The sequence below is a fragment of the Tympanuchus pallidicinctus genome, unplaced genomic scaffold (genome assembly GCF_026119805.1).
Source record: "Tympanuchus pallidicinctus isolate F22 unplaced genomic scaffold, pur_lepc_1.0 scaffold46, whole genome shotgun sequence".
NCBI lineage: Eukaryota > Metazoa > Chordata > Aves > Galliformes > Phasianidae > Tympanuchus > Tympanuchus pallidicinctus.
In genome coordinates, this window is record NW_026294765.1 from 1,335,005 (window position 1) to 1,395,399 (window position 60,395).

The 60,395-nt window shown below is 56.5% G+C and overlaps 6 protein-coding genes and 1 long non-coding RNA gene across 13 annotated transcripts; 2 read left to right on the forward strand and 5 right to left on the reverse strand.

The window, feature by feature from the left end:
* Positions 1-9,819: 9,819 nt before the first annotated feature.
* ANKRD24 (ankyrin repeat domain 24) lies at positions 9,820-16,092 on the reverse strand. Of its 3 annotated transcripts, none has more exons than XM_052702754.1 (19): positions 15,936-16,092; positions 14,789-14,919; positions 14,602-14,690; positions 14,374-14,438; positions 14,069-14,126; positions 13,923-13,993; positions 13,580-13,686; positions 13,312-13,499; positions 13,162-13,190; positions 12,930-13,022; positions 12,731-12,835; positions 12,468-12,509; positions 12,272-12,370; positions 12,119-12,191; positions 11,879-12,000; positions 10,660-11,805; positions 10,410-10,547; positions 10,274-10,339; positions 9,820-10,138 (listed from the first exon to the last, which is right to left on the reverse strand). In XM_052702754.1, exons 1-19 carry the CDS (start codon positions 16,002-16,004, stop codon positions 10,061-10,063), a joined length of 2,769 nt encoding a protein of 922 aa, XP_052558714.1. In that variant the 5' UTR covers positions 16,005-16,092; the 3' UTR covers positions 9,820-10,060. The 3 variants fall into 3 exon arrangements, with proteins under 3 accessions (XP_052558714.1, XP_052558713.1, XP_052558712.1); XM_052702753.1 differs by having other exon boundaries at positions 12,468-12,512; XM_052702752.1 differs by having other exon boundaries at positions 9,820-10,547; positions 12,468-12,512.
* A 2,061-nt stretch (positions 16,093-18,153) lies between these two features.
* On the forward strand, positions 18,154-24,453 carry SIRT6 (sirtuin 6). The gene is made up of 8 exons (XM_052702813.1): positions 18,154-18,305; positions 19,010-19,137; positions 19,481-19,663; positions 21,206-21,265; positions 21,815-21,910; positions 22,750-22,830; positions 23,173-23,296; positions 23,994-24,453. The coding sequence occupies exons 1-8, from the start codon at positions 18,240-18,242 to the stop codon at positions 24,327-24,329; spliced, it is 1,074 nt and encodes a 357-aa protein (XP_052558773.1). The 5' UTR covers positions 18,154-18,239; the 3' UTR covers positions 24,330-24,453.
* Positions 24,454-24,856: 403 nt separating this feature from the next.
* Positions 24,857-29,297, reverse strand: CREB3L3 (cAMP responsive element binding protein 3 like 3). Of its 3 annotated transcripts, none has more exons than XM_052702790.1 (10): positions 29,070-29,297; positions 27,863-27,990; positions 27,501-27,777; positions 27,156-27,271; positions 26,664-26,792; positions 26,465-26,571; positions 26,304-26,372; positions 26,105-26,189; positions 25,669-25,765; positions 24,857-25,588 (listed from the first exon to the last, which is right to left on the reverse strand). In XM_052702790.1, exons 1-10 carry the CDS (start codon positions 29,212-29,214, stop codon positions 25,242-25,244), a joined length of 1,500 nt encoding a protein of 499 aa, XP_052558750.1. In that variant the 5' UTR covers positions 29,215-29,297; the 3' UTR covers positions 24,857-25,241. The 3 variants fall into 3 exon arrangements, with proteins under 3 accessions (XP_052558750.1, XP_052558751.1, XP_052558749.1); XM_052702791.1 differs by having other exon boundaries at positions 24,859-25,588; positions 26,664-26,795; positions 27,501-27,759; positions 29,070-29,293; XM_052702789.1 differs by having other exon boundaries at positions 24,859-25,588; positions 26,664-26,795; positions 29,070-29,293.
* Positions 29,298-30,234: 937 nt separating this feature from the next.
* On the forward strand, positions 30,235-40,248 carry MAP2K2 (mitogen-activated protein kinase kinase 2). Its single transcript, XM_052702808.1, has 11 exons — positions 30,235-30,377; positions 31,204-31,414; positions 32,743-32,889; positions 33,554-33,631; positions 34,088-34,139; positions 34,235-34,359; positions 35,677-35,890; positions 36,687-36,751; positions 36,980-37,041; positions 37,637-37,682; positions 38,575-40,248. Exons 1-11 carry the CDS (start codon positions 30,286-30,288, stop codon positions 38,683-38,685), a joined length of 1,203 nt encoding a protein of 400 aa, XP_052558768.1. The 5' UTR covers positions 30,235-30,285; the 3' UTR covers positions 38,686-40,248.
* On the reverse strand, positions 35,410-41,530 carry LOC128090463 (uncharacterized). The gene is made up of 2 exons (XR_008210949.1): positions 41,393-41,530; positions 35,410-37,562 (listed from the first exon to the last, which is right to left on the reverse strand). It is a non-coding gene; the product is annotated as an uncharacterized LOC128090463 (long non-coding RNA).
* Positions 41,531-46,695: 5,165 nt separating this feature from the next.
* Positions 46,696-50,095, reverse strand: C2CD4C (C2 calcium dependent domain containing 4C). Its single transcript, XM_052702810.1, has one exon. It carries the CDS (start codon positions 49,585-49,587, stop codon positions 48,346-48,348), a length of 1,242 nt encoding a protein of 413 aa, XP_052558770.1. The 5' UTR covers positions 49,588-50,095; the 3' UTR covers positions 46,696-48,345.
* A 3,622-nt stretch (positions 50,096-53,717) lies between these two features.
* On the reverse strand, positions 53,718-58,672 carry SHC2 (SHC adaptor protein 2). Of its 3 annotated transcripts, XM_052702689.1 has the most exons (13): positions 58,054-58,669; positions 57,409-57,479; positions 57,051-57,111; positions 56,757-56,876; positions 56,603-56,656; positions 56,345-56,396; positions 56,062-56,188; positions 55,787-55,952; positions 55,638-55,704; positions 55,374-55,526; positions 54,977-55,278; positions 54,764-54,901; positions 53,718-53,991 (listed from the first exon to the last, which is right to left on the reverse strand). In XM_052702689.1, exons 1-12 carry the CDS (start codon positions 58,609-58,611, stop codon positions 54,773-54,775), a joined length of 1,860 nt encoding a protein of 619 aa, XP_052558649.1. In that variant the 5' UTR covers positions 58,612-58,669; the 3' UTR covers positions 53,718-53,991; positions 54,764-54,772. The 3 variants fall into 3 exon arrangements, with proteins under 3 accessions (XP_052558649.1, XP_052558648.1, XP_052558650.1); XM_052702688.1 differs by having other exon boundaries at positions 53,718-54,901; XM_052702690.1 differs by lacking the exons at positions 53,718-53,991; positions 54,764-54,901 and having other exon boundaries at positions 55,153-55,278; positions 55,369-55,526; positions 58,054-58,672.
* Positions 58,673-60,395: the final 1,723 nt, after the last annotated feature.

Consider the following 60,395-nt stretch of genomic DNA (forward strand, 5'->3'; position numbering starts at 1 on the left):
GGAGATGATGGTGGTAGCTATGAGCTTTGCTTTGGACGCTTGAGCTCCTTTGGGATACAGCAGCCCTGCACCTCCCGTTTTACCATCTCCATAGGTGAGGTAGGGTAAAAAGGGACCAAAAAGGGAGGAAAAAAAAAATGAATGCACAGCAAAGGGAAGCTGCCTGCCTGCAGTCCCTTGCTGGAGGATGCTGCACCAGCTCCCGCCTCCCCACGAGGAGCGGGAGACGGAGAGGAGCGCAGGGAACTGGTGTGCAGAAGATCAAGAGGAAAATGATCAAAGGAGGCATGTGGGTGAGCGCTGGCAACCCCGTCACCCTGGAGACGGGAAGCAAATATTTGGGCTAATGGTGCTCTCGGTGAGCAGGGCCGGGCAGTTCCCATTGTCAGTGACAATAGAGATGGGCAGCCGGCCCGCTGCTCAGCTCTGCGTGTGGCTTCGTTAGGCTCTGCAGCACGGGGCTACCTGGAGTGTCAATTAAGGGCAGTGGGCATCAGCCAGAGCCGGCAAGGGAAGAATGCTGGGGGCTGGGGGGAGAGCAATGGGGCCGTGGGGCTGGGCAGTCCTGGGGGAGCATCCTGCAATGGCACGGGGCTGGGATGCCAGCACAAAGCCGTCGCCTCCCCCAGGATGAGGATGCTTACAGACACACCTGATATCCAGCAATTAAAAGAGGGGAAAAGGCCCTTAATGAGCAGGCAAAGGATCTTTCGGTCACGCCAGGTGCAGAGCAATCCTTGTCCTGTCCCCAAGGGTGGGACCCTCTGCCCCAGTGCTGTACCCGGTGTTTCATCTGCCTGCCCATTCCGGCAGCATGGCATAAATTGGAGTGACACGGAGGAAAATCAATCTGAATGAATGAGGTCACCTGCCTTATGAATAATGCATCCGACACGTGTGTTAATACGCATCGCCCCGGTGTGCTGGAGATGGAGAGGCCGAGGGGGAGGCAAGGTGAGGGAGCAGCACAGCTCAGCTGGATGCTGGGGCTGAACTGGTGGCCCACGATAGGTGCTGGTTCTGAGCTGAGAGCACTACAGTGCTTGTTGGGGACAATTAGAGGCAGTGACACCCACCCAGGTCGGCCCCGTGCCCAGATGCACCCTCCCCCCTCATGGCCTGTCCCCACTTGCTGTCGGCACGTGGCCCAGCACCGGGTGCTGCGTCCAAGGCAGTTGTGTGGCACGGGGACGTGGCAGGTGATGGAAATGGAGGAAAGAAGGGCAGCACAGCCTAAAGATTACCACAGGAAGAAAGCACGGCACTGTTGGGGCAGCAAATGTTTTAATTCCCCTCGCAGCTGCCCACAGCCCGGCTGCTGGGGACGAGGAGCAGCAATGCCACGGTGCATTGGGGTCAGCAACGAGCAGAGTCACGCTACAGCTCAGCCACGGTCCGGTTCTCCCCATTCTCCCTCCTTTGCATGTTATTAAGTTGTTTGGTGCTAAAGGAAAGCAAGCGAGGGAGCCGGGCAGCACCTCAATGTTGCAAAAGAACATCTTGAAGCCATTCTGCCATCTGTTGTGCTTTCAGCGCAATTAAGCAGGCAGCAGCCATGCGAGACAGCAGGGAGCACCCGCCTGTGTGCAATCCTCCCTGCAGGGCTGGAAACCTCCCTGGCACGGTGGCCGGGGCACGGCTGGCTGCAGCAGGGTGTGAGATGTGGGCATTGCTGATCGTTATCAGTTGCCAGCTCTTCCCCCAGCCCTGTGAGCAGCATGCTGGCAGCCAGGGAGCGACGCAGATGCCCGGGATGCGATTGCTTGGCATGTGAAGCAGCAGCAGCACCAGCCCTCCCTCCCTCCCCCCGCTCCCCCACCGTTGGCTGCCTGCAGGGAAAGCAACGCTGTGCTGCTCACCCAGCCGTGTGCCACTCGGCCCCCCGCAGCCCCGTGCATCAGAGGGGTCAGAGCATGAGATGTCCAACGCCTTTTAGCCAAGGGAGTTTCATTATGGGGAGCAGTGAGGAGGGAGGCTCCTATAAAGCTGCCAAGGATGAGGCTCAGAGCTTCCCCAGTCCTATTGGGAATGGAGCTGGGACGTGCCCCTCTCGCATCCCGCATGGGAGGGCAGAAGCTCCTGAGTTCCATTGAGGAGCTGAGTGCTGAGCACACCTCACCCTGCACCCAGTGTCTTCATCCCATAGAAAGGCTGGGTTAGAAGGAATCCCAAAGCCCCTCCCAGCTCGGATGCCTCCCAGCATCTTGAGCTGCCCAAGAACCATCTGTGACATCGGGCATCACCAGGGATGGGGCTCCCACACAGCCCTCAGTGAAGAATTTCCTCCTCACATCCGACCTCCATCAATCACCCCTTCCTTTGTCCTATTATTACCATCAGTCCTGGGGCACCGGCACCCCTGGTGCTGCTGTTTCCACCAACACCCCCAATACAGCACAGCCTCCAGAGAAGCACCCGCTGCCAGCACGGGGCTGTCAGCACTTCCCTTTGTTGCTGCTGTTGTTAACTTTAACGGTAACATGGGTTTATCCCCTTGATCTTGACGGGAAATAGGAAGGCGAGGGAAGCATCTCCAGGGAACCAACGCTGCATGCGCTGAGCTTTAATTAGGGATGTGAGATTTCCTCCGACAGACACGATGTTAAGCGAGCCTTAACAATGATGAGGACCAACACTGCTCCCAAACACAGCATCAAATGGGAACGGAGGAGGTGCTCCCCAACCCCATCCTCACCAACCCAGTTTGGCACAGAGGCAGAGCCACCGTGGGGGGGACCCAGAGGGGCTGGGGACAGCGGGGACGCGGCCGTGCCCATGGCACTGTCACCAAGGGCGGCACAGGGGAGAGATGCAGAGCACGGAGGAGCTGCACCGTGCAGGAGGGCGCGTGGTGGCTTCAGAAAACATTACAGCTGATTAAATCTGCAATTACGGATCTCGCTGCCGCCGCGCTCTCCTGTCAGCCTTGGCCTCAGCTGCTGACATCGCCGCGATAACAGCCGCGATTAGCATAAAATCCCGGCTCCGAGCCCGGCCAAGGATGGGGAGGATTAAGCAGCCGGCTTCTTCTGCTAATTAATAATCCACTTGATTAAGAATTGTCAGTCAATATGTCACCAGCACAAGGACGGGACCTGTGTCCACGAGTTGGTGGCGCTGCGCTGTGCCAACGTGAGGCTGCCATCTTCTTCCCCCTCCTCCTCCTCCTCCTCTTCTTCCCCCTCCCCAGCCAGACACCCCTGTGCCATCCCAGCCCTGCACCCCACACCCCCCCTTCCTACCCTTTCCCTTTTGTCACACGTTGCATAGGGGTATCCCAGCACCCTGTGCCCTGCAGCACCATCACCCGAAAGGCGAGATGCCGTAAGAAGGGCTCCCCCCACCTGATGACATCATTTGTCACATTGGCTGATGATGACATCACACACTGCACCCACAGACACAGTCGTCACCACTTCAACCCACCCCAGCGCAGCCCCCAGGCTGCCCAGAGCCCCCCTGCAATGCACAATCAAGGCATGAATGATGCTGAAGGTTGGGGTGCAGCAGCACATCCCCAAAACGTGAGGCTGTTCCTCAGCACATGGCGTCATCCAGGCTCAGGACAGAGCTCTGTGCCCCATCCTTCCACTCCAAGCCCCCCTTGGTTGCTGCCACTGCTGTGTGGCACCATGGGGAACCACAGGGTGGGCACCCCTAGAAGCAGCTTTGCAGCAGATGAAAGCAGGGTACAACGTGAGCATCTCCCCCCCTCCCCACCACGGGAATACAGAGCAATTAGCTAATTGCAGCAGGAGATCAGGGTGGGCACATGCTCCATCCTCGGTGTGCAGCCGAGCAACGCTTTGTGTTTAACCCACATTCCCTTTTGTCCCATCCAGAGCCTGCGCCCAGGGCACTGCACTCAGCACGTGCTGAGCTCTCAGCCTCAAATTAAACAGCCTCTCACCACGCTAACGAGCCCAGGTAAATGGGTCACGCTCACTGCACAGAAGCAGTGCTGTGCCACAGGCACTGGGCAGTTCCCATTTCTCCTGGGCATCCCATGGGTGATGGGTGATGGGTGATGGGTGATGGATTCAGCCTCCAGCACTCGGATTTTTGGAGGCCATGCAGGAGATGCTCCCAGCGTGGGTCCTTCATGCCCCTCTGAGCCCAGGATGGAGGATGGGATCCGTGCAACCTCTCTGGGTCTCTCCCACCTGAAGCCACCCAGGAGGACAGCACGTGCCTCTGGAGGAACAGCACTTCCTAATGGCAGCTTCTCCGGAGCGTTAATTATCTAATGATTCAGAGCTGCTGTACTGTGAACAAACAAACAAAGGCAGAAGGCACCCGCTCCAGCTGCGGCACAGGGACAGATGTGCAGCAAGGGGGAGAGCCAGGCTGGGTGATGAGGGACAGCACTGCATGGAGATGCAGCCCTGGGGACCTGCAGAGCCCCTCTGCTTTGGGGCACAGCTGTAAAGGGGTTCCCCAGCACTAAGACCATCGGGGATTGCCCCATAGAATGTCCCCATGCTGACAAGGTGGTGATGTTGGGGTGCAGCTCATACAGCCTGAGTGTCACCCCTAGGGACGCCCATCAGCTCAGCACCTTTCATGCCTTGCTGGCTTTCATTTGCCACCCCAAATATGCTCCCAGCTCCACTGGGTGAACATCACACACATCCCAGCATCACGTCTCTGGCTCAGTGGGTTTGGGGTGCCCCACTCCTTACCCCAACCCCAGAGGGCTGCACCTCCCCCTGTGATGCACAGCTCCATCCCCACAGATGCAACTGCTGCTCTTTGCACGTGGGGAGAGGGGAATTGCTGTGATTTTGGATGGGGTGTTTGTGCAGCCTGGGGACTGGCATTCTGGCAGCTCCCAGGGCACAGCAACACAGCAATTATCAGTCCCAGGTGTTAACGACAAAGCTTCCCACTGCTGCTTCCAATTAGCAGCTCCTGGGGACTGCATGCTGCCATTCCATCACCTCGCTGGGTGTCCTGGGGGGGTGGAGGGAGAGGGTCAGCAGGTGACAGCAGTGGGGCACCTGGGGCTGGTTGAGTGCTGCATTGCACCCGAGGGGAGCTTCTGGTTGCTCAGGGCCAGGTTTGCCTCCTCCCCATCAGCATTTGCTGCTTTGCTTCCATCCCCAGAGGGCTTTAATAACACAGATAAGATCTACAGTCTTTCATTAGGGTTTGCACTGCAGTGCCCTGTAACAGAGCACGCAACGCTGGCAGGGATCGAAGAGCACTCAAGCAAACCAGAGCCTCCAGCACGTCTCCATCCTGCAGGAGCAGGGCACCAAAACATCCACACCTCAGGGTCCAGTGGGATTTCCATTGGGGTCCCCCCAGTTTCTCTCCCCACATCACCCCAGCTGTCTCCCAGTTGGGTTGCAGTCCCTCTGCAGCAGAATCAGCACACAGTGAGCTCGAGCTCAGGCTGCTGGTTGCTCCCCTCCAGATCTTTGGTCCACATACAAATGTGAATTTCTCTGCCTCGTTCCAACCAGGGAAAGTTGCTCCTCCTGGCATGGAGGGGGGGGGGGATGGCAGTGCAAGAAGGGACCATTGTGACCGAGCGCAGCTGCGTGGAGGGGATTGGATGAGGAATGCCAAACGTTGGCTGCTGGGATGAGGCTGCAGTGAGCCAGCAGCCCTGACGGCGTTCCAAACCCAGCACGTGGATGGTGACAATCGGGGCTTTATGGGGGAGAGAGGCGGTTTGTGGCTCGGGCAGGAGGAGGTGAGCGCTCACAGGTGAAAGGTGAGGGGTTGGAAATCCACGTGGGGCTCACAGGATGCTCCTAAACATCACAACAACACAGGGACCTGTTGGGGAGGAGGAAAGGCAGAGCCGGGCAGCCTGCTTGGTCCTGATGCTGTTGCTTCTCTCGTTTAATTGTTGTGCATTTAACGCAGCGCCAGCTTTCGTCCCCTGCTGGTTGGCAATGGCTGCACGGCTCCATAGAGCTGCTTGGGGGGCAGGGGAAGGCAATGGGCAGCCAAAGTGGGATAACCCTCATGCAGTCCCCGTGTCAAACCTCATCTCTAACCACAATCCTCAAACCCCATCTCCCACCAGGTTCTGCTATGGGGCTCCCGAACCCCAAACATCCACCCCAGAATACTGAACAAACCCACAGGAGACAAATCCTTGAGCCCATCCCAGAAGCAGCACACGTCTCAGGTTAGTACAGATCTCTTTAGGGTCGTTAGGCAAATGATCAGAGTTATTTTTGGGGGTTGGGGTCCCATTGGGGTTGGGGTCAGGGTTATTAGGATGAGGTTTGGGGTCAGGGTTCTTAGGATGAGGTTTGGGGTCAGGGTTGGGGTCAGGGTTCTTAGGGTGAGGTTTGGGGTCAGGGTTCTTAGGATGAGGTTTGGGGTCAGGGTTGGGGTCAGGGTTATTAGGATGAGGTTTGGGGTCAGGGTTCTTAGGATGAGGTTTGGGGTCAGGGTTGGGGTCAGGGTTCTTAGGATGAGGTTTGGGGTCAGGGTTTGTGGTCTGACCCCACTATTCAGACCCCACCAAGGGAATCACCTCCCCCATAATCAGACCCCACAAACGATCTGCTTCGAGGCTCTGGTGCCCCACAGAGAGATCCAAGGCATAAAGTGATGCAATACAACCCAACTGGATAAGTCTGTTGTAGAATGATGGCACTCATCATAAGCACTGAACCCTAAAATGCAACACAGGGAAGACAAGGGGAAAGATATGGAGAAAGCAAGGAAAACACCCAGGGAAAGCAAGAGAAAACCAACACAAAGCCAACAGGACGCCATAAAACACAGCAACGAGCTCTGGGCAAAAACAGAGCATGCCACGCTGTGTAATGAGATTACATCTGAGTGTTATATTGCCCTTATCTACTCGAGCAATTAGCAGTCAGTCAACAAAGCTGATGCCAGAGCATCCCAGGAAATGCAGCTTTCTGTTCCTTGCTGCTTTCAGGAGGAGCCACAAAAGTGCCCTTGCAGGTCGTGCATTGATTACAGTGGCAGCGTGGTCAGGATTATGAGAGGTTTGGGCTATTATGAGGGTTAATACAGTCATTTGTAGAGCATTGGCAATTATGATTAGCATTATGTGAGGGTTATCTTTAGGGTTGAAATTCCTATTGGCGTTACTCTGATGATGACTTTCCTGGCTTGTTTTTAGTGGGTTTTTAGGGCTATGACAATTATTGTGAGGGTGATTGGGGTTATGATTAATGTTATTTTAGGGTTAAGATAGTGGTTACTTTAACAACTGTCTTTTGCATTGCGATTCAAGCTATTTCACTGTAAACTTTTAGCATTAGTCGTGTTGCTACACGAAGAGTTGCTTTTAGCAGAGGTGAAGGGTCAGGTTTAGAGCTACACTGGGGGTTGATGCAGCTTCTTTAGAGCTATTAGGGCTCCTATGAGGATTAGGACTCTAGGTTAAAATGAAGGCTCTCACAGCCAATCAGGCCCCACCAATGCAATCTGCTTCCATGCTGTAGGGCCCTACGAAGGCTTTGCCTTCCTCTGAGCAGGTCAGCCTTAGGCTGAAACCCTTCCCAGAAGCTGCAGCCCATAGGTACAGGAGTTACCTGCAGCACCACGCACGGCCCGGCCGCTCTGACACCAAAACAGATTCTCTTCACAGACAGAGATGGGATTATGGTTGACGTTACAGCTCAAGTTGTGGCTGCAGGAGCAATTCAACTCACGAAGGAAGCAAAATGACAGTGAAGTGCTCAGACCAGGCTGGTCTCCGAGGGAAAAACAGGCACCCTAAAGATGGTTTGGGTGCATTGCTGGCTTTCTGTTGCTGAGCAGTATCTGGACAAGGATCAGCAGGCGATCAGCTGTTGGTTTTCCCTTTAAAATCACTTTAAAACGATGCTGTCTCCTGCTCTCTTCCCGATCCTTTTTCCAGCGGTTCTCGCACCTCTCCGGAGCGCTGCGGCTCTCTGCTGCCCCCTGCTGGACACCAGGTGGTACTGCAGGAATAGCCCCGCGCATGCGCAGTAGCTCCTTTCTCACAGGGCAATATGGAGGCGCTCTGCGCACGTGGCTGCTTACCGGCAGATTTAGCGACGTGCCCGGGGTCGCGAAGCACTGCGATACCACGACGCTTGGCTGTAGGAGACAGGCAAGAAATCCGCGTGTTCAGCAGCTCCTGGGAGACCCCACGGTGGATCTGAAGCTGTCCCAGGGCTGCTTCACAGCAGGTGGCACAAATGGATGAATATCCTAAAATTGTTCATTCTCCTGCGTTGGAAGGGACCCACAGGGATCACGCCCAGTGCCTGGCAACCTGAGCATTAAGTCATACATCTAAGAGCCTTGTGCAAATGCTTGCTGAATGCCCATGGGCTCCTCTCAACGTATCCCCGTCAGCAACATGATTTAGTGTGCGCTCAGCTCCCAGTGTTTAGACTCAAAATTGAACCCCTAGGAATGCAGATTTTTACCTGATGTGTTTCCTTGCGTGCTACAAAGCTTTGAACCTGGCTCTTCAACCAAGTGGATCATGCACGAAGGGACTCAAAGTGCCCAGCTGTATGCTGGATGCTTTGGTTCTGTTCACCGTGCCTCAGACCCAGCTTATCCTGCCCAGAACACGAATAATTCCTAGCAAACCGTAACGAAAGTGCTCTTTTTCCAAGCAGCCACGGCGTGGCTGTTACCCAGGCATCGCACGGCAGCCTCTGCGCTACTGCATGTGCGTGGAGCAGCGCCTGCGGTGCCACGTTTTGGTCGCTAGGTGGCAGCAGCGAGTGACGCAGCGCTAGTACGCATGCGCAATGTTGGGGCGGGTGACTGCTGGTCAGGTGACGCGATGAGCCAATCGGCTGCCGCGACGCTCTGAGGGACAGCTGGGTGACAAAGCGGTCCGTTCCCTGTGGTAAAAAAGTGGAAATAAACAAGAGGCATCGCGGAACGGGTTGAGGAATGTCCGTGAGTGGACTGTTCATCTACTCCTCAAGTAATTACAAGAAATAGATGTCGCTTTTACGTCTTCGGGAGTGTGCGTTGCGCTGCCTGGAGGACCAAAGAACATAGAGATTGGTGGACTGCCGGCGCAGAGCCGCTAAAAGGAAGCGACTCTACTTCCGCACATGCGCAGCAAGCTCGGGAGGACCTACTATCATAGAGATAGGTGTCACGGGTGTGCAGAGCGTCTCGGTAGTACTGCGCACGCGCGAATCAACGTCTGCATTACCGAGCGTTGACAGCAGGCGGCAGCTGTGAGCCGTTTGCTCCGTGCTGTGCCTGCAGTACCGCTGTTTCTCCAGCAGGGGGCAGCAGCGTTTAGCAGACTGCCCCGTTCCTATGGAGGGGAGCGGTTCAGCCCATTGACCGATCCCAGAAGTCAGCAATGAGCTCCCAGTGTCTGCAGTGTCACCTTCCATAAATTCCTCCTCCCTGATGCCATTTTTGTACTGTTTTCTTGCTTTCAGCTAGAGCTTGAGTGACTCTCATCACGTTTTTGTTGTAATTGGTGTAAAGTCGCCTCCCTTTGCTTTTATTGGTATAGGCAAATGAATTCTGAGTTCATGCTCAGTGAGGTGTGGTCACACCTTGGAGGCTGGCAGCCTTTGGGATGGAGGTGTTGACACAGAAAGTGGAGACCTGCAGGCCAGTTTAACCTCACAGGGATCGCTGCTCATCGCTGCACCAGGCCCCAGGAAAGCAGTTTTTTGTCTCTGTCTAAAAGGATTTTGTCCCTTCCCATCCCACTGCTTCTTTTGTGGTCACCTGCTCCCCTCTGGGGGCACTGAGGCTGAAGGAGATTATGGCATTAAATCCCCAGCATCTTCATTTCCAGCACTGCGTTCTACATCACCTGTGTTCCCATCTTCATCCCCCCAGAGACAAACCATCCTGTTGCTGTGAATAGAAATACTTTATTGCTACTGTGCTGGGGTGCGTGCAGCAGCGTGGGGGCTTAGCACAGGACCCCCAGTGCCAGGTGAGTGATGGAGATGGATGTGCCAGTACCAGGGTGCTGCTCAGAGAAGCAAAGGGGCCGTGAGGGTGTGAACATGGGCCTGACCCCCTCCCCCCCCCCCGGCCAGGTTGCTGGCTGTGCCCATGGTCCCTGTGGTACTGCCTTGCTGGTGGGGATTCATCTGCCCTGCTCCTGCAGCCTCTGCATCTTCAGGATCTGGCACAGCAGCCTCTGCACGTCCTCATCCATGTGGCCCTGGGACAGAAGAGACATTCAGGAGCTCAGTGAGTTGGCAGTCTGTGGATCCCTTGCTGCCACCCCTGGGCACTGGTTCACGCATGGTGCAGTAGTCCCCTATGGCATTGTCCCCAGTGCCATGTCCCAGCTCACTTGCACTGCGTAGAGCAGGTGGCTCCGGTACAGCTTGACCACCTTGCTGTGCTGCAGCTCCGTCTCCTGAAAGAGAGCAAGCAGCCTTGGGCTTGGGGTGAGGACCTGGGAACCCACCAGGCACCCTGATACCCACCGCCAGCTTCTCCTCCAGTGCCCGGATCCTGGACTGCATGGCAGCAGTTTCGGGGGGGGTCTGCATCACTCCCTTGGACTCTGGGAGAGCATTCAGGGCCTCCTTCAGCCTGAAGACCTCCTTGGAGAGCTCAGTGATCTGCGCAGTGCACGGTTATGGGGAACCAGGTGTCACTCAGCCCCATCTCCTTAGGGATCTCCCCATTGCTGTGACCCCGCGGCCACCCTTCCACCACCTCCCCATCCCCTACCTTCCTATCCCTGTCCCTGACCAACCGGGCTGAATCCTCTACGTGGCCGTGGAGGTCCTGCAAGCGCCGTGTTTCATCTCGTGCTTCGGCCAGCTGCTGCTGCACCGCGGCCAGCCGCTCCTCGGCCGCCTGCCTCTCACTCTTCATGAACAACGCCTGCCTTTGCACCCTGAACACTTCCTCGCACGTCTTCTCGTGCCGTCTCGACAGCTCATTCAACCTCTGGCTCAACGCCGCCGCCTCGGCCCTCAGCCCCTCCTGCGCCGCCTCGTGCTCCCCACGCGGCACCGCCGTCTCCAGCTCAGCCTGCAGCCTCGCAGCCTCGCGTCCTTTGGCTTCTGCCACAGCTTGCAGCCGATCTGCCCGCTGCTGCAGAGCCTGCAGCTGCTGCTGCAACGCCGCCGTGGCCCGAGCGTGTTCCTCTGGAGACACCTGGCCCTTGGCTTCCTTCTGCGCCTGCTGCAGCCGGGCCAGCACCTCCTCGTGCTCCTTCCGTCCCACTGGCCGGGCTGCCAGCTGCTCTCGCAGGGTCTCCAGCTCGGCCTCCCTGCGGCCCAGCACCTCTTGCAGCTGCCCCAGCTGAGTTGTCAGCTCCCCGTGTTGCCTTGCCAGCTCGGCCATGCGCTGCTCTGGCACTCCTGGCTCCAGCTCGGGTGCGTTGCCTGCCCGCCAGCTCTGTGTCTTGGCTTCCATCTCACATCTCATCGCTTCCGCCACCGCTTCTGCTCGGCTGCAGCGCTCCAGCAGGGCCGCCTTCTCCCGCAGTGCCTCCTCTTGGGCACCACCAGCCTCCAAGCGGCCCTGCAGCTCCCTCACCTGCTGCTCTCGCTCCTCCAGCGCTGCCTGCGCTTGCTTCAGGGCCATCCGAGCCTCGGCCAGCTCAGTGCCACGCTCCTCGGGGCTGGAGGGAGGCTGCTGGAGTGGCACCCGCAGCTCACAGCGGCTCTGGACCTGGTGCTCAGTGCTGGACCGCTGCTCCTTGCTGCCCTTTCCACCTGGCTCTGTTGCAAGGCTCTGCCTCCCACGCTCGGCACCCTGAGCCTGCAGCCTCTCCAGCTCACGCTTGAGGGAGTTGTAGAGGCTGGCAGGCACAAAGTCCCCAGGGGAAGATGGGTCACTCTCGTCCCGCTCGAAGTTCTCCAGGACCTGCTGAGGAGATGGTGAGGCTGCCAGCAGGCGGGGAACCAAGGGAGGGATGGGCAGACAGATGGTGACTTGCCTGTATCTTCTCCCTCAGCTCCTTGTTCTGCATGGTGAGCGACTGCACCTGGCCCTGCAGCGTGGCCAGCAGCTCCTCAGCCGAAGGGCTCAGAGTCTTCTTGGAGAGCAGCAGCTCTGCCCCTGTGCAGCACACAGATGCTGGTGCCGTGCCCGTGTGCCAGCTCCACACAGCCAGGAACGCCGTCTGTGAGCGATTCACAGCCCCACGGTGACCATTGGAGGCCAGCAGGGCCCCTACCTGGGAACTCGAGCAGCTCTCCCTCCTCGTCCTGCAGCGTCTCGATGTCGTAGCTCGTGTTTTCCTTCTCATTCTAAGGGTGCAGAGCAGTACGTGTCAGATGCTGCACACCCTGCCTGGCTTCTGGTGCTGCCAGCCACTCTCTGTGCCCACCTCCTGCGAGGACAAACGGCTCTGCAGAGCCTCCACCTCCTTCCCCAGCCGTTCCTTCTCTCTTTCCCGTGCTGCCAGCCTCTCCTCCAGCTCTTGGATCTGCAGAGCATGACACAGGGGTCCCCAATGGCACCCCCAGCACCAGGACTCCTCAGACAGCCAAGGCTGCCTATGACCTCCCCCACGCTGGCCTCACCTGCTTCTCCATGGAGCGTAGGGAGCCTTTATCCAGATCTGCCTGCTGGCAAGACACAGAGAGACAACAGAATCACAGAATCACCAAGGTTGGAAAAGACCTTCAAGATCATCCCGTCCAACCACCTACCAACAGTACTCCCTAAACGACGTCCCTCAACACAAAATCCACAGGGAAGCAGGGAAAGATAAATGCTGTCCTCATCCCTCCCATCCCTGGTGATGGGGTGGCATCTTCCCCACGAAATTGTGCCTCGTCTCTACCTCTCGTCTCTCCTTCTCCTGCTGCTCCAAGCCCCGGATTTTCTGCAAGAACTGTGCCCTCTCCTGCCGCAGCCTCACAATCTCCTCGTAAGCATCCTGGTCCTCCTGCAGGCAGATGGAGGAGTTGTGAATGGGTTCAGCTGCCTTGTGACTGCAGATATGGAGCTAAGCCTGTACCAAGAAGGATCCTGTCCCTTACCTGGCCTGGGGTACCTGGGGGAGGCAGGGGAGCTTTCCTCTTCCTCGGAGTGTTGCTTTTCTCTCTGCCTGCTGACTGGCTGGGTGAAGATGTCTGCACAGAGGGACATCACATGCCAAGTGGCCTTCCCCCTTCCTGGACCATCACTGCCTTGGAGAGCCTGAAGGCTCCCAGCAACCCCCACCCAAGGGCTGAGGGCAGGATCCAGGCTAATCCCACTGGCAACCCTCACCTGGGATGTCTGCTCAGATGTCTCCTCTTCTGTGGAGAGAAAGAGAAATCAAGGCGATTTTGGGGATCGTGGAGGTGGGCACGGCAGGTGGAGCCATACTTGGGGTGTTCACAGTGTCGTGCACTCATGGAGAGCAAACAGCTGCCTTACCACTGGCCCAGGACTGGCGCTGAGCAGCCTCTTGCAGGAAGTGCTGGATGAGAGCGTTGCCCGTGGACAGGCCGTAGTGTGCAGCATCGTGGCCCATCGAATCCACCAAGGCCACCCGTGCACCAGCATTGATGAGCACCTCCACGGTCTCCACGCTGCCATTCTCACAGGCCAGCATCAGGGCTGTCCTGAGCAGAGGGATGGGAGCAGAGGTCAGAAGACCATCCGTCTCCCCATGTGCCCCCAACCCTCACCAGCAAAGACTCACTTCCCCTGCAGGTCCCGGCTGTTGATGGCTGCTCCACGGTGCAGCAGGTACTGGCAGAGCTCTGAGTGACTCATTTTGGCAGCAAGGATCAACGGAGTGCAGCCATTCTGGGCAGAGATAAATTGGGTGAGGTTCTGGGGATGCTGCTTGGATCCCCCACCTTGGGGCACCCTGCTGCTTGATTTCCACATCCTGCTTGCAGGGTGTTTTCACAGCAGTGCTCTGGAGACCACAGGCACTGCCAGCTGCTGCCTTCCACCCCAGAAGCAGCTGCATTTCAGAGGCAGCCTGGATCTTTGCTGCTCTGTAAAGTATCACAGGGTGAGAAGCAGAAGGATCTCACCTTATCCTTAATGTTCAGGGGAGCTTTGTAATCGCAGAGGATCTCTGAGCACGGGATGCAGCCACTGATTGCTGTGGAGGACAGAGGCTGAGCACTGCCTGGTGTGGGGATGTGAGCAGGATGGGTTTGGCACTGTCCTCACTCACCTGCATGGTGCAGCGCCGTCTGGCCACTGCTGTCAGCTACATCCACAGGGCAGGAGGCCTGAAAGGAGAGGACAGATGGGGGACAGATAGACTCTGCAAGCATGTGGCTATTTAGCATAGTTGTAGGGTTGAGCAGGGCTGTCCCAAATCATACAGTGCCAGATAGAGCCAGGAAACCACCGTGCCAACCAGCACCACCACTGAGGGAAGGGAGCTCAGAGACAGAGGGCAGCAGGCTGGGGCTGCCCTTAAGGTGCTGGGCTCTGTGTGGTGTAACACAGCACCCTCCCTCTCAGCCCCAGTACCTGCAGCAGCTTGCTGACACATTGTGGGTGGCCGTGCTTGGATGCCAGGTGCAGGGCAGTGTAACCTGGGGAGAGGGACAGACAAACAGGTCAGAGGACAGACAGTGGGTTCATAGCGCTGGTTGGATCAGCTGGGGAACAGATGGATGAGCACACACAGGAGGACTTGCTGAGCTGAGCTGGGCTACCACAGCATTAGAAAGGGGCATGTGGCTGCCATGCCCTCACCCGAGCTGTCTTTGGTCATGGCATCCACACCGTGAGCTAGCATGGCTTCAAGGCAGTCCGCATTCCCCCGTGTGGCAGCCAGATGAAACCTGCAGCGAGACCCAGAGCTGTCAGACCCACATCTCTCACCTGAGCCCCATCACAGCCCTCCATCCCTGGTGACCTGGAGACACAGGACAGCACTCACGCAGATTTGCCCTCAGAATCCAGCTTGGTGGGGACCAGGCCCTTGCGGACGAGGAGGGATGCCACCTTTCCAGCATCGTTGTAGTCCACAGCTTGCAGGAGCTTCTCATCATTCTTGGTCCAGTCCTGACTCTGCAATGAAGCCAACGTGAGGCTGTGATCTCTGTGCTATCATCAGGGGCAGGTAGGATGTTGAGCTAGGTGTGGGTGCTAATCCTCACCCCCCTCATCCGCTATCTCCCATCCACTCCCAACTCTATCCCTTGGGTGCAGTTTCCCAGCTGCTGCAGTGTCTGGTGTGCTGTATGAAAGGTTTAGCTGGGAGAGCTGATGGGAATAAGGTTCCCCTTCACACCCCAACCAGTTTGCAGTTCACAGACAGAGGAATTAACAGAATTGCCCCAGTTTAACTCTCAATGTTCCAAGATTTGGGATGCTCCCTGATTGCCCCTGCCCCAGGGTTTGTTCCTGCCACCCCAGCGACCCTGATACTATCCACAGCCAGCACCCAGGGGTGTCTGAGCCCGATCCCTGCCTGGGTCTCTCTATTCTCAGCCTTGTTTTTCTCCTTTCCAAGGCAGGGGTCAAGTCAGGGCAAGCAGGGCTGACAGTGAGCTCAGGTCCCTGGGGATGACTGCAGCCCAGGATGTGTTGGGCACGATGCTGTCCCCGCTCCCAAACAGGACTGGGGCTAGGTAAGAATTTGCTGACCCAGTGGCCTCACACCTCCCCTCCTCAGGGAATGACCCACAGCAGAGCAGGACTCTCCCCACAGCCTGTGACAACAAACCAGAGGTTGGCTTCGGCTGGGAAATAGATGTCACCTCTGGGAGCTGCTCACATCCTACCCCTCACCAGCTGATGCCCAGCGCTAAGCAGGGGCCCTGTGCCACGGGTCTGTTCTATGGGGGCAGGGGACCCACTCAAGGGGTGTGGAATAAACCAGACTCCCAGGGTTACTGGGCAAACTGGGAGCGTGGCGCTCACCCCCTCCCCTTTGTCTTGCAAGGACAAAGCAGCTGGGAGAGGACGCAGCGGAGCCTCGGGGACAGGATTGGGAATAGAGGGGATCCGGGCGGGGGTTGGGGGTGACAGCTTACCCCGTGTGCAGGACTGAAGGGGAGCGGGGATGGAGGGCAGGGACGTACCGCAAAGGAGGCAGCGGCACAGAGGCAGATCTGCTTCATGGTGTTGAGGAGGAGGCGGCGGGCAGCCATGCATCCCTTGCCTGAGCGTGGGCTGGCCGGGGCTCCTGATTACGGACCCCAGACCACGGGTCGGTCCGGTACCGCCGCCCGGGCGGGGACCGAGTCCTGCCGCAGTGACAGTCGGGATCCGCCTCCTGCCACCCCTTCGTCCCTCCTTCCTTCCCTCCCTCCTCGGCGCCCAGAGCTCCAGCATCCCTGCGTCCCTGCCTCGGAGCAGGTACTGAGGTTCCACCGAGCACCAACTGGTCCCAGTTAGAGTGGGAGGGGATGGGGATGGGGATGGGGATGGGGATGGGGATGGGGATGGGGGGGGGGAGTAGCTCTTGGGCACCCCGTGTACAAGAAGAGGAAAAGATGCATCTCCGAACTACGGGGACAAGCATCCTCCCACTGCCTGTAACCACTTCCTTGAGGAAGAAGGATGTAGGACCTGAACCCTGCCCTGGGGGACACAAACTGATCTCCCATCACTCTGTGGCTAAGAGGGACATGCAGGACCCCCCGCCTGAATCTTAGGAACAACTGACCTCCTGCAAGGAGAGAACCCCAAAATGCAGAGAATTCCCAAATATCTGTCCCAGAAGAGCCCAATGGAACCGAATGGAGACCCTCAGCCCTCCCCTCTCACAGCAGTGTAGGGAAACTGAGGCACAGAGCACTCTGAGCACAGCAGGTAGTGCAGGCTTCTCCACCTACACGTCCCCCTGGTGCTTCCATAGGCAGTGGGGACAGCACTGTCACCCTCTTCCCAGCCTGGGAAGCAGTAGGAATATGCAGCATTATGCCAGTCTGGTGCTGAATAATTAAGGAGCATTGACTTGCTGACTCCAAGGAGGGAACCCAATCTGGCTGTGGCAGCTGGAAAGCTGGCAGCCATCCCTGCATCCCACTGGACAGAAATGGGTACAGGACCTGGGACACACTCACCTCTCCTCTGTGCTGCTTTTCCTTCCTTTGCTCTGCTCTGCTCCCACCGATAATCCCGTGGCAGCCATGGTTATTGGCCACTCGGGACAGGTCCCCATGTCCCCATACCCATGCAAAACATAGGACATCCTGGGGCAGGTCCCTGTGTCCCCAGACCCCTGTGAAACCCACTGACACCCCGGGGCACTGGCAACCCAGGACACGTCCCCATGTCCTTGGGGACAGCACTTACATCTGCCTTCCTGAACTTGGCCTTCAAGCTCTTCATGGTAACTGCAGTCCTGTGGCACCCGGACACCCAATGGCTGTGTCTGAAAACCTCGTCTGCTTGCTGGGATCAGGCTGTGGGGATGTGGCTGTTGCAGAGGGCAGTGGCAGCTTTGAGGGCTTTGCTGCTGCTGCTACGGGTCCAGCTCGCCACCAGCTCTGTTTGTTCCTTGTCTCACTGCTACTGGCCCACAGCATGACGCGGGGGGGGCACATGAAGGCATTGGGTTACCTCTGCGGTTACAGGTGGGGGGGGACATGGGAGGGCCCAGCACCAAGCAGAGCAGGCAGCACCCTTCAAACCCCTGCACCCAGGCATAGGGCAGCTTGCATTGGAGAGGGTATCATGGCAGGGCTGGGCAAGCCTCATGGGAGGGATAGAAGGATTTGGAACCACCACAACATTTCAGGTTAAGTGTTAGGGAGAAATATTTTACTCAGAGGGCAGTGAGCTGCTGGAACACCAGAAACTGGGGATGCCCCATCTCTGGAGGCACTCAGGGCTAGGCTGGACGGGATCCTGGGCAGCCTGACCCAGCGGTTGGCAACCCTGCCCAGTGAAGGGGGGTGGAACTTGATTATCTTTAAGGTCCTCTCCAAACCTAAACCATTCTATTATTCTATGACCTGGCCCCCCCAGCCCTATTAGGCTGCTGGCAGTGTAGGACATGGATGAGACGAGCAGAGCTGAGAGCCCCTGCCCTCTTTGCACGGCATCACTAGGCATTATACACCCTTGCCTGGCACCTCCTTATCAGCACCCAGTGTTTTCTTCCCTTCCAAAGGCTTTGTCTTATAGTGCATGTATTAGCACGGTGAGGGCAGACGTCCCTGTTGCCAAACAGAAAGATGGCGGCGAGGACTTCATGAGTCTGCACATGCGTACTGGTGCTGCGGCCTACTCTGGACAGGAGTCTGCGCATGCGCACTGTGGCTGAGGCCTACTCTAGACAGGAGTCTGCGCATGCGCCCTAATGCCGCGGCCTCCCTGTGCGCTTCCGCCCGCTCGCGGACCGACAACAATGAGCTCTCCGGTGGCCGGGCCGGGCCATGGCGGTGAATTACGCGGCCGGGCTCTCGCCCTACTCGGATAAGGGCAAGTGCGGCCTCCCCGAGGTGAGCACGGCGCGGCGGGGTCGCCTGGCATGGCCCGAATCCTGCTAGGTTGCCATAGCAACGGGGCTTTGTGCTCCCTGGGGACCCCCGGCACCGCGGGGTTTTTGGGTGCTTCGGTCCCAGCCTCGGAGCTCGCCGCCTCCTTTCCCTTCTTCCTCCTGCTTTGCGTCCCGTCCTCCCCTTTGTGTTCCTCAGGCCGGCCCTTTACCCTGGCAGGACCCTCCCCTCCCCCCTCCCCATCGCCCAGCAGGCCGTTTGTTTTGAAGGGAGCGAGGTGGGCACCGCTGAGTTCCTCCTGGAGTGACCCCATCCCTGCGCCCCCAACCCCCCATCCATGCTCACAAAGCTTAAGAAAAGCTTTGGGAAGCTTTTAGAAGGCCGGGCCAAAGAACCATCCTATGGAAATGAATTTATGCTGTGCCAAAAATCAGAATGGGCCCATGACCCCATCCACCACCATCCCCCATCCTGCTCGTTTTAAGCCTTAATTTGCCTTGGGATGGTATATACATTGCTGTTTGTTTCCCTCATTATGTGCATTTATCATTAAGCAATGTGACACATCAAATCTCCTTTCCCACGTGGAGTTGTCATTGTGGATAAGGCAGAAGTGTGGTTTGCTGGCTCTTTGTGCCTGCCAGGAGGCACGTAGGACCCCTCTCTGCATATCCTCATTCACGTGGGGATTTGTCTCTTCCTCTCAGATTTTTGATCCACCAGAAGAGCTGGAGAGGAAGGTGTGTGAGCTGGCAGACTTGATAAGGAGTTCTTCCAATGTTGTGTTCCACACAGGGGCTGGCATCAGCACCGCCTCGGGGATTCCTGACTTCAGGTAAAGGTAGTGGGCAGCAGGCAAAGGGGGGTAGGGGGTGAGCAGCACCTCATCCGAGTCCATCTTCCATCTAAACTGAGCTTCCTGCCAGTCATCCTTCCTGCAGGGATCATCCTGTCATGTCCTTTCCACTCTTGTCTTGTCCTGTATCCAGCTGAAACTACCTTTTCCATCTTGCACATTGGTTTGATGTTAAACCTGGAAGCCCTGTGTGCATTTTGAACAAAAATATCCAGTAATATTTGGCCCTTGTTTAGCACTGATGGGGTTTGGGATGCATCTACAAGCATCGTAGCAGAGCCTGAGATCTCAGTTATTGTTTCTTCTTGTCCCTTTGCTGCAGGGGGCCTAATGGTGTCTGGACTATGGAAGAGAAGGGGCTTTCCCCAAAATTTGACACCACCTTTGAGAACGCCAGGCCCTCCAAAACTCACATGGCACTTCTGGGGCTGCAGAGAGTCGGCATCCTGAAATTCCTGGTCAGCCAGAACGTGGATGGCCTTCATGTGCGCTCAGGATTCCCACGGTACTCCTTCTCCCACCCTGCCTCCAGGTTCTTTTTGTCTCTCCCAGATGCCAAAGCGTGGCTGTTCTTCCTGCCTGATTAGCATGGCCTCGTGTGCAAGCATCTGCAAACATCCCTGACAAAGTACACCAGCCAGTTCTCTCTTTATGCTGGGGATTGAGTTTCAGAGATAAGTTAGAAGCTGTTTGCCCACTGATGTGGATAGTGGATAGACTGATGAAACTGCCATAGTATCAGGGCAGAGAGGGTGCTGCAGTAGGAACTGATCTAACTTACTGGCTGCAGTCTCTGATTTTTTTGCCAGCTGCAGTTGTCTCAGGGCTCCTACATAGAGGTGTTCCCTCTGTGAGCAGCTGTGACATGTGGAACCCAAGGGTGAGGGATCTCCCCTCTCTGCTTGGGTGGAGTCTGAAGTGTGTTTAGCAGAGTGGTGGCTATTTCCAAGTTGTCCTCAAAGGAACCTGCCTTTCTATGAGCACTTGTGGCAACATGCTCTTCTCCCTTCAACGAACTTCAGCCTGTGATAAGAACCCATTTCTAATCGTTAAGACCAGCAGATAATTATCTCATAATCCAAACTGTTTGGAGCTGCCCGGAAGAGAAAGAGAGAGCAGCTGAATTCAAGGAAGAAAATAGAGTGAAGGAAGTTAGAATGAGGTGCCTGACTGGGAACTGGGAGAAGATGCAGAAGATCTCAAATGGCTTCAGCCTTTATGGTCTGAGCAGAGCTGGCTCAAAAGGGTATTTCTTATTATTAAAAGCCTTGAGTCCTGGTTCGTGCTCCTGACACTGCATATGCCTTTTCAAACTAAACAACCTTGGAAAAAGGAATAGGAATTAATCACCATGGCTCATCAGTGCTCCCTTCAGCCTGGTGCAGCTGGCTCACATTCTTCTTCAGCATTTCTCTTGCACTCAAGTGGAGCATGTGCTTAAGAAAGTGCTGCTCAGCTGGGGCTAAAGCTGGTCAATGTTGTGGATCAGGTCAGTCCTGCAGGAGGTTTCCAGTCACTGTGAGGCTCACAGGGAAGTGGGAAGAGCGTGGCTTTGTTTTCCACTAGCTTCTGCACTTTGAGTTTGGTGTTGAACTTGAGGGGAGTTTTGAACAAAAGGGCTGGAAAAGAGCTGGGACTCTGCAAGGACAAAGAGAAAACCACTGAGTGCTGAGAAAAGCAAAGATCCAGGTTGTTGTTAGGCACAAGGAAGGTTTGAGGCTGGGTCAGAATAGAAAAAGAACTGGTGCTGTAGAGGGAAGCATTTAAAATCAAGCCAGGATATGCTCTCCTTCCCCTTGGTCTCAGTGGTGGCAAGCACAGCATAATGCTCTCATGATGGAAGTGAAATGGGTGCAGAAGGCCTCTGCAAAGTCTGAGCACGTCCTTTGGGTCTCCCCTGCGCCCACAAGAGGGACAGCTCTTCCCAAAACCACCCTGGAACAATATTTCTTATGTTAAATGCACAAAGAGGTCTCCACGTGCCCTGCGTGCGATGGCCTCCCTCGGTTCAGGGAGCCTCCATTCATCTCTGCCATTTCTCCCACAGGGACAAATTGGCTGAGCTCCACGGGAACATGTTTGTGGAGGAGTGCATGAAATGTGGCAAGTACGTGGGTAGCAGCACGTGGGGGCTTTGTTGTTGTCCTGGGGAACAGTGGAGGGCCTGAGCAGACTTGGGGCTGCCTGTCAGAGTGCATGGAATCACGATCAGATCTGTCCCATCTGAATAAGCCTTGTCATACTGTAGGAAATAAATATTTTAAGAAACCTCTGTTGCCTGGGAAACCTTCTGCTCGTTGTGGCAAGTGGGGCTGCCTGCTAGAGAGGTAACATTGCATACTGGGCTTTGCCATCCTGGATGGCAGCAAACTTTAGTGGCCTTGGAGCTGATGTTCAAAGCTTCCTAAAAGGGAAATTGCTGTAAAGCAATACCTGGGTAGAGACTGTGGTTTGAAAGTGACGAAGGACTGAGGTGCTCAGCTCACTGCACGTGGCTCTGAGCCATCACCTGCTTCCTTCACTCCCAGGTGGCTGTGATGTGAAACGTGCTGTGTTGTGGGGACGTTTCCCCAGCTGTGCCACCTCCCTGAGCGTGGCTGCTGTTGAGTCACACTGGATCCTGGGCTCTGAACAGCACCATCTCTTGTGTGTGCAGGCAGTACGTGCGGGATGCTGTGGTGGGCAGCATGGGGCTGAAGCCAACAGGCAGGCTGTGCAGCGTCACCAAAGCACGAGGGCTGCGGGCCTGCAGGTACGTCTGCTGGGGCAGCTGTGGGATTAGAGGGGCTGGATGGGGCTTCCCGGGGTGCTGTGCAATGGAGAGGAGACAGCCAAGTACCTGGGAGGTAGGGAGTGAATGATTTTGATGTGCAGATTTTGTGTTGTAGGGTTGAGCCAGCTGTTCCTTGGCTTCAAGTGAATAAATAAGCAGCAGTGGCTGCACGAGGCATCTTTAAATGCACAGGGAGGAGGCCAGTGCCCCAGCTCCTAGCCAAGCAGCCTATTTTCTTGGGTGTCTTCCCATGCAGATCACTTGGACATGTCCTAGTGTTGGAGAGTGCCCTTCTATAGAGCTGCAGCTTTAGAGGTGGCCCTTCCTCTCCAACAGGGTGCAGCCCTTGCACTGCCCTGATGCTGCAGATGTCCGGCAGGGAAGTGTGGGCAGCATCCTCAGCTCTTCAGCTCCACAGCTGGTGGGGCACTGATGCTATGTGACATCCAGACACACTCTGTGCACAGCAAAGTTTGAGCTGGGGAGTAGGGGGGCTCCAGGACATGAGGCAGAACTGTGCTGATGCACCTCTGAAGCTGGGGAGGTAAAGATGCATACCAGCAATGAACAGAAACAGTGAGAGAGCAGCTTGGGTGGCGTTTGGTGGCATCACAGCACCATCCACAAAATGCCTCGTGCAGGTGAATTATGTCTTCCCTTGCCTACCAGTGAGTCCCCACTGCTGTGGGCTCTCTCCTGTGCCTCAGCACTGGACTGAGGAGGTGGCAGGGGGTCTGGGTGACGAAGCTGTTGCTTCTCTCCTAGCCATCTCTGCTGATTGTTCCTAGCAGTAACCATGGTCCCTATGTGTTTTCTAGAGGGAAGTTAAGAGACACTATTCTGGACTGGGAAGATTCCCTGCCTGACCGTGACCTCACACTAGCAGATGAAGCCTGCAGGTACCATATTTGGAATTTTCAAGCCATCATGAGTGCTGATTGCTGCAGTTTGCAGTGACCCATGAGGGTGCCTGTGCCCTCTGCATTCTGCCAGTACCACAGCAAGCAGCCCTTGGGCTGACCCTGCATGGATTCATGCATAAGACCTGAGGCAGTGTCCATAGGACAGCAATGCCTGGCTCTTTCCCAGGAAGTGACCAAGGAAAAGTACTGCAAATTCTGGCCACAGCTTTGCTTCCCAGCTTGGAAGCTGCTAAGAGTCCAGGCTGGAGCAGTCTGCAAGTGATCGTGGTTTTATTTTTTTTTATTTTCTGTCTTGGATATTTTATCTCCTCCCTGCAGGAAAGCTGATCTCTCTGTTACACTGGGGACCTCTCTGCAGATCAAACCCAGTGGCAACCTGCCACTGATCACAAAGAAGAGAGGAGGGAAGCTGGTCATAGTCAACCTGCAAGCAACCAAGCACGTGAGTGAGAGCATCCTTGCTGCCCTGCTCTTTTCCCTTCACTTCTTTCAGCCCCATTACTTGTTTCCTGCACGTTGTCCCCTCCCAAGAAGCCATACAGAAGTGGCTTATATTATTGGAGGGTTTAAATTTGCAACTCCAATGAACACCTAGAAATGGAAGGTGTGTATTAAGAGCATGATAAAAACCAAGCACAGAGCCCAGCGTATGCTCTGGTGAATTTCATTGGTGGTATCACAGCACCAATTAAATACCTGCACACGCACAACGTGTGCCATGGCACAAGGGAGTTTGGTTCATGTTTAGCCTTGGTTTTGGTGCCCTAATTGTCAGGCATCTTTTTAATAGCCAGAGCTGGGCAAGTTCTGAGATTTGCTAGAGCTCCGTTGTTCCTGTCCCATTCTGACCTGGGTTTTGCATCCATGTCTGCTTTGCTGGGCTGTATGTAAAGGTGCAGACTGCCTGTTCACACCTGGATACAACCCCAACAGCATGCAGCATAGCCAGGGAGCAGCTTGGGTCACAGTCTCGGTATGTGTTCCTTTATGGAAGATGTCCCAGGGGCAGGAGCCTTGGAGTCTGCGTGCAGCTGAGCCATTGCCCAGTTCCTGTCCCCAGGCACTCCCTGAGAAGAGACATTTGTTCCTGTACATCGTGTTTGTCCCCCTAATGCCACGTTTGTCCTTGCTTACCCCAGGACAGACAGGCAGACCTGCGCATTCATGCTTACGTCGATGATGTCATGACAAAACTGATGAAGCACCTGGGACTGGAAGTCCCAGAGTGGACAGGGCCGGTGGTGGTGGAAAATGCTGACTCTGCCAAGCCTGAACAGCTCTACAAATGTAAGCCCGAGGCTCACGGGTTGCTCAAGGAGGAGCCTTTTTCCCAGCACAACGGAACAGCTGGGCAGTGCCCCGACCTTGGGACCACGCTGGTGGAGCACCAGGATGATCTGAAGCAGGAGCGTCCCAGTCTGGACACAGGACCACCGCTGACAAAGAAGATGAAGGTAGAGCCTCTTCTCACCTGACCCAGACTGTTCCCTGTCTGACTAGATGCTTGTCTGTGCCACTTTTCCTACCGACTTTTTATTTTTTACCTCCTTAAGCTTTGTCTCTTTTTTATGTAAGTATTAAATACACTTGAATCGTGTATGTCTGGGCAGCTGTACCTACCAGGGTGGGAGGAATGCCTCTGCTCTGTACAGTTCCTTATCTGTAAAGAGGAGGTTGCAGAGCCCAGCTGTGCACTGCAGACCTCAGAGGGCCCAGGGATAAAGGTGCTCAGTGTTGGGTTGGTAATGCTGGGGGAGTGACACAACAGGATCAAGCAGCTGTTGCTGTCTCAGAGCAGGGCTGGGTGGTGGTGGGATGCTGGTCCCTCTGCTGTGCCTGTATCTCCTTGGGCGGCCCTGAGCAGGGTCTGGTCAAGTGCCCCAGCTCTGCTGTCACATTTTGAGCCAGGAAACTCTTGAACCCAACAGCCAAGGTGTCTTTGAAACCCTGTGGATTATCCTGTGTTAAACTAAGGCAAGTGATTCTTTTTTTTTTTTTTTTCCTTTTTTCCAAAATACTTTTTATTTAGAGATGAAAATGAAGTTTGTTTGTTTGTTTGTTTAAAAAAAAAGAGAGAGAACAAACCCACCAAGCTGCAGTGTCAACATCCAGCCAGACCAGGCCTCCTCTGGTACCAACATTCCCTTCTTGACCAAACCCATGTCCCTTCCCCAGCTCCTGCTGTATGCAGCAGGCAGGGGCAGCCCCTTCCTTTCCTCCTGGTAAGGCCAATAGGAACTAGTCTCCTCTTCCCAGTTCACAGATAGAAGCAAAGCCAAGTTGGTCTCTGGCATCCGTCCGTGCCTGGAGAGGGACCCCAGGGGTCTGTCCTATAGGTATTGGGGTGCTGAACCCTTACTGTGTCCCCTGCAGTTCCTGGGTGCTGCTTAAAGCTCCTCAGCTGGCTCCAGCACTGTGGGCCTGCTGTGGTCAGCTTCTGTCCAAGCGAGCGACGTCAGGCTTTGGTGCAGTGCACTGCTGTCCCCCAGTGCAGTGCCAGATTGGTCCCCATCACTCTGGCTCAGCCCCTCTGAGGCAATTGGTGGTGTGCTGTTTTGGGTGGAAGCTTTATCGAGGTGTGGAGTGAAGGAGCTGCTTCCAAAGGCTTCGTGCAGAGTCTCGGTTTCAGCCTGGTGCTTTGACCACAGTGGCTCTGGGGGCTTCTCATCCCCAGCTCGGGGCTGTGCATAAGCCACACGGGAGGCAGCTGTGTTATGCAGGGACCTGGAGAAAACTGAGCACGAAGGAGAGTCAGGGCTGGCAGCAATGCCCTCTGTGCAGCCCTGGCATGGCCCCCCCCCCAACCCTCCTTACCTCGCACTGGTCCGAAGTCACCACCTGTCTCAGCTTTGCTAGGGGCAAAAGGGCTGATGGAGGGGAAGACAATGAGTGCGAAGGAGAGCAGCAGGACCTGGGGACACAGGGGTGGTGTTACTGTGTGTGGTGTTTGAGGAGGACCATGCTGTGCAACGTGGTTCCCAGCGAGGGGGCTGGTGGCAGAACCAGGGCTGCGTCCCTCCATTTCTCCCTGCTGCCTGCCCCGTCCTGACACCATCCATCCACCCTTTTTAACACACATCCATCCCTCCTTCCAACCCTGGAGCATCCATTCTTCCACATCAGCACACCCATCCCTCCATCCACCCTTTCCAGCACTCCTCCATTGATTTCTCACTCCCTTGAAGCAAGGAGCCCTGGAGAGGAGATTTGGGGCAGAGAATGGGAACAAGGAGCAGGGGGCTCCACACACCGCAATGCAGGTTCCTGTCTGTGCTGCTTTGTTGCTCGACTGCACCACCAGGGCCTGCAGCTTCTTCAGCTGCTCCAGGAGAGACCTGGGGATAGAGAGAGTGCATGAGAACCCCAAGGTCTGGGATCCACCTCGCAGCAGAATCTCAACCACCCCTTCACCTGCCCCTTTGTGCTTTGTCTGTTATGGAGACACCTACGAGTTCTGCTTCTCTAGGTGCAGGACTTTCCTCTGCAGCTCCTGGTTTTGAGCTGTGCACGCTGACATCCTGGGGGACAGAGAGAGGGATGTGAGGTCTGAGGGAAGCCAAGCAGCGTGCCTATCACCGACCAGCCTGAGGCAGGGGTTCAGTGGCCATACCGACTCTCCAGCCCATCGATATATTCCTTCTTCTTCTTGCGACTCTCCTGAGCTGACTGCTTGTTTCTGATCTTCCTCCGGATCTTCTTCAGCACTCGCTCCTCATACTGCAGAAATGGGGGGGGGGGGGGGGGGTTAGGGCAGCCAGAACCCCAAGCACGGTGTCCACTTGTTCCATCTCAGGTACCACAGGACTCACCTTGGTGAGGGGCAGCTGCGTGGGCAGGGACACCCCCTCCTTTGCCAGCAGCTTCTTCTCATCCTCTGTCAGCACGAGCTCCTGGAACTGCCCCTGGCCCTGCCTCAGTAAGGAGTTGGGCACCTGTGGCTGCTGTGGGACCGTGGATAGGTGATGTCCTGGGCTGCAGGCTCACCCCATGCCTGCCCCAAAGGACCACAGGTAGGGACAGTGGTTCAAGGTTGAGGACGACATCCAGAAAGGGACGGGAACAAGACTGTGTGTAGTTCAGGAAGGGGAATAAGGGGGGGAGAGACGAGGAGGGATGAGGGCAGGAATGGGATCGTGGTCCAGGAAGTGGCAGGGATAAGGAGGGAGGGAAGGGACAAAGGTCCAAGGAAAGAGAAAGAATGAGAAAAAGTAAAGGGATGGGGATGAGGAATGAGGATGGCATCTAGGATGGGACAGGACTGGGCACAAGGAGGGCTGGGGAACATGGTAGTGAGGACTCACAGCATCAGAGCTGCCTGAGAGCAGCAGATCCTTGACAGTGAGGGTACAGGATGCAGGCGCAGGGACTGTCGACAGAGCCCGGCCCTCCTCCAGGAAGAAGCCAGGATTCCACATATCTGGGTGAGGGCCGAGTGAGGGCTGTCAGCTGTGTCGTGTCCTTGGCCCCCTGACATCCCCCAGCTTCCCTTCTGTGCCCCATACCTCTCCATCCTTCCTGCATACCCAAACCTCCCATCCCACCTAGCTCCCTTAACTTCCCACACCACCCATCAGCTCCCCAGTGTCTCCTCAACCTCCCACTGTTCCCAGCTCTGTCCTCCACCCTGTTTGTCCCCCATGGCTCACCCAGGTCAATGGAGACCTCAGGATGGGGGCCTCCAGTGCTCCCAGGATGTGTCAGAACCTGGTGGCAGGAGTTGGTAAAGGCATACGGGGCCTCGCTGAGCCCTCCGTCACAGCACCCGGGGGGGCTGTCGAGTTGATCAGAGGGGGGGTCCTCAGAGACTCCACTGTCGCTGACACCTGGGGACCAGCTGGGCGAGCCTGATATTGAGTCTCCAGAGCCCAGAATGGAGCTAAGGAAGTCCTCGCCATCCTGGGCACGCTGTGGGGATATGGATGCCTGTCACCATCAGTGCTGAGCTCCTGTAGGATCTGCCTGGGCCACAGGACAGCAATGCATGGTGTTCAGGTAAAGCAGATCTCACCCCATCCTCGTGCCAGGTGCCCGGGGATGTCGTCCCCAGCTCCACACCACGGAGGATTCCATCCTGGCGGTCAAAGAGGAGGTCCAGCAGGTCGATGCTGTCGAGGCCGCCCACAGTAGAGGCCATGGCTGCAAGGAGACGAGGTCAGACCCCATCTCCATGATTGTCCCTGTGCCTCTCCCCGAAGTTTCATAGCTCTGGGGACACCCTGAAGCACTGGACAGCTTGGTGAGAGGGAGCAAGGAGCACAGAGACGTGAGTGGGACCACGAGGATGCGCATCTACACACGTGTCACGCGTGTGCAAACGCGTGTGATCACATAGATGCACGCATAGGTGGGTGGATGCGTGGCCATGCTGACATGTGTGTGCAGGGATATGACCGTGCAATCTATATGTGCACACATGCACCCACACGTGTGAGACGTGGGTATGAACACGCACACGTTGCAACTTGTATTGCAGCATGTGAGCGCACCTGGCCAAGCCCTACGTGCCTGCATGCAGGAGGGAGAGCACACATATGGTCTGGACATGCACACAGGGAGTCAGGACATGGCAGTGTCCCCCCCTCTGCTCGCTTCCAGCAGCTGTAGCTCCTAAATCATCCATTTTTCCCCCAGCAGCAGGGGCTTCCCATGGGCACCCAGCCATCCCAACCCTACAGGAGGAGCACCCAGACCTGAGCCCTCAGCTCATTTCTCCTGTCTGGCCTTGTCTGGCATATGGGACCGCTGAGAAGATTAGGTTAATCATTTAGTGTGGCAAACGGAGGAAAGGAGGCTGCTGCCACTGGTCAGCCCCAAGAAGGGCCCCCAATCCCAAAGTCTGGATTCCAAGAAACCCAACAAATCGGCCAACTGACCAGCAAAATCAAGGAAGTGACCAAAAAACAGATCGAACAGCCAAGCTGTTGCCCAACTGACAAACTGATTGACCAAAGCACCAACTCACAGACCAACTGAACACTCACTTAACCTCCTACCCAACCCACCCAGCCCACCACCCAACCAATATCTGAGGAGCACTGACTCAAGGCTTTTTCAAGCTGGGTTTGAGGTTGGCTGTCATTAACGTGGCATTTGACCAGCCAGCTTGGAAAACAAGGGAAATTACACCCTATTCTCTCCCCATGGTCCTTCCAGTGCCATCAGCAGCCCCATTGCTGACAGCAAGGCTTTGTTGAGCACTGGCAGCCAGGACGTACCTGTGTGAGATCCCAGCTCCAGTGAGAAGCCCTGAGATCCGTCCTGGCCTCTGAACTCCTTTGGTGTGCAGGACACCGAGCCTGGCCACCTCCTCCTCTGCGATGCCCTGACCCGAGTGGCAAAGTTTAAACTCCAACAGCACATAAATAGTGTCCAAGATTGCAAAATTGCCTGTGTCCTGATAGGGGCCGGCGATGGCAAAGGGAAGGCCCACGGTGCTCCGTAACTTATTAGCCAAATGTTTTTGTCCTCCTCTGCCGAGTGGGGCAGGAGGGGCCTGGGCTGATGGGCGAAGTCCAGGCTCTGCAACTGCCCATGAACTTTCCCCCACTTTGGGGGTAATTTCTTTTTATTTTTTTCAGATGAGCACATCAGCATTAATCACATCCTATAAATGTCGAGAACGTCTGGGGAAGATGTTGGCTTGAATTCTATCACTTGCTGCTTCTCCATAACACACGTTGATCCCAACTGATGTTCATGATGATCCTCACGCCCAGGGCTGGCCCAGCTGCCAGCTCTGTGCCTCAGTTTCCCTGTGGATCAAAAAGCATGAAGGCTGGGGCTCACAGCCTGCCACATCCCTCACCCTTTGGTGATGATGTTGGATATCTCACATTCTGAATGCTGGGGATTACAACTCTGGATGGGCACGATCAGATCCCAGCAGAACCCACCCAGCTGATCCCCTTCGTGCTGTGCAGAGCCCAGCCCGCCCCTCTCCCACGTGCCCGGTGAGCCAAGGCAGCTTGTGACCACGCTGTGCCACCGGGTACAAGGCTGCAACGTCGTGCTTATCTCTTGCACAACGCCCTCTGTCCAGGAGGGACCGGCAAGAGGGAGGGCACCGCCTTCACGCCGCAATTTATGGCCCCGCAGCGGAGACGGGAACTCCTTGCTCCGGGCAAAGGGCGTCCGCTCTGCCGGCCTCCGCCCTGCCACCGCCCTGGCACCACGCGACCCGCTGCCAAAGCCTGCAGAGCGCTCCGCCGCGTGAGGCACGGCGGGCACCAGCAGGGGGCGCTGCAGCCCCCATGCCCCGCCTCGAGCCTCGAAGCCGTCCTCCGCAGCACGCTCTCGCGAGACTCCGCGAGGCGTCCTCCACGCGGCCGTTTCCCCACGCCCCGCCCCTTTCGGTTACTCCCCCTCTTGGCTCCGCCCACTTTCGCTCCATGCTCCGCCCCGCTCGGTCCGCAGGCGCGGCGCGGCCCGGCCATGCCGGCCAAGAGGAAGCCGGTGCTGCCGGCCCTCACCATCACTCCCAGCCCAGTCGAAGGACCCGGACCCGGACTCGGTGGTTCCGCAGAGTGAGTGAGTGGCGGTGGGGTCTGACCGGTCCTTGCCGCTTCTGGAGCGTCGGTACTGGGGTTGGCTGCGTGCCGGGCCTGGGAGCTGAACCGGGAACCGGAGAGGGACGGGAACGGGGCTTGAGGAGCGAATGGGGAGCTGGGATGGGCTGTGCCTGGATGGGGTTTGTGTGGGAACCGGGGGCTGCTTGAGGGCAGCGCTGTGGGATCGAGGAGGAAGCGATGGGGCCGGGCACAGAGCGGCCTTGTTCGTAGCTTGGCTGGGATGAGGTGGGGAAGGGCTGGGGGAGGCGAGGCGAGGAGCTGGGGGTGGTCAGTAGGGTGAGGAGGAACAGAAGCCGTAGGGATTTGGGGGGCGAGGGGAGAAGGAGGGGGGTGTTGGGGCTGCTGGGAGCCCTCGCTGATCCCCTGCCCCGAGTGGGGGATGGGGCAGCAAATGGCAGAGGGTGGCTGGAGTCTGTCTGTCTGTGCGTGCATAGCAGGTGTTGGGGAACACAGCATCCCCTTTGTGCTCAGCTGTGGGTCTGGGGTAGCAGGGGGCTGGTGGGCATGTGGAGAGGCATTGTGCTTCACAGAGAAGGCCAAGCGTGGCTTTCCGTGTTAGGAAAAGTTGTCCCTTAACTTGTACAGGGGTTTGGGCTGAGTATGTGCGGGTTGGGACTTCTGGTATTCCTTCTGCTTCTCCACGGTTCCCACAAAAAAAACATTGAGGTTCTTTTCCCCGTGCCTCGCTGTCTAACCCTTATGAGCCATGTTTTGCCCCTGCCAACAGAGGACAGACTTTCTCTGGACCCTCACAGACTGATGCCCCCTTCATCTCCTGCAGGGCTAACCTGGTGGACCTTCAGAAGAAGCTCGAGGAGCTGGAGCTGGATGAGCAGCAAAAGAAGCGCTTGGAAGCTTTCCTCACTCAGAAAGCCAAAGTGGGAGAGCTGAAGGATGATGACTTTGAGCGGATCTCTGAGCTGGGGGCTGGCAATGGTGGTGTGGTCACCAAAGTGCAACACAAACCCTCAGGACTCATTATGGCACGGAAGGTAAGGAGGCAGGAGATGCCTTGCTGGGGAGCAGGGTCCAAGCAGGCTGTCTGCACTGCTCCACCTGCATGCAAAGCACCTGTCTGAGTTGGTACCGATGCACAAAGCTGGGCTCTGCACAGAGTCTCTTCCTGTTAACTTCTGTAAGCTGTCTCGCTGCTCTGCCCGGCTGTGGGTCATCTCCTGAGAAGGGGAAGTCTGCATTAAACAGGTCACAGGGTTTTGCAACGCCTGGTGTGAGAACATGAGTTTGTTCTTTTGCCAGGAAATGGGCTTTCTGAGGGTGGTGGCTGACAAGGGCTCAGTGTGGCAGGTGGAAAGATGCATAGCTGGCCCTGCACACACCAGGGTTTGGCGTGCACGCATCCCTTGCCATCCACTTGATAGTTCCAAGCAGTCTTGTGAACCTGTCTTGACAGCTGTTCCTCTCTGAGATTGGCTTATGGGAGATGTCTTTTATTGTCTTGTAATAGAGAAATAGGAGGTGCTTTGTCTGCCTATTAGAAAAGGCAGTGCTCAGTGAGAGCAGCACAATTGCTAACATATAGGACAGCTTCCTTGGAAGGCTCTATTCTCTCTTGCTGTGGGGATGACTTAGTGGGTATCATGAACTAATAGGTTTTCCAGGTGGCTTTGCTTGGAGTGGAGCTCTGTGAGTCTTCCACTGTGGCATTATTTTGGGATTATTATTTCCCGATTATTTTTAATTAATTATAAAATAATTTCCATTATTTTAGATGTAATTAGATGGTTTTGAGATTGTTGGGAGCGCTGTGTTTAGAAACTGGAGCCAAGGCAAGCTGCAGCATTGGGCAGCACTGCTGTGTTCCTTGCTGAAACCAGGGCCTGGGTGTCCTAGAGCTTACAGTAACAGCAGCTGCTTTCTAACCTGCAAGACTTTCCTTCCCACAGTGTGTTAGCTGACTGTGTGGAGCCCAAGGAATAAGGCATTTACTCTTCCACGTGCATAAGCACGTGAATGTTGTTTTTTTCACTCCATGTGGTTTCCTTGATAGGAGAGCACCTGTTCTTACAACACCTACGAAGCTCGTGAAAATGTTCACGTTGCCAAGTCAGATCTGCTTCTGCCTTGCCTTTCCATTCTGTGTCCTGTGTGATTTCAGTGTGTTACACAGGCTGGCAGTTGCTGCACTTGCTAGCAGGCTGCACAGCACTTCACTTGATCCTTTATCCTTAATTTTGGAAACCTTTTCCTTTCTTTCCAATGCTCACGCTTGCTTGTTCACGTGGTTCCTGTAAGGTTGTTTTTTGATACCTTTAGGCACTATACTTTTTTTTTTATATATATATATAATTTTTCTTGTTAGCTGATTCATCTAGAAATCAAACCAGCCATCAGGAATCAGATTATCCGAGAGCTGCAGGTGCTGCATGAGTGTAATTCCCCATATATTGTGGGTTTCTATGGAGCCTTCTACAGCGATGGAGAGATTTCCATCTGCATGGAGCACATGGTGAGTCCACGTTCCCCCCCTCCTCCTTCTCCAAAGTGCTGCTCCCAGCACTGTGTTCCCAACTGGATCTTTATGAGAATGACATCCAGATGAAGTGGGTTAGTGTGCTGGCATTCATTGCTGGCAATGCAGTGGCTCCTTGCTCTGACTGCTTGGTGTTCAGCAAGGCTGCTAAGCTGGGGTTAGAATCTCCATGTTTCTACTTAGGCATCTAAATGACAGGCATCAAGGTTGGTTTTTTTTAGGAAGCAGAAGTTTAGGGGGTGGCCAAACAGAAATATTGTAAACCCATCACTCTACAGAGCTTGCTGTCAAATGCAATGTGCATCTTTTCTTGTCCCTGTCAGAAGTGTTGTCATTCCTCCACAATGATGCTGGCTGCCTCATCTTTGTGTTCAAAGCGCTGAGGGAAAAGAAGCTTAAAAACTAACAGCAAGAAACAGAGCTGATAGGATTCAAGTAGTTCTCAGTGAGAAGCTTGAGCTCTGATCACCAGAGATCTTTTTCTGCTGAAGGAGCTTGCTTGATATCGATGTGCTGCAGTCTACTGAGCTGGGATGCTGTGTATCACTCTTATAGTCCAATATGGATGCGTTTGTCTGTATGGCCAACTGCTCTGCTGCTCTTGGTGTGCTGATAACCTCAGTGGCTTTCTTACTTCCAGGACGGTGGCTCCCTGGATCAAGTGTTGAAAGAAGCCAAAAGAATTCCTGAAGAAATACTGGGGAAAGTCAGTATAGCGGTGAGTTGCCGTGGGTGAGAAAATGCTTGTGCAACCCCGGGAAGCTTTCTTCATTTGTCCATATGTGCTTTCCCATCCTGAAGTTGGGCAGGAGGTGGTGGTACGTGAGATGGGAGCAGGGAAGCAGGTTCCCAAGCACTTTCCATCATTCCCACCCCTGGTGTTGCACTATTTGGTGGTTGCCAGACAGGGAGAGAAACTTCCTTGGGCAAGAAACCCAAGACTTGTGATTGTCACAGCAGGGGTCGGTTTTTGCTCTGTGACTGAATCCATACAGTGGCCATTGCTCACTGCCATCCACTGCCATCAGTTGCAAAACTTGAAGTGCTTAGTCACCACAGAGAGGCTTTCCTCACAGGGCTGCGATGTGGCAGCACTGAAGTTTATGCAATGCATCTTCCTGAAGGCAAAACGCTTCGCTTCTGAGTCCTTATCCTGTCTTTGGCTTCCTTCTAGGTTCTGAGAGGTTTGGCCTATCTGAGAGAGAAGCACCAAATCATGCACAGAGGTGAGAGAGGAGGAACCTAACAATAACTGCCTGTGCTGGAGGAGCCCTGTTTTACCCAGAGCCATGTTTACACTCTTCTCTCTCACTGTTGTCAGATGTGAAGCCTTCCAACATCCTGGTTAACTCTCGAGGAGAGATTAAGCTGTGTGATTTTGGGGTCAGTGGTCAGCTCATTGACTCCATGGCAAACTCTTTTGTGGGAACTCGGTCCTACATGTCTGTAAGTTCAACTTTTTAGTGGATTTTTACAATTTGGGTTCAGCTTGGATGCAGGTGGGGTTAACCACTCGTATAGAATCAGTGTCCTGTCCAAGCTGTTCAGAGTTTTCCTCTGCATTCCTGCCTGTGGTCTCTTTGGATGCTGTCTGATCACATGTGCTTACTGCTTCTTCATGCTGAAGGTTGGACTGGGGAGCACGTAGTGTTCCATGCAATAGGAACAAGTACAAGATGTGCAAAGGAAGATGTCCACATCCTATGGATGCTTTCATTCTGTTTCAGCTACTGTTTGTGGGTTCAGAAAATTCTTTCTGTATGCAAAGCCTGTCCAAGAAACTGTGGAGAGGGCATCCGTGCTGACACCCTCCCTCCTTCAACCATGCTTCAACCATGTTGGCAGGGGTGTTAGCCAGTCTAATGCAGGTGGGGTTGGTGGAGACTGATGGAAAACAGAGCCAGACTGGAGGAAAGCTGCAAAAAGAGCAGATGATGTCTCAAAACGAAAGTCATAATCTGTGGGCCTTGGGCTGCAGATGTGCTAAACCACAGATTGTGACACATTTGGGCTAATGGTTTCTGTCCAGCCTGGTGTAGTGGAAGTGACACAGTGCAGCAACAGGCAGCATGCAGACTCCTCTGCCCTGTGTCTTGATAACAGGCTGCTGTAACCATGAAATTTCCTCCAGGCTGGTTCTGGTCCTCTGTCTGGATAGCAAAGAAGATGCATGTCTGCTGTCCACACCGTGTGGCTGCAGCTGTAAGCAGGCAGTAAGCAAAGCTGCCGGTGCTTCTGTACTTAGGTCTGAGCTCCTCTTGTATTTTTGGGAATGGTTATTTAAGTAGAGTTATAGTTAGATGGTGTATTTAAGGGTGGTGTTCCTTCTGCACTCAGTTGGGTCTGCACAGCTCACACAAAGCTACCAGCATAGATGGCTTGCATGGGTTTATTATTTTTTAGCCTTTTCATCACAGCAGGATTTTCTGCTCCTCAGATTGCTCTCAGATATGAATAGGAATAAACAGAAGAAATAAAAAAACTTTGACAACAAAATTGAGATCTCAGCTCACTGAGAAATACTTCACACTCAGAAGTCCACAGCATGAGCAACTGCAAAGGCTGCTCAGCTGTATCTGTTGGTTAGATGTGTGCAAGTGCTTTGTGTTTGCTGTGACTTGGGAGTTCCCCCACCCCCCAGAAATGCTTTCTCTGCAGACATCAGTGCTTCTGGCAGGCATCAGGAGCGCTGGCTGCTTGGAGGACACCTCTCATAGAGAGGATGCTTCAGGTTTCTTACCTCTGTGTTTTTTTTTCTTCCAGCCTGAGCGATTGCAGGGCACTCATTACTCAGTCCAGTCCGACATCTGGAGCATGGGTCTGTCACTGGTGGAGCTTTCTATTGGAAGGTACCCAATACCCCCACCAGACTCCAAGGAACTGGAAGCAATATTTGGCCGTCCTGTGGTGGATGGGGCAGAGGGAGAATCTCACAGCGTCTCGCCGCGGGCCAGACCCCCAGGCCGCCCCATCAGTGGTAAGGGGCTGCCATGCTGCACTTGGAGGGGCTGCCATGCTGCACTTGGAGGGGCTGCCATGCTGCACTTGGAGGGGCTGCCATGCTGCACTTGGAGGGGCTGCCATGCTGCACTTGGAGGGGCTGCCATGCTGCACTTGGAGGGGCTGCCATGCTGCACTTGGAGGGGCTGCCATGCTGCACTTGGAGGGGCTGCCATGCTGCACTTGGAGGGGCTGCCATGCTGCACTTGGAGGGGCTGCCATGCTGCACTTGGAGGGGCTGCCATGCTGCACTTGGAGGGGCTGCCATGCTGCACTTGGAGGGGCTGCCATGCTGCACTTGGAGGGGCTGCCATGCTGCATTTGGAGGGGCTGCCATGCTGCATTTGGAGGGGCTGCCATGCTGCATTTGGAGGGGCTGCCATGCTGCATGAGATGCAACACGCAGGCATGGGGGCAAGGGGATGGGTTCTGTTGGTGTGGCTGGGTCAGCAAAAGCTGCTGTGAATGAGGTTGTGGGGAGGGAGGGTTCTCATCTCACTCCTTCCTGCAGACAGAGCCATGTTTGTGCTGTAGGAGAATCCAGCTCTGCTGTGGAGGTTTCTAATCCTGAGAGCCTGCGGGGTTCTGGTCTTATATGGGGAGCTTAGGAGGTGGTTTGGGGGATTTTGTTTTTAACAGTGGGTTAATTCCCAAGTTTGGTGCCCTCTGCTTCTCCCAACCAAAGTCCCAGTGTGGGTTTTCTTTGTGTGAAATGAAGCCCTTTGGTGTCTGAACAGCTTCTCACCAGTATTTCTTTCATCTTAACCACACAGGCCATGGAATGGACAACCGACCTGCAATGGCCATTTTTGAACTGCTGGACTATATAGTTAATGAGGTGAGTATTGCACTATGGTAGGCTCTGCTGCCCTGGGTTGGTGTTGTGTCCACTCTAAAAGGTCAAAGGAGGCTCAAAAACCTTTGCTTGACAGGGACTTATCAATAGAGCCCCTCAAACTGCTCCAAAGTCGTCTTGGCCACCGATAGAATGGGAAGGAAGCAACTGAAAGCTGTGCTCTAAGGCATTTACGTTTTGACCCATTAATCCTTTTTCCTCTCTCTGCAGCCACCTCCCAAGTTGCCAAATGGAGTTTTCACGCAAGATTTCCAGGAGTTTGTAAATAAATGGTAAGGATTTCTGTTTGTGACTGAACGTGGAGGCCTGTTTGCGGTCACTGGCAGCTCAGCAGGCTGCCTTCCCACTCAAAATGTTCAGCATGAGGGTTGTCTGTTCTCTGTTGGCAATCTCCCTGCTCTGGCTTGGCTGCAGCAAGGTCCTGCACTGTGCTGGGAACTTCTGCCTTGGGAAGGGCTGGAATAAAAGTGGTTTATTTGTAGTTATTCTCTGCAGCTTGTCCCACAACCTTGCAGGCACCCTGCAAACACCACTGACTTCAAGACCTCCTGATCCTGGGGACACCGTGGGGATGTTGCTGCTGTCCCCACTAAAACAGAGATGTTACAAAACCATTAATCCCTGCAAATGGTTACACACTTTGCCCATGCAATCCAGAAATGGTGGATCTTGCAGCTCTGCCTAGAGTCCAGAGTGCTGGAGCTGCAGACACCACTATCTGAGCATCATCCATACTGCTGGTCTGGAGAAGGCAGACAGGAGGCAACGTGTTTTTTAGTGAAGCTGGACACCCCTCCAGACAGATAAGCAGCTTCTTACAAGAAGTGTCTCATTGCTGCCTTTGCTCTCTTGTTCTTCTCATTTCAGCTTAATTAAGAATCCAGCGGAACGGGCAGATTTGAAGATGCTGATGGTAAATGGGAAGAGCAGTCTTCTTTCTACACTGGGTGGCACCAGATCCGCAAGCTGCTGCCTCATCCCATCCCTTCCAGCCACCCTTGCTCTAAAGGCTGGAAACTCCCCTGGCTGAGCCTGAGAACCAAGTGCAGCCTGGGATATGAAGTGACTCACTTGCCTTTATCTCAAAGGCAGTGGTGTCATCTAACCCGAGAGCCTTGATGCCCCTCCCCAGCAGAGCTCAGGATGGGAACCTGATGGCTCCAGCACCTCTCCGTGTCTGCGAAGGTGCCTGGGACAAACCTTTGCCTCTTGAGCAGAGTAGAAGAGCTCAGTTTCTCCCCGTGAACCTCGCCTTTCTTCCTCAGCCTAGTGCTGAGCCACAGCTGGCTCAACCCCGCTGCCCCTTGCAAAAGCAGCAGCCCACATCCTTACATCCCTGCTCCTTGTCCTTGTTTTGTGGTCACCCTGGGGAATTAAGGTTTGCTCTCTGGGAGCAAACTGGTACCAGGCTGAGCTGGTAGGCTCTGAACCTACACCAGGCTTGTCCTATCTCCATAGCATTTAGGTTTGTTCTGGGGATGCAGCACACAGGCTTTGCACCTCAGCTCTTCTGCGTGTCCTGAGAGTTTCATGGCCAGGCACAAGATGCACTGACTTTAAAACCCAGCCACAGGGCTGTAAGTAGCAAACATTTAGGAACTACTCTCCAGATCCACTGTCTGGGCCTGAAAGCAGCCCAAGCTATGGCCTTGGATCCATTGGCCTTACTGGAGTCCAACCAACAGTGTAAGCCCCCCCAAAGCTCTGAGAAGGGGCCAGAGATTGCGGTGTTCTGCTGGAGGTGGAAACCCCCACTGCAGGATGCACCTGGCCACATTGCTAACTTAGCTTCGCTTCCCTTGCAGAATCACACCTTCATCAAGCGTTCTGAAGTGGAGGAGGTGGATTTCGCCGGCTGGCTCTGCAAAACATTGAGGTTAAACCAGCCCAGCACACCCACCCGTGCTGCTGTGTGATGGCCGAGCCGACCGCCTGGTGTCAGTACATCTGCCTCTGTCACCATTCCCTGTCCTTCAGTACACAACAGAACTGCCCTTCTTCCTTCTCCCCAGCCCCTTCTCACCTCGCATCCCACCGGCAGAGCACCATCACTTGGAAATGTTAATCAGCTGCCCCCCACCCCAAGCAAATGTGGGCTTGGTTTCTGTTGTTCTGGGGGGGGGGGGTCCTGGGTCTCTGCTCCAGCTTGGAGCTCTTGACAATTGGGAAATGTGCTGCTTATGTTAATTTTTTTTTCTTTTTTTTTTCTTTTTTTTTTTTTTTTGGAAACATGTTCACTTGGGTTTAAAAAAAAAAAGTGTGTGCACTGGTGTATGTGTGGTGAGATGGTGGCAAGGGATGGGCATATGGCTGTGGGAACGGGGCTTTGCCTGCTTCTGGGCTCCTCAGCTGGACCAGGAGCATGGAGTGAAGAATTCAGTGCTGCCAGAAGGGGAGAAACCTCAGAGGATGTTCCAACCATGGCAGGTGCTGTGCCACAAAGCTGTGGCATTGCTTAGAGCTGAGCTGTGTGCTGAACCAGCTGGCCTGTGGGTAGAGGGAGGCACGTGTGGCTTTACTTCTGTTGTTGTTTCATTGGGTTTCTTTACAGCCCATTCTGATGAATCGTCTTGATCTGCTGAGTGCAGGCTGAGCTCCTGGATCAGATGGGGAAGGTGTGCAGGGCAGCTGGTGGGCTCTGCTGACCCTCCTGCAGGCAGACCTGGGTGCACAGAGAGCAGGTGCTCCACATCCTCCCTATCCATCCCCTTGCACTGCAGGCAGCAGTTTGCTGTGCCTTGGGCAGAGCAGTCCTAGAAGCCCCTCTGGCCTCCAGCTGTCCCCTCCACCTTCCCAAGCCAAGGCCTGGGGTCTGGCAGTGTGGGTTTGGTGGCAGTTGCCCCCATGGAGAGGCTGGGCCAGGCCTGGATCTTGCTTGAGGGATTGGGGGGGTTCAGTCCTCTTATGCTGTTCATAGTTCTCCAAAGGCTGCTTTCCACACTCTTTACCCCATGCCTGGGTTGCTGCATGCCCTCCTGCCTCACGAAGGGTGAGGGCTCCCTTGATGTCAGGGCTGAGCCATCACCATGCATTCACCTCCATCCCCTCAGGGCTGACTATGCCTTACAGCCCCATCTCCTCCTGAGGGGGGTGAGCCTCCTTGCTTGTGGATTTATTTGGTTTTCCCTTTGCAATTTGCCAAGTGACTGATGGATGCTTCTCTGGTGGGGCAGGCCTGGTATTTGCTCTTCAGGAAGTGTGTTGCCTTGTTAACCCCCATCACAGCCCCTTCCCCACTGCTGGGGCAGGGGGCTGGCACCAAAATGCACCAGGCAGTTGCTGTTGTTTTTTGCCCCTTAGGTGCAAAGTGGGGAGATGGACAATTCATGAAGCGTTAGGGTTGTTTGTGGCTTGTTTCACTTTGGTGTTGGGTTTTGGAAGGGAAAATCATATTAAACGTTTTGTTGGGTTGTTTCTTTTTAAAAACCTCAATATTTTCATCATGGAGAAATAATAATAAATGGCACTTTACATTTACAGGCCTATCCTCTTCTGATTTCTCCTGCTCAGCTTTAACTCCTGTGTGCCCAGGCTCCAGCAGCTCCTCTTGGAACAGATCCCCCAGTTATCCTGGCACCAGCCTGCCCTGTCCCAGCAGGATGGATGTGAGCTCTAAGGAAGGCACTGTGCCATAAATCCTGCTCTGGGGTTGCTGGATGCTGAGTTATTCATTATAGAATGAGGCTGAGCTTATCTGGGAGCCCTGAGCTCATCCAACCTTGGGGTGTACTTCAAAATAACATTTTCTCAGAACCCTGCATCCCCTCAACCTCTGCAGAAACCCCATCAGTGTGGAGCTGTGGGGTTTGGGGGACCTCTATGGCTGGGCATGGTGTCTGGCACCTCTTGTGGGTGGCATTGGTTTGCTCCCATCTTCAGGAGAGATTTGGGAGCTCTGAGGGCTGGCTTTAGGGCATCCTAGTGTACCCCCAGCCTATCTCAGCGTTCTTTGGGTGCTGTAGAGGCTGCCCAGTGTGCCCTAGAGGCATCTTGGTGCACCCCACTGGCTCTGAGGTACCCTATGTTCTATGCTGTGTATTCTATCAAATGCTCAGAGCAACTCGGTGTGAATTAAAATGCAGGCACTCTCATGGCCTCGTATCGCCCATTTCCCCATAGGCAACCGTGGCTGGACTCCTCGTTCTGTGCTTCTGCTCAGGATGATGCTGTGGTGATGAGTTGGTGAGCATCCCCCTCCTGTCCTCCCTCTGTCACCTCAATTTGGCACACTTTACCCCATAGGCATTCCTTCTTTCTTGTGAGCTGTTTGTAGAAGCAGCAACCGCTCTGCTGTGCCTTCCAGCCTGCCTCACCCCCCCGATACCCTCCCCCCAGCTGTCCTATAGCTCTTTGCTTCCACATTCACAGTGCTGTGATGCCAAATGCCGACAGCCCCCCAACCTCACCAGTCCCTCTACCAGAACCACCTGCAGCCAATCCATCCTGTGAAGTACAAATGCACGCTACTACAATAGGGCAAAGAGGCAGTGTGACCCCCAAACCATGCCCACATCCCCTGCCAAGCTGAGCAGCTCTCCTACCGCCTTGCAATTCCCAATGCTTTTCCCCATTGATTTCCCAATCCTTCACCTCCCCTTTACCCACCGAGCCCCGAGAACGTACCGCTGTGGCTCTCCCGGCGGCCATTTCGCGTTCTGCTCTGTATCTGATTGACTCTCCGCTCCACGCCGCCCTCGTTCCCGTTGCCCACGGCGGAACCTCTCCGCTCCGCCGGTACCCACGGGGACGGCCGCTCCACGTGGCGTTGCGCATGCGTACGAGCGGGAGGTGCCGACGCCTGCAGCTCTCCGATGCTGCCAGCAGGTGGCGCTGTCCGGCTCCTCAGTCCCGTACGAACGTAGCGAGAGCCGCGCGCCCCGTGCGCGTAACCCTGCCCTGTTGTAAAGGTAAAGGCAGCAATGCGCGCACCCGCTGCACGGCGGTAGCAGGGAGCGTTCCCGGAGCTCCTCGGTGTGCCTTAGAGCCTTCCCACTGAGCTCTGGCTGCGGGACCTCGTGCAGCAGTGAAATGCTGCTGGCCTAGGAAATGGGCTGAGCTCCCCAGCATCAAGTCTGCTCCTGCCTCGCTTCTCACCCCAGCTGAGCTCCCCCACCAGCTCCCAGAGAGGAACCTGAGGCTCGGCAGAGATGCAGCAATGCAAGGAAGCGCTGAGATGTGTCCCCCATACCCAGTACTCCTGCTACCCCCTCTATTCCAGGATGGAGATGTTCAAGACCTGCCTGGATGCCTACCTGTGCGACCTGGTGTAGGGAACCTGCTTTGGCAGGGGGGTTGAACACGATGATCTCTGGAGGTCCCTTCCAACCCCTACAATTCTGTGATTCTGTGAATACCAACACCCCCCCCCCCCCCCACAGACAGCCAGGGTCAGCAGGGCTGCCCTCTGGAAACTCAGCATCTGGATGCTGACAGTGAGCCAAGAAATGTGATGTTGATGCTGGTAAAGTGTCCTTAAACAGAACCACCTGTGCCACTCTTTGTCACAACGGTAGGAGTTATATACATGAAGTGTCAGCCTGTCACCCTCTTGGATCCTCCAGGGCAACCTGGGGCACCTGAGCTTCTTTGTAGGTAACCCCAGAAGCCTCAGTGAGCCACTCTGAAGCACCCTCGTTTGCTCCTGAACATGCCCTAAAATCAGACCTGTGTGAGCCCCACCAACCTCGACGAGCATCTCCTGCCCCAGTGCCAAAGCAAGCGGCTGCTCCCCAAATCCAGACAGGCTCAGAAAGGGACCCCATGGCTTCGAGGCACCTGCAGGAGCAGCTCTGATCCCATCGCACGACGCCTCTGCTGGGAGCAAGCAGCAGGCAGGCAGCCAGCATTGGTGGGAGGAGAACAGATTGTCCACAAAACAGGCACTGTGCAGAGCGGGATCCCCCGCGAACTGCACCCTGGAGATGGGGCCAGCTCAGAGGGGACGGGGAGCTGGGTGTCCCCACGCTCACAGCAGAGTAGGCGTGCTCCTATCTTAGCCCAGCTCAGCCCTCCTGGGGTGCCACAGCAGCACGAGCAGCCTCTCTCTCTGTGCACAACTGGCAAAAGGCTGGCAGCACTCCGTGGGAGGGCAGGCGGGATGCGAGCAGCTTCCTGCTGCCCCTGAAGACTGAGCCTCCGTCTGCTCGGGAACGGAGCGAGCAGAGCTCGAGTTGGGCTGTGAAAGGGAGCGGTGGTGAGCAGAGCCAGGAAATCCAGCACGCAGGCTGACACTTCATCTATAACTCCTACTGTTGTGACAAAGAGTGGCGCAGATGGTTCTGTTTAAGGACACTTCGCCGGCATCAACGTCACGTTTCTTGGCTCAGCGTCGGCATCCAGGCGTTGCATTTCTAGAGGGCAGCCCTGCCGGCTCCTGGCTATGGGGGGTGGGGGGAGTCCTGGGATAGAAGGGGGTATGGAGAGACCTGGGTTAGGTGGGACACATCTCAGCCCTTCCTTGCATTGCTGCATCTCCGCTGAACCTCAGGTTCCCCTTTGGGAGCTGGCAGGGGAAGGCTCAGCTATGGGGAGGAGTGAGGCAGGAGCAGCCCTGATGCTGGGGAGCTGATCCTGTTTCCCAGGCCAGCATCATTTCATCATTTCACTGCTGCACGAGCTCCTGCAGCCAGAGCCAAGGTGGAAATAGCAAAAGGGACAGCCCCAGCACAGCCCTGGCCAAGCACCATCTTTTCCCTGGCACAGGTGAAGTAAATACTCATGGAGCAGCCCATCACCTGCTGCTCCACACGGCCCTGCTCCCAGTGCTGCTAATTGCAGCGTTCTCACTTCACGCTGATGGACATGATAAGATTAGTGATTACAGAAATCTCATACGGCAATTGGATTGAATTGGGAGGCTGCGTGAAGGAAATTGGACTGAGCTGCAAATAGGAATTAATTACAACCTGGCAGCAGTGAGATTTGAGGGTTTGAATAGACGTGTTTCTGTATATTTACGTGTTGCCCTGCGCTACCTCTGGCTCTGTCCTGGAGCAAGGAGCTTCAGTACGGTGAGATGTAGCACTGTGGCTGCCTCTGCTCCCATACCAGCTTTGGGCAGCCCCAAGCACTCAGAGAGGGGCTGAGAGGGCTGTTATTGAACGTGGCCGCGGCACATCCATGGGGTGAGCACAGCCCAGGGCTCCCAGCCCTCCCCTCCTGCCAGCAGGCTCCATTATCTACATTGCCATGGCGATGGAGCCAGGCTGATGCTCTTTGTGGCGTGTCCAGTGCAATCCCCAGACGCTGCCCATGCTGGGGGGCAGATCCAGCTGTGATGGTGGATGCAGCCCCATGTCCTCATCATGCTTCCATGTGGGTCAGAGCCGCCGCCTTTCAAGAAACCCAGAACTCAGGGTCTGATCCCCCTGTGGCACCCAGCATCTGTACCCAGCACCCCCAATCTGTACCCAACACCCAGAGCCGTCACACAACTCTCAGAGCTCAGCCAGCAGCCCCAAATTGCCGTATCGATTGAAGCCTGTCTGAACTGATATTAAAACGTTGGCCAGCAGCGTTGAACGAGTCCTCCTGTCTGCTTTGTTTTTGCCATTTGTTTCCCCTCCCACCTGGGCCTGCTTGATACGTTGGGCATTTTGCAAACCTGTCAGAGGCAGCATTGAAAACTCCAGCAGGGAGCTGGAAATGAACCGGTCCAGAGGGGAAAGGCTGGGAGAGCAGCTTTACACCATGGTACATCCTCAGCCCCTTCCCTCATCCACCCCTATAACCACACTCATTCCCAGCACAGATTTTGGGGGTTTCTCCAGTCCTGCAGCTGTTGGTGTGATGCAACCAAGCCACACTTGGGCTTTGGGATGTGTTAATTTCCTCTGCCAAATTCCTCCAGAGGAGATGGGAAAGGCTGAGTTAGGATCCATCCCATGGCTCCAGGTCCACGTCAGCATGTCAGCTTCAAAACATGAGAGCAAAGCTCATGTGGAAAAGCAAAACAACCTGAGCCCTGGGGCTGCGGTGACAGCAGCACAGCCAGCCCTGGGGAAAGCTTGCAAGCTGCTGCTTCTGTGCTGGCTCTCATCAAACCTGCAAATGCCACAGGGCTGGAAAAGAGCTTCAGGTTGTCCCTATTGCCAGTAGGGCTCCCCCAGGGCTTGGCGTCCCCGTGGCTTGAGGCGCTCACAGCCTGATGTCCTCATGGCTTCAGGTGCTCAGACCCCACAGTCAGCAGCCAGCAGGGCCAAAACCTTTGCCTCTGGCTTTTCTCTTTCACCTGATGTGACTGTGAGGAACTGTGGGATTCAATTAACTCCCGTTTTCCTCCCGTTAACAGTGGGAGTCTCTCTCCCTGCTTTCAAACAGACATGCTGCCACGGAAGACAAATGCTTGCAATAAAGATGAGGAGCTGTGTGCAAGCCGGAGGGAGGCCGATACTCACACACAGCTGCAAGGTGGGTGCATCGTGCCCTGCACCCACCAACACAGCACTGCTCCCACACCGGCTGCTCAGTGATGCTCGGGATCAGACTGCAGCTGGGGCAGCCCCACAGAGCCCTGCAGCCCCCGCAACCGGACCAGGCAGCCAAGATGTTGCCAAGCAACAGAAAGAAGCTTTTTTTTTTATTAAAAAAAAAACAAAACAAAACCCAAACGGTAAATCAGCAGCTTTGTCAGAGCAGGGGGTGTTGTGAGGCTAACCCCAACTGCACCCAACTATCTGCAGGGGGAGGTAACCATCAGGACCCCAATTACCCCCAGGTAATCACTGGGTAATCCTGCTTGGACCCCCACCCTGGCCATCCCACAGCCTGCAGTGCAGAGGCTCATTGCAGCCCAGCCTCAGCTCAGGGTTTAACCCCAGGCTCTGGAAGCTGCACATCTCTCCTCTAACAACTCAATTAGGAATTCAGAGCTAAATCTTCTCCCACCAGCCGCCCCTCCGACTGTTTCCCATGCTTTGCATATTGAGCACTTGAAGGATTTTTAGTGTTTTCAGGCTGACCCCCATCCGCTCCATTTCAAACGAACTCAATCAGGCTCATTTTATTGCTAACTGCTGTGGCTTTTACACCTCGAAAAGGAAAAAAAAAAAAACAACCCTATTTTAATTTCCTGGCACCTGCCAAGTTTTCACCACGCTGCTTTCTGTGCCCTGTGGGGCCGGGAGGAAGGAGGGCGGATCTGTTTAGCGTTCCTATTCTTTATTTCTACTAAAAATGACAAATTATTACTATGGTGGAAATTAGAAAAATGGCATTTAGGCTGCAGGCAAACCTCCCTCTTTGCTTCAGCAGCTGCTTGTTAGAAGTGGGTTGAGAGATGGAAAGCAGGGGAAAGAAAAGAAGAAAGCAGAATAAGCTGCTGGCCTGGAACAGCTGGGGGGGAATGGGGGGGGAAAGGCTGTCCCCATTGCTTGCCATCACAGGGGGTCAGCAGCATGTGGGATAATAGAAAGCAAGGGAGCATCAGGAGCTGGGTACCATTTGCATCTGTTTTAGAAAGACTTTATTGCACTAAAAAGGGGAAGTCATCTGTAAACAAACATTCCATTAATGAATATATATATGTATATATTAACTCCAAAACAAAAACGCGTTGTTAAATCCAGCCACAGAAATATCATAAAGCAGGAACGTTAGAAAAGGGCTACAGGGAGGAAGGATCCCTCCAGGACTCCGCATCCACCCTCCCATCCATCACAGCAGCAAATCCCAGAGCTCAGCCGACCTGGGACAGGTGAGGGAGGTAATGGCACAAACTCCTAGCCCTCAATTCCCCCCACGGAGCCAAAGAGCAGCCAAAGAGCCCCCCAGCTCTGCTCTCAGCCTCCCAACCCACCCCCAAAACACAAAGACAACACAGCACAGCCCTACCGTGGAGGGGCTGTGGCATCTCCAGCCCTTCATGAGCACTGAAACCTTTGCACTGGTCCTCCTCCATCTCCTGGCCAGCAGCTGGGTGTCCCGTCCCCCCCCCCACCTCCATGTCAGGGGATGGAGGAAGAACAGGGATGGGCAGCCCTTGGTTGTTCCTGAGGAGAGCAATGGGGAGCAGCAGGTGGGAAATCCCCTGTGGCAAAAGGGATGCGTCTGTTCCTCACGTCCTGCACGGTTTGTTTTCAACCACAAGCTCAACAAACAGCCACGATCATCCCAACCCACCCCCCCACCCCCCCCCCGACATGCAAACAGCACCAGAACCATGCCTCGTATACCTGAAACATATTTACAGACAGAAGTAAAACACGCTGGGAAAGATCAGCCTCGGATATAAATAGCCAACACTGAAATCTGCCATCTGCTGCAAAGGACAAGGAAGGAACATCAACCGCCACCAACAGAGGTTGACACAGAGGGACACATGTGCGTGTGTCCACACGTGTTGGAAGGGGGCAGAGAGGAGCGATGCTATTTCTGCTCCTTTTCACAAAAACATGCAGGTAACACCACACCAAACAACAACAAAGCGGCTGTTTCAGCCACCTGCAGATACCCCAGCCTGGATTTCCCCCATTCTGGTGTCTCTGGGCAGTGCTGGGATTCAATGTGCCAACACAGCCCTGTTTGGGGACTGGGTCCCACCAGGTGTGGGGGCTTTGTGACCCCAGGGCCATGCATCTCCCTGTGGGTGGGAAGGGGGGGGGGGGGGGGGGGGTGCAGAAGCTTTCAAGCCCCTCACCTGTGAGTGCTCAGAGAGGGCAGAATTAGAGGGGGGCAGCCCAGATCCCAGCCTGCCACCTGCTCTGGTGCCACCCATCCCCAGTGCCATGCAGGCACAGAGCCACGAGCACTTGGGAAGGCAGCAGGTGCTGCTTTTGTTGCTTGGGGTCTGCTGGGATGTTACCCTAGCATGCATGCTCACCCCCATGGCCATGTGCCCCCCCCCCCCCCCCCCCCCCCAGCAGCAGAGCCAGCTCCTATCAGCATCCATCTGGGTTTGGATAAATCCAAACGCCTCTGAAGTTCCTGCAGCTGTTGTTCATGGGGGAGAGGGGTCAGTATCTGGGGGACCAGGACAGGAGGGCAGAGCTGACTGCACACTCTATGTGGTTCCAGGAAGGGACTCAGAAAGACCACAGATGTGAGTCAGCCACGAGGCCACCTCCCAGGGACCCCAACCAGGTTCCTGGGTCACCTCTGCAGCATTTTCTCTGCAGTTTCCAAGACTACAAAGCTTGACTTTTAAATGAAAGCCAAGGTCGATGCCATCATCTGACTCCAGGAGCTAAGGCTTGGAGAGAGGTGGCAATAAGCATGCTGCAGAGCTCTACCCACTTCCAACCTTCGTGCTGGCCAGCTGGAGGCCACGGGAAACCAGAAAGGGAAGAGCCCAGCAGGTGACATCCATCCATCTGAAAGGGACAGGGCACGTGGCTCCTGCTGTGCTCCAGGAGCCGCAGCCCCGGCCAGGGAGCTGGAACAGAAGGGAGAGGCTGGCACAGGAGGGGCTGCATCTGGCAGCTCCGCTCCCGGGGACCCGGCCCTGCATCCCTGAGCTCTGCCACAGCCCTGGCCCTCCTCTGGGGGCCCTTCCAAGCCCTAGTTCAGAGGGGCCAGGGCTGGCCCAAGCCCTCCCGTGCCCCAGCCCCACGGGCACGCTCCCTGCAGGGCTGCTGAGCCTACAGCAGGGCGCTGAGCGGGAGCTCCTTCTCCCCCAGCAGCGTGTCCCGCTTCAGGCTGCTGCCTTTGTTGACCACCTTCAGCTTGAGGGACAGCTTCCTGACGTGGCTGGGGCCCAGCCCATCGAAGAAGAAGTCCTCATTGAAGACAGGGTTGCGGCTGTTCTTGATGATGGTGCTGCGCTGCTTCTGTAGCTTCCCCGGGTTGAGGCACAGCGAAACGCAGCAGTGGATACCACGCACATCGACCAGAGCGTCGTAGAGATCCTCAGCGCAGATGAGCTGAACGCGAAGCCGGGCGTTGGAAGGGTCATAATCAGCAGTCAGACGGAGGCGGCCGCCCCGGCTGAGCCGCAGGCTGTGCTCACGGGGCCGACCCTGCGGCAGCTCCGCGCCCGCTGTCGGTTGTCCCCCGGCCGGAGCGCTCCTGGAGCGACGCTGGGCGCTGGGACTGGTGTCGGCTGAGCTGTCATCGGTTGAAAGCGAGCTGTTGCGAGCCACCGAGTGCTTCAGCTTGATGACCTTGGATTGGCTCTCCTGACTGAAGATCTTCAGCAGAGAGACGGAGCGGGAGAGGAGGGGTGAGCCGAAGGGTGAGGACTCTGCTGAAGAGCACGTGTCGCTTTCACCGCCGCTGAAATAGCGCCCGGGGTGCATGAGGGCCGCCCCCAGGTCGGCAGGAGCCTGAGCTCTGCTCTCACCGTTGAGCTTTGCCCTGCGCTGGCCACTGGGCGAGGTGGCCGGCGAGGGGCAGAGGCTGCTGTGTTCGCTATGGAAGAGCGATTCCTTACGTCGGGTGTGGGGACTCTCCACCAGCGTGGCGAAACCGTAGGAGGTCTGCGCTTTGGGGACATAGGGCAGAGACATGGCCGTCTGCGCCTGCGGGTCCACGTTGGTGCCGAAGCCGCCCTCGGCTGTCCAGTCCTCGGCGCTCTCGATCTGGATGATGTGACGGCCGGATGCCTTCGCACGGGGTCGGCTGGGAGGCCGGGGGCTGCGTGGGGTCTTGCGGTCCGTCAGGTCCTGCTCCGAGACAGACGGACCCAGGACGGGAGGCGCGGTGGTTTCGGTACCCTCGGGTTCAGCTGGTGCAGCGCTCAGCTTGGGCGGGATGAAGAAGTCGGGGATCTTATCGGGGGTGAGGACGTTGCTATAGCGGGAGCCCCGCGGGGAATCGTCCGGCCCCGAACCCCGTGCGCTGCTGCTCTCCGCCATGCCGCGCAGCCGCTCCAGGAGCCACATGTTGCTGCCGGGTGCAGGGCTGGAAGAGATAACGATCGGAAACGCTGTCACCGGGAACCGGGAGCCGCAAGCATCGCGGGTGACGGGAACGGGGATGCGGAAGGGAAGGGGCGCGCCGAGGGAGACCGACACCAAGGGGAGGGGAGGAAGGACTCGACCGCGCTGCGGGGCACCGGGACCCTCCGGCGCCGGGGATAACGGACGGGGAAGGATGGGACCGCGCCGCGGGACGTCGCGACCGAAACACGCCAGCCTCGAGACGGGGATCGGGAAGGAACAGCCTGCACCGACGGTCACCGGAACCCGCTGCCCCGGGACCCCGCGGCGCACGGCTGAGCTACCGGACCCGAGAGCTGGAAGCGATGGGACGGGGCGGCCGTGACGCACGGAGAGCTGTGCCGAGCCGGGCCGAGCCGCCCACCGGGCAGCTGCCGTTTCCGCTGCTGGAGCCGCTGCCGCACCTGGACCGGAGCCGCCGCCGCAGACCCGGGCGGGAGCGGACGCGCTTTTATACGGCCCCGCCGCTCCCCGCCGCGCCGCCGCCGTAATCCTCCGAGCGCTGCGCCCCTACATTTCCAGCACAGCACCGGGCACCCCGGGTGATGCTGCCGGGAGCCGCGGGGAAGCCTTGAGCACCGGGACGAGTCGGGTCGGAACCTAACTCTGCCCCTCATGACCCGGGACGTGATGCCCCCCGGTCCAGGGACACTGCCGTGTAGCCATAAGTGGGACCGTGAGTGGAGTGGGACCGGACACGGCAGCTCCGTGGTGCCCCCAGTTCCCTCCCTCCTGGAGAACCGCAAGAGCACGGAGTGGAGCCCGCTGTCAGCCCGGTGCTTTCCCCCCCTCCGAGCTCTCGAGCTCATCAAAGCGTTGAACAAAGCCAACAGCACTCCAAGGCGGCTCAGAGCTCAAGGACTCGCTGAGTGCATTAAGTGGTTTAATATCGTGGCTGGAAGGAGTGGAGAAAGGCAATGCCACTTGTCACACGTTTCTCTAGCGCCTGGGTAGGATATGGCCCAGGTGGTGCTGGGGACAACAGGGGCAAAATCATCAGCAGAACCCAGCGAGCATCGCTGCAGCCCGTAGGGGGAGGGCAGGAGATCTTCAGAGCAGGAGGATGAGCTCCAGACAGGTGCCACATCGGCTGACAGCCTTGGGGACAGAGCTACTCCAAGCAGGACGGGGCATGGTTGGGGCCAGCAGTGGTTCCTCCTGCCTCAGGGATGCTGCTAGGAGGAAGGAGGGCTCCATTCTCCCCTATAAACAGCCCACAGCAGCAGCACAGGGCTGGGTATAATCATCAGAAGTGAAAGCCTGGCTTGGTGAGCTCACTGCATGAGGATCGTGGCAGCCAAGCACCATGAAAAGGGTGGGAGTTCTCAGCTCCCTCTGCATCCACGCTGTGAGCTGATCAAAGAGAAGGACAGACCAAGGGCCAGCATGCAGCTCTGGTAAACGCAGTGAGGGAGAAGGTGCTCAGGATCTGGGAGGGCAACAGTTCCCTCAGAAAGCTTTTTGCCCTGCATTTTCTCTACGCAGCCTGGCTTCCCCGATGTGCCCCTCCGCCATGTGAGTGCTCCCTGGCAGGGCAGACACTTTGATTTTCACTCTTGCCCGGTGGGGAGCTCTGACAAACTGCAGGTTTTCACCTGGGAATTGGTTGCTCAGAACATTGCCCACTGCAGGGACAGATCTGGGAGAAGCAACTGGGCCCAGCAAATGGAGCATGAAGGGTCCTCCAAGGGAGGGGTCTGGGCTGAGGCAGCATTGGGGAGGGGGAATGGCAGCACTGTGGATGTTCTTGGGGCTCAGCACTGCAGTGCTGGTTCCACCCGGGGGGGGGGGGGGGAGGGAAAGTGGATGGAGACAGGGAGAAGAGGAAGAAGCTCAAGGAAAAAGAGCTGGTGAACAAAAGGTTGCTGTTTACCTTTCCTCCACCCATGTGCAACGGGAGGTAAACAAGGCACAGAAATGGTTGAGTTCCCCGGAGATAACAAAGAAAGCTGGAGCGGGGCCAGCCCTGCCCGCATGCTCCGCTTGGGACCAGCAGCAAAAAAAAAAAAAGAAAAAAGGGGAGCAGTTCTGCCGTGCTGGGGTAAAAGCGGGGCTGCAGCGATGGGCAAAACCACAGAGAGCTCACGGATCTCCCGGTTTGCAGCAAAGGGAAAGCAGCTGGGATCTCGGTGCAGGGTCACGCATCGGGGATGCAGGCAGTGCCCGGGCTGCCCTCACTGCCAGCCAGCTCTGCTGGGCTCAGGACCAGCTCTCACCCCCAGCGCTGCGTTGCCACAGACACTGCATGCAGAGGGAGGTGCCAGACCACAGATAGAGACGGGCAGGGAACGAATGCTTGCAGGGTTGGGAGAAAAAGAGGTTTCCAGTGTTTCCAAAACGGGCTGCAGACCGTCACACAGCGCTGCAGAGCTGGAAGAGACGCTTTGCCCTTCCTGTCTCCCCCCTGCATCATCGTGGGGTTGGGATAACAGCTCTCAAGGCTCCGTGCCTTTCCCAGGCAGCGTGACACAGGTGACACAGAGATGGATAAGGGTCGGTTTTAGTGCCTGGCTGGAGGGCGCAGCATCCGGCAATGCATGGGCGCAACGCGGCAGCTTTGGCTGGGGCCACGGAGGAGCTGGGGACGGCGGCAGGGTTGGGACATGGCAGAGCTGGGGATGCGGAGCCGGCAGCGTGCTACCACCTGCTGGAGGATGGGAAGCAGAACCCACCTTCCCCCCCCTTCCCTCACACCGGAGCAGAAGCGCACGGCATCGAACCTTCCTTCCCCACCGCCCGGCAGAAATTCAATTTCGGATCCGAGCACTCCTGGGGAACTGACGCTCTGATTGCATTATTCATGTCCGTAGTTAACTCGGTAAAGGGCTCAGATTTAATTGTTTTCTGTTTTCAAGAGCTGCGCAGCTCTCAGCTCATCTCCCCACACCACAAAGCTCTGACTGCATGCTGGGGCTGGGAGGCTTGGGGTGAGGGGGGAGGAGGGGGGTGCTCTGCTTCTGGTGCAGCAATCAGCATGGACACGAGATGCAAAGAGCTCAAACCCCCTCAAACATGACGTGCCAGCCCCACCAGGCTCGCAGCATCTCAGGCAGCAGCTGGTGTGAGGCACAGGCTGGTTCTCCAGCAGTGAAGAAAGCAGGGGCTCTCTCTGCCTTTTCCTGCCTCTGCTATTGAGGGAATGGTGCAATTATCTTTGCAGACACATTACTACATGACAAAAAATAGCAGCTGAGATAGAAGAGCTACATCCCTGTAGGTATTTGACTATCAATGGAAAATTACACATTCATTACTGGGCTTTATTTGGCAATGATGATATTCATTGAGTCATCCACACAAGCCTTGCCCTACGGAGTGCTGACCCTTCCCAGAGGGACCACACCAATGATCCTATTCCTCCAGGCCCAGCATTGGCACAGCAAGCAAAAGGTGCCTAATGGGGACCCCCCAGGTGTCAGTGCTGGAGGTGATCTCAAAGCCTGCCTGGAGCTCGCTGCTACTGCACCATAGGCAGCCCATGCTTTGCACCAGAGCCTGCTGGGGCTGAGCACCCATTGCCAGGGGGAACAGACCCCCTGGCAGCCTGGCCCTGCTGCTAGCTCTGACAGCCTTACATGCTCAGGATCTGGCAGCTTCTGGGCTCAGGCAGGGATTTTCCTGCCTATAGCAATTCCAGCAAATGTCTTTTTATCACCTGGCCACGCAGCACAGCCAGGAGCTACAGTGAGGCACGGGCTCAGCTCCCGCTCCCAGCCACTTGTCAGTGGTCATTAGCAGGTGATGAACGACAGCTCTGCTCTGATGCCAGCCTGGCCGTAGCGTGAGACAAGGCTGCAGCAGACACCTTGACAGCATCCAGCCAGCCTGGCCCCTGGAGGAGATGCTGGAGCTCAGGGGTGATGTGTGCCTGCAGGAGACGCCTGATTGCAGGGTGCAGCCACAAACGTGGGACCAGCCAGGAGCTGATGGTGATGCAGAAGTTGACCTGGCACCCTCTGTGTCCCCATCTTCATCCCTTGCTCCGTGCTGGCGCTGCTGAGCACAGAAGCTGGCAGCCTCCAGCCCTCTGCCCTGCTAGCACCGTGCCTGGGGCAGCATGAACAGCAAGGAACTTACTCATTTCCAGGTTTAATTAGAAATGTAATCGAAACAATGAACCCGTGCCGAGCGACGAGAGACGGGATGGTGAATGTCATAAAAACCTTCCAATGCTCCAGCCAGGTAGGGGCTCAGGGCTGGGGATACCTTTCCCCCTGCCAGCCCCAGCCTTGCAGGCTCACTGCTGCCCTGTGCCATCCCCATGGAGACTCCATTCTGGCCCCCTCTTCAGGGCCACGCGGGGCTCCAGGGGCAATGTGAGCTCATGGAGAGAAGACAGCTGGAAATCTGGAAGCAATGGGAAAACCCAGCAGCACCAGCTCTGAGAGATGCTTGTGCCCAGCCCTGCCAGGCAAAGCCCCAGCAGAGATGCAGTCCCATAGATGGGAGGGCCCCCAGTGTCCTTGTAGAGAGCAGGGGCTGAGGCAAGAATTGGGTCCTGAGCAGTAGTGCTGGCTGAGAGGCACAGCTCAGTGGGTGGGGGCTGGAGTCCCAGCAGCCCCTCACATACCTGCACATGCACACACATGTGTGCACACGTACACTGCTCGACCTATCCCACCCCATGAGCCCTGGGATGATGCTCCTGCCACTGTCCCCTCCCCTTGGCTCCATGTCTCTTGTGCTGGGATGCAGCAGCAGCACTGGGTATGGGAACAGCAATGTCCAGGGCAGAGGGCACAGGGCAGCCCCGTCGGCAGCACAGGATGCTTCAACCCCAGCCCATTCCTACGTTGTCTCCAGATATCCCTCATCCCAGGCAGCATTTTGCCAATGCACATGGAATAAACATCTGTGTGTCCTTCTGGGCAAAGGGTCCCACGTGGACAATGGAGAGAAGGCAGTGTGGGTGGGAGGACAACAGAGGGACAGCGCAGCCCCTGAGGGATGGGGACCAGGTGGCCCTGCTGAGGTTCGGGACAGGGATGCTGACCCTGAGGGCCTTTGACTGTCTCCAAAGACAGGCACTAACAGAGGAGGGGAGTGCAGAGGAGCCCTGGCTTTGCCTAAGGCTGGGGGCAAGATCGGTGCCAGGGGAGCGGGGTGGGGGCTCACGTACCCCCTGGCATCACTGCTTCCTCTGGACAACCTGGCGGAGGTGCAGCTCACTCTCGGCGGCCACGATGGGCTGCTCGTTCTGCCGGTGGTGGCTGATGAGGTGACTGATGCTCTCAAAGAGCACATCCTTGGTCCTCACCTGGGGTGTGGGCATAGCATCCCTGAAGCTCCCGGCAGCTATCCAGGCCCCCCAGCCCCCTCACCTTGCCCTTACCACTCCCTCGGGATCCACCAGCAGCAGGTGCTTGGGCTGCCCACTATGCATGCCCGTCAGAACGTACTGCCCTGGGTTGGTGATACTGTCCCTCACCAAGAAGTCCCCATCCATCTGCAGGAGCTTCTCGGCATCCCGTCGGCTCATCTTCCCGTGGTACCACGGCTCCCGTCTCAACTGCTCCTCCGTGGGAGCAATGGGAGCCTTCCTCGTGGGGGGACTTGGCCACTGGTCCTCGATGGGTGGGCTGACGTTGCTCCCAGCAACGCACTTGTGGAGCTTCAGGGCATCTTCGAAAGGCCCTAGAGGGACCAGATGGGGAACATCACTGCTCTGGAGCATGGAGCTGGGCAGACCAGAGCACAGCGTACCCCACGACCCCAGCCCATCACCTTACTCATGTCAAAAAGGTCCTTTTTGGGGCTCTCCTCTGGCACTGCATGAGTGGCATCCGATTCCAGGCTCTGTGTGTTCACATACATGTGCTCCTCGTAGTCCCGTGGCACCAGGGGGTGCCCGTCTGCCTGCAGGTACCCATCACAGGACTGGCCTGCAGGGATTGGGCATCACCACCTGCATAAGCTGGGAACAGGATCCCCTCCGCAGCCCTTCTGGGGACCTCAATGCCACCAGCATCAATATTTCCCTCAGTGGTACCCACCCTGGTTCTCTGAGTCCCAGGGCTGTCCTGGTTGGTTCGACAGCTCTCGTCTGAGCGCTAACCCACCCTGGGAACAGGAGACAGCAAGGTTACTGGGGGGACTGACCCTGAGCCTTCACTGTGAGGCTAGCAGTGGCTCCAGGGCTCACCTGGTGAGAAGGCTGAACGCGGATGCGGCCGGGGAATGCACTGTGCTGCAGGCGGGAGTCGATCAGCCCCCCCAGGGGAGGCTCCTTGCCAGGGATGCTGTTGTAGTAATCATGCTCGGCCGCCTCATCATCCTCCCCCCACGCTGATTCCTCCATGCCCAGCACCCTTGTGCAGAACGCAAGCAGGGGCAGCTGGGAACACACTGCCCAGCCCCGATCCCAGCGAGGACAAGGCACGGGTGGCACGGGAAGGAATGGAAGGGTTCCAGTCCTACCTGTCTGGAGGTACAACTGCCTTGGGTGGGCTGTGCAGGTACTGCTTGAAGCGCAGCTCAAAGGCCTGTCCCACCGTGTTGATGACGCTCTGCGCCAGCCCATCGCAGCACTCCAGGATGTGGCAGGCTGCAAACAGACAGGCGAATGGACAGATGGCTTTAACCTTCCCTCAGGCTCACAGCAGCCCCTCAAAAAGCCCCCAGCTGCCCCTCACACCCCACCGAGAGATGCCCCCCTCCAGCCAAGCTCATCCCTTCTCCGCGCCCTAGGGATCAGCATCACCTCTCTGGTTGATGGGGTCCTTGGCGACGTAGGCGACGTAGTCCGTGGTGTCCTGGGGACACAGAGGGTGTTTGGGGCTCATGTCCTGCTGCTGTGCGGAGAGCGGGGCTGAGGCTGCCAGTACCAGACTCAGCCCTGACTGCCCCAGCCCCAAGGACCGGGCTGTCCCTGAATTTTGGCTCAGCCTGGCCCCACCATGGGATGGGCAGCCCCACGTCCCCGCTCCTCGACTGTGGGGCCGGGACATGAGAGCCTCACCATGTCCCCACCGGAGGCAAAGGAGATGGACTGCATGTGGTGGTTGGCGATGATCTGCAGGGCACACGACCACAGTGGGGTTACAGGGGGAGGCCACCAACACCCGGCTCAGAGCTGAGGTTGGAGGCAGAGGGCCGGGATGCCTGGCTCTCACCTGGCGTGTGGTAGGGATCATGAGGTTCAGGCCATCAATGGAGATGTTGACAGCGATGCTCATGCCTGCGAAGCGGAGGTTGCTCTTCCCCAGGATGGAGAAAAGGGCTTTGCTGGGAGCCTGGTGGGGGACAGGAGCATAGGGGTGACGTTGCCCTTCCAGAGAGCCTTTATGGGGTGGAGAAGACACAGAGTGCCCAACACCCCAGGCTCTGCACTGGGATCAGCCATAGCAATCTGCCCATAACCCCGACCCTAAGAAAGCAGAGAGGAATGGGCTCAGGTGGAAACTCACCTTCTTCTTCCAGATGCCCTTCACACCCGGCACTGCTTCGTACAGTCTGTTGATGGCTTCTCTGCAAAGCCCCAAGTCCCACAGCATTACCACTGCAGATCCCAGCCATTTCTTGGCTGCTTCCCCTTCCCATAGGTCTGGGAGTATCATCTCTGAGCAGACAAAACGTCCCCCAGCCTCCTCCAGTGTCACAGGGCTGGTGGTACGTCATCCCCACTGGGGCCACTTTCCTTCTCCTCTTTCCACCCATTGATCCAGTGCTCGCATTGCTGCCTCTGTCTCAGCACGTGGGGTGGCCCCTACAGGGCAGAGAGTCCTCCCAGCCTCAGCTCTGACCCCCCATCTCTGCATGTCCTACCTGGTGACCTGTGTCCGTGTGTTGAAGTCGAGGGATCTCATGGAGCGCAGCACCTCGATGCATCCCATGTACTGCAAGATGGGAGGGGAGGTCAGAGAAACCTCAAGGATTATCAGCAGCCCATGCAGGTGATGGGCAGGAGCCAGGTGTCGGTGACAAGGGCCCCTTTTGGCACCAGCTCCAGAGCTTCTCCCCTCTTCCTGTGGGTTTTGTGTAGCAGTGGATGGCTGCCAGCATCCCATACCCACAGAGATGAGCGTGTGGATGGGGAAAACTGAGGCTCCATCCCCAAGCAGGGCTGGGTTGGTGCAGAGCAAGGCCAGCGGTCTCTGGGCCCACTGACCAATTCTGCTGCCCTTGTACTGAGGATGGAGTCCCAGGTGATGCTGGGCAATGGGCTCCCACGATGTAGCATCCAGGCCCTGGGATGCATGCCATGAGAGCAAAGCACTGCTCGGCTACAGGGGCTCCCCACGATGCCCATCCCAGGACAGAGGAACCATGCCCCGTCCTTCAGGAGTCTGGACTGTATCACAGGGAGGAGTGAGCAGAGGGAGCTTCCAGCTGCCCTGAGCCCCGCGTGCCTGGGGCTTCCCACCTTCCCATGCCAAGCAGAGACGAGCGGGGCCGGCAGCACTTACTTACCCTGACGATGTAGGAGACGCCGGGACCCAGCACCCGCTCGTCGGGATGCAGCCAACCCTGGGCCGGCTTGTTGATAAAGCTGCCCTTGCGGTTCCACTCATCCCCGGCCGGTCGGGCTCCCTCCACCCTCGCCGCTTTCCTGGCGGCCCCGGCCCCTCCGCGCAGCCGGCTCATCACCTGCAGCGAGCACGGAGCCGAGCAGCCCGGCTCGCAGGCTCCCAGCACGGCGGCCAGGCTGGACGTGGCCCCTCCGGGCTCCACGGCTCCTCCCGTTTTGGCCGGAGAGGAGAGCTCTTTGCTGGAACCCGAAGGGCTACGGCTGAGAAAACCTCCGGGACCGGGAAACTTCCATTGAGGCATCCGAGGCAGCAGCATGCAGAACGTGGTACCGGCCTCCGGCTCCTCGCCCGCCGCGGGGCACGGCTGTGCCAACCCCGGGGCCGCACCGGGATGCGCTGGCGCCGGGGCCGGCATAGGGGCGGCCGGAGGATGGCGCGGCCGGGCCGCGGCCCTCAGCGGCTCGTCGCGAAATCGGTCATACTTGGGCTCGGGGATCATGCCCCGCCGCCCCGGTCGAGCCGAACGTTCCCGTTCCGGCGCCGCTCCGCGCCCCGCACCGCTACCGCGCCGGCTCCCGCCCCCCACCCGCTCCCCCGGGGCCGCGCCGCGCTGATGTCATGGTGAGAGCGCTCCGCCGCCCGCCCCGGCCCCTCCCGGCTGTCTGAGCATCCCCGCCTCTCGCCCTCTCCGGCCCCTCCGTCTGTCCTTGCAGCCCCCTCCTACATCGGCAGCACGGCCCCGCCGGCACCCCGAGCTCCCCTGGCACCACCCAGCATCACCCAGCTCCGAGCCCCCCCGTCACCCTTCGACATCACCCCACTCAGAGATCACCCAGCATCACCCAACCCTGAACCCCCTCCGGCACCCCCCAGCATCACCCAGCCTTCAACCACCCCTGCTGTGCTCCCCTCTGGCCTGCTGCCAACGATGGGAGCCCCAAAAGAGCCAGCTCTGTTCCCTGCCCCGAATCGGGGACATCCGAGGATGAGGTGCGATGAGCTCTTTCCTGCACAACACGGGCTGCCTGTGCACGGCTTGGTCCCCCTCCCACACCTGGGATGCCCCCAGTGGCCAGCAGGCAGCTTCTGGAAGGGGCCAGCAGCATCTTGCTGCTGCCTTCACCTGCAACGGGGATATTTGCTCCATTTTTCTACCACTCCATTAATAGAAGCACTTGCAGGGTGCCTGGGGCTGCTTGGGAGGTGGTGGGCTGCAGGGGGGCTTTGCTGTACAAAATGGGGCTGGCTTATTTCCATGTCTCCCAACCCAGTGGTCTTGTCCACTCTGATTTTATCTGGCTCCCACTTGTTTATATCTGCCTGGAGGGCTTGGGCAGTAAAAAGCACGATCATTTTCTTGCTTCTTTGCCAGTATCTGCAGCAAGCTGGAGGGAGGAGGGGAGGATGGACGGACACACTTAAAGGGACTTTCTGACCTCAAACAATCATGTAACACTCTTCTCCTCCAGCCCTGGGGCTGCTGCTTTTTGGTTTTTTTCAGGGATTCAAAGGACTCAGACCTCCTGTCCAGCCTGGCATCCATCCACAGCATCTGAGCAGAGGGGCAGGAGGCCAAGCCAGCCTTCATGAGGCATCGCACCCACTGTGGGGGCTCCCAGCATGATTCACACACTGGGGACCAAGCCCAGAGCCACCTCCTCACCTCAAATCCTCCCTCGGGTGCTGTTTATTTCTGCCTTTCCACTTTCAGCTGAGTATCTTTCTAAGGATGGGGACTGAGAGGGACGCTCTGCTGCAGAGGGGTCAGGTCTCTGCCCCACAAAACAGAACCGGAGCCTCCCTGGGGGCCTGCAGTGCCCTGGACAATGCACAGCTGCCTTTATCTCGCCTTCTTTTCACTGTCTCCTTCTCCCCGGCAGATGATGGGGGTGAAAGCCAGTAATCGCTCTAAGTGCAATCGATAAATCAGGGTAATAGAATTACATACATTTGCTGTTGCCATATTAGGAACCGCTTCTCTTAGCCTCTCTCTGCCCTTCTTGTTTTGGTTTTTAAACTGCTGCAAAGTGCTGGAACATGCTGGACTCCTGCAAGCTCCATGGGGCAACTCCAGCCCAGGCTCAGGGTGGGGGGTGGTTGGTCCCTGCAGGCCCTGCCTGAGGCAGGCAGCTTTTTTGTCCCCATCACTTCATCTCACATGTGAGAAACGCTCACAAAGCCAATAACATCATCCCAGGCAAGGATCTCAGTGAGCAGTGTTTTATTTTGTTATTGCAGCAGTGAGCATTCTGCAAGCAGAAGTGCCTGCTGTAAGAAAAAACA

Excerpts from the sequence above, each read along its gene's own strand:
- ANKRD24 (XM_052702752.1), bottom strand. The coding sequence starts at position 16,004 with ATGGCTGCCCGCCGCCTCCTCCTCAACACCATGAAGCAGATCTGCCTC. Across the intron at positions 14,920-15,935 it reads GTGCCGCTGCCTCCTTTGCG|AGTCAGGACTGGACCAAGAA; the intron begins GTACGTCCCTGC and ends GCTTCATTGCAG. Across the intron at positions 14,691-14,788 it reads GATTCTGAGGGCAAATCTGC|GTTTCATCTGGCTGCCACAC; the intron begins GTGAGTGCTGTC and ends GTCTCGCTGCAG.
- SIRT6 (XM_052702813.1), top strand. The coding sequence starts at position 18,240 with ATGGCGGTGAATTACGCGGCCGGGCTCTCGCCCTACTCGGATAAGGGC. Across the intron at positions 19,138-19,480 it reads TCGGGGATTCCTGACTTCAG|GGGGCCTAATGGTGTCTGGA; the intron begins GTAAAGGTAGTG and ends CCTTTGCTGCAG. Across the intron at positions 21,266-21,814 it reads GAGTGCATGAAATGTGGCAA|GCAGTACGTGCGGGATGCTG; the intron begins GTACGTGGGTAG and ends TTGTGTGTGCAG.
- CREB3L3 (XM_052702789.1), bottom strand. The coding sequence starts at position 29,214 with ATGTGCTGTTGGAGTTTAAACTTTGCCACTCGGGTCAGGGCATCGCAG. Across the intron at positions 27,272-27,500 it reads TGAGGTCTCCATTGACCTGG|ATATGTGGAATCCTGGCTTC; the intron begins GTGAGCCATGGG and ends GCCCTCACCCAG. Across the intron at positions 26,796-27,155 it reads TCTCAGGCAGCTCTGATGCT|CAGCCACAGGTGCCCAACTC; the intron begins GTGAGTCCTCAC and ends ACGGTCCCACAG.
- MAP2K2 (XM_052702808.1), top strand. The coding sequence starts at position 30,286 with ATGCCGGCCAAGAGGAAGCCGGTGCTGCCGGCCCTCACCATCACTCCC. Across the intron at positions 34,140-34,234 it reads GCACCAAATCATGCACAGAG|ATGTGAAGCCTTCCAACATC; the intron begins GTGAGAGAGGAG and ends CACTGTTGTCAG. Across the intron at positions 37,683-38,574 it reads CAGATTTGAAGATGCTGATG|AATCACACCTTCATCAAGCG; the intron begins GTAAATGGGAAG and ends CTTCCCTTGCAG.
- C2CD4C (XM_052702810.1), bottom strand. The coding sequence starts at position 49,587 with ATGTGGCTCCTGGAGCGGCTGCGCGGCATGGCGGAGAGCAGCAGCGCA.
- SHC2 (XM_052702689.1), bottom strand. The coding sequence starts at position 58,611 with ATGATCCCCGAGCCCAAGTATGACCGATTTCGCGACGAGCCGCTGAGG. Across the intron at positions 55,953-56,061 it reads GCAGTTGTACCTCCAGACAG|GGTGCTGGGCATGGAGGAAT; the intron begins GTAGGACTGGAA and ends GTTCTGCACAAG. Across the intron at positions 55,705-55,786 it reads GCGTTCAGCCTTCTCACCAG|GGTGGGTTAGCGCTCAGACG; the intron begins GTGAGCCCTGGA and ends TCCTGTTCCCAG.